General features: G+C 42.9%; 1 protein-coding gene across 1 annotated transcript; it reads left to right on the forward strand.

The window, feature by feature from the left end:
* Nucleotides 1-20,442: 20,442 nt before the first annotated feature.
* LOC138662358 (myosin-4-like) lies at nt 20,443-39,201 on the forward strand. Its single transcript, XM_069747886.1, has 40 exons — nt 20,443-20,582; nt 20,887-21,099; nt 21,235-21,378; nt 21,525-21,681; nt 21,835-21,862; nt 21,936-22,050; nt 22,158-22,250; nt 22,340-22,403; nt 22,488-22,586; nt 22,668-22,771; nt 22,895-23,033; nt 23,113-23,231; nt 23,315-23,464; nt 24,882-25,052; nt 25,716-26,022; nt 26,111-26,184; nt 26,271-26,358; nt 26,451-26,568; nt 26,983-27,106; nt 27,184-27,320; nt 27,410-27,665; nt 27,754-27,996; nt 28,653-28,829; nt 28,907-29,052; nt 29,127-29,217; nt 29,301-29,690; nt 29,783-29,909; nt 30,042-30,160; nt 32,377-32,573; nt 32,651-32,834; nt 32,937-33,102; nt 37,037-37,161; nt 37,245-37,553; nt 37,697-37,900; nt 37,988-38,113; nt 38,201-38,371; nt 38,461-38,565; nt 38,647-38,742; nt 38,830-38,964; nt 39,055-39,201. Exons 2-40 carry the CDS (start codon nt 20,899-20,901, stop codon nt 39,067-39,069), a joined length of 5,814 nt encoding a protein of 1,937 aa, XP_069603987.1. The 5' UTR covers nt 20,443-20,582; nt 20,887-20,898; the 3' UTR covers nt 39,070-39,201.
* Nucleotides 39,202-72,089: the final 32,888 nt, after the last annotated feature.

Consider the following 72,089-nt stretch of genomic DNA (forward strand, 5'->3'; position numbering starts at 1 on the left):
CGCTGCAAGATGTTGTGGTAGCCATGCTGGTTCAGTAAGCCTTCAATTTTGCATAAATCCCCAACAGTGTCACTAACAAAGCACCCCCACACATCACACCTCCTCCTCCATGCTTCACGGTGGGAACCAGGCATGTAGAGTCCATTCGTTCACCTTTTCTGCATCACACAAAGACACGGTGGTTGGAACCAAAGATCTTAAATTTGGACTCAGACAAAAGCACAGATTTCCACTGGTCTAATGTCCATTCCTTGTGTTCTTTAGCCCAAACAAGTCTCTTCTGCTTGTAGTTGTTACCTGTCCTTAGCAGTGGTTTCCTAGCAGCTATTTTACCATGAAGGCCTGCTGCACAAAGTCTCCTCTTAACAGTTGTTGTAGAGATGTGTCTGCTGCTAGAACTCTGTGCGGCATTGACCTGGTCTCTAATCTGAGCTGCTGTTAACCTGCGATTTCTGAGGCTGGTGGTTTGGATAAACTTATCCTCAGAAGCAGAGGTGACTCTTGGTTTTCCTTTCTTGGGGCGGTCCTCATGTGAGCCAGTTTCTTTGTAGCGCTTGATGGTTTTTGCAACTGCACTTGGGGACACTTTCAAAGTTTTCCCAATTTTTCAGACTGACTGACCTTCATTTCTTAAAGTAATGATGGCCACTCGTTTTTCTTTACTTAGCTGCATTTTTCTTGCCATAATACAAATTAAAACAGTCTATTCAGTAGGACTATAAGTTGTGTATCCACCAGACTTCTGCTCAACACAACTGATGGTCCCAACCCCATTTATAAGATAAGACATCCCACTTATTAAACTTGACTGGGCACACTTGTGAAGTGAAAACCATTCCCGGTGACTACCTCTTGAAGCTCATCAAGAGAATGCCAAGAGTGTGCAAACCAGTCATCTAAGCAAAAGGTGGCTACTTTGAAGAACCTAGAATATAAGACATATTTTCAGTTGTTTCACACTTTTTTTGTTAAGTATATAATTCCACATGTGTTAATTCATAGTTTTGATGCCTTAAGTGTGAATTTACAATTTTGATAGTCATGAAAATACAGAAAAATCTTTAAATGAGAAGGTGTGTTCAAACTTTTGATCTGTACTGTATATGTACTATGTTAATTAAGAACTCTATTTGATCAACTAGCCATTATATAGGACCATACGATATTTAGTGAATGTGCTAGCTCTTATATATCTATACATTGGTGCATTATCTTGTATACCTCCTGCTCTGACGTGGCACTAGGGTGTCGTCTTTCATTTTTAAATCCTGTGGCTGATACATTTATGTATAATTTTTTGGTTTTAAATATTTGTCAATTAAATGTTGATATTTTACTATTTATTATTGCTCTGTGTCCATTTTCTTTCGGTTTCCCTATCTATATTTACAATTGAGCTTGTTTAATTTATGGCCCCTTTTTTTGGTATTTTGAATTGTTCGTGTTATTTTTGCAGCATTAGTGTGGGCAATGGATCTCAAAGCACGGGATCAATCCTGGCTGGCACATATAGATGCAATTTTTAAGTGTGAAGCGACTCCTAGTGGTGAAACAGAAAATGGTACAGTCTTTGAAACTAAGGATTCTGAAATTTCTTTTGAAAAAACGAATGTGAATTTGGTGGAATAAAGCCTCTCTTGAGAGTTATTTGTCTAAAAATATGATTCCAAGGGGTTTAAAGGGAACCTGTCACCCCGAAAATCGCAGGTGAGGTAAGCCCACCGGCACCAGGGGCTTATCTGCAGCATTCTGCAATGCTGTAGATAAGCCCCCGATGTTACCTGAAAGAGGAGAAAAAAACGTTATATTATACTCACCCAGGGGCGGTCCCGCTGCTGGTCAGGTCGGATGGGCGTCTCTGGTCCGCTGCGGCGCCTCCCATCTTCATTACAAGACGTCCTCTTCTGATCTTCAGCCACGGCTCCGGCGCAGGCGTACTTTGCTCTGCCCTCTTGAGGGCAGAGGATAGTACTGCAGTGCGCAGGCGCCGGAAAGGTCAGAGGCCCGGCGCCTGCGCACTGCAGTACTTTGTCTGCCCTCAACAGGGCAGAGCAAAGTACGCCTGCGCCGGAGCCGTGGCTGAAGATCAGAAGAGGACGTCTTGTAATGAAGATGGGAGGCGCCGCAGCGGACCAGAGACGCCCATCCGACCTGACCAGCAGCGGGACCGCCCCTGGGTGAGTATAATATAACGTCTTTTTCTCCTCTTTCAGGTAACATCGGGGGCTTATCTACAGCATTACAGAATGCTGCAGATAAGCCCCTGATGCCGGTGGGCTTACCTCACCCGCGAATTTCGGGGTGACAGGTTCCCTTTAAGTGTCAGAATTCTACCCTCTTTTCCAGTGGATGACTCTTTCTTGCGTAAAAGATGTGAGGAGGCGTGTAATCTTGTGAGCTCTCGCAGGTAGGGTCCTCTCTCCTCCTGTACCAGTTGTGACCTGTATTGTTTAAGATTATTGTACTTGTTTTTATTATGTATACCCCTCCTCACATGTAAAGCGCCATGGAATAAATGGCGCTATAATAATAAATAATAATAATAATAATCTCTGCTCACACTCACTCATTAAACTCCTTATTGGTATGAATAAGAAAAGTTTGGAAATGATGGAAGGTGAAATTGAGTCCTTACAAAAGAAACTTATGGACTCATTAAGCACTACAGATATGGAAGTATTCAAGAAATAACTGGATAGGCAATTCTTAATCTGGGAGAAGGAAATCCAAGAAGTAAAAAATAAAAAATTCCTATGGGATGTACAAAATATTAAAATCAACTCTTAACAAGTGGCAGAAGTCTCAAATGTCGACACGATCATCATCCGTCTCCTCTTTGTCGTCAATTGAAAATGCTATGGAAAATTCTGACAACCAACGTACGCCCTCTATCAGCCGGGCTAGACGTAAGGGTATCAATTATAATTGGAGAAATAACTCAACTAAACGTACCTACACTGGCAAGTCAGGATCCTCTAAGTTACAGGTAGTTAACCTATCATCAACTCCACTGACTGATGCACAGATAGAGGTATTAAGTCTCGGGTTGTCCTTTTCTCCAACCTCACCTTTTAACTTTTTTACAGCTGTGAAAGATCTTCACCTTTTTGCAAGAAAGTTGGTTCATCACAAACTGCATCAAAGAAAGGATGTGGAAGAGACACAATGGACTGCCGAAGAACAGGAGGCTATTAAGATTTTAAATGAGCTTTGTGGTGAAGATGATACCACTATCAAGGCGGGTAAGTTCATGTTACCCAAACCAAAACGTTTTCCATCCTTAAATTTGTTCCCTGAAATAGAATTGTTTGTCAAAGTGGTGACAGAGAAACTTAAAAGAATACCCCAGTGTATCAAACATGATAATCTAACTAGGACGCAAAGACAGGCTCTATCTGATTTACGATGCCTAAAAGAGGTTCTGGTGAAACCAGCGGATAAAGGGGGCAACGTTGTTGTATGGCCTATAGACATGTATGAGAGGGAGGTGTATCGGCAGCTAAGAGACGAAAACAACTACCAAAGGTTAAGTTTTAATCCTTCATGCACTTTTCAGGCTGAACTCAATGATATCTTGGAAGAGGCCTTCTTGGACGGGCTGATATCAAAAGATCTGAGGGATGGCTTGATTCCTGCAACACCACGGACACCATGCCTATATTTGTTGCCTAAAATTCACAAAAGTCAGACATGTCCACCCGGACGACCTATCGTCTCTGGAAATGGGGGATTCATAGAAGGTAAGTTGTTGGACTTTTACCTCAAACCACTTGTCGAAATACTCCCATCCTATCTCAGAGATACAGGAGATATTCTATCTAAAATCATGAATATCTGTCTTGAACCTGACATGTGGTTGGTAACATTAGAAGTAGAGTCACTCTATATGTCAATAAGACATGCTGACGGTTTGGAGGTGACTAACTTCTTTTTTGAGATGACGGGCTTGGAAGATCATTTTGTTTGCTTTCTTATGTCTTTATTGGAATTTGCCCTGTCCCATAACTTTTTCATTTTTAAAGGAGGCACTCTACCTGCAGCTCCATGGTACAGCCTTGGGGGCGGCCTTTGTGCCGTCCTATGCATGTCTGTTCTTGGGGCTGTGGGAGAGGATTTTCATCTCTGACACCACCCCCTTGGCATCCAATATGATAATGTGGACACGCTACATAGATGATGTGTTTGCAATCTGGCAGGGTACTGAGAATGATCTTTTGAAGTTTGTGGACCAACTGAATACTAATGAATTCAATATTAAACTTACCTGTCATTACAGCCGCAGTAGCATGGATTTCCTCCACGTACGGATTAGAAAGGGTGAGAATGGCTTCCTCCAAAGTGACCTGCACAGGAAGGATAGTTCGGTCAATAGTTTACTTCATGCCTCTTCGGCCCACCCCAAACATCTCAAGAACAACATCCCATATGGCCAATTTCTCAGGGCAAAACGTATTTGCTCTGAAGAAGATTCCTATCAGAGACAGGCTGATGAAATTTCCAACCGATTTAAAGGTACCGTCACATTAAGCGACGCTGCAGCGATCTAGACAACGATCCCGATCGCTGCAGCGTCGCTGTGTGGTCGCTGGAGAGCTGTCACACAGACAGCTCTCCAGCGACCAACTATGCAAAGTCCCCTGGTAACCAGGGTAAACATCGGGTTACTAAGCGCAGGGCCGCGCTTAGTAACCCGATGTTTACCCTGGTTACCAGTGTAAATGTAAAAAACAAACACTACATACTTACATTCCGGTGTCTGTCCTCTCCGGCGCTGTGCTTCTCTACACTAAGCGCCGGCCGGAAAGCAGAGCACAGCGGTGACGTCACCGCTGTGCTTTCCGGCCGCTGCGCTTACACAGTGCAGAGAAGCAGAGCGCCGGAGAGGACAGACACCGGAATGTAAGTATGTAGTGTTTGTTTGTTTTTTACATTTACACTGGTAACCAGGGTAAACATCGGGTTACTAAGCGCGGCCCTGCGCTTAGTAACCCGATGTTTACCCTGGTTACCAGAGAAGACATCGCTGAATCGGCATCACACACGCCGATTCAGCGATGTCTGCGGGAGTCCAGCGACGAAATAAAGTTCTGGACTTTCTGCGCCAACCAACGATGGCACAGCAGGATCCTGATCGCTGCTGCCTGTCAAACTGAAGGATATCGCTAGCCAGGACGCTGCAACGTCACGGATCGCTAGCGATATCGTTTAGTGTGAAGGTACCTTTAGGACAGAGGATACTCTGGAAGGACAATTGAGAAGTGCATGAAGAGAGCATCCTTTGTTGAAAGAAAGGATCTTTTGAAGGTTAAAGAGAAACCCCCTGCTACTCATCAGGTGAGATTTATTTCTACTTTTTCCAGCAACTCTAATGTTTTTAGAGAGATATTGGGCAAATATTGGCCACTCATCACACAAGATGTGGCCCTGGCAAAATGTATTTCTTCAAAACTATCAATCACGTACAGAAGGAATAAAAACTTATGGGATATCCTTACCCACAGTTACTATAAGGGTCCAGAACCAAAATGTGCCTTTGGGTCTAAAGGCCCGATGTTGGGCTTCTTTCCCTGTAGAAACTGCGCCGCTTGTGCCAACTTGGAACGTTGTTTCAACTTTCCATCTAGCGATGGCTCTAAGGAATTTCGTATAACGCAGCATATCACATGTTCCACGGAGGGCGTAATTTATTATGCCACATGCCCCTGTGGTTTAATATATGTGGGCCTGACCTCATGACAACTTCGTGTGAGAGTCAGAGAACATGTCCGAGACATCAAAGGCGCCTTGGATCCATCTACAGAGGATGAACTTTTGAAGCCTATCCACAGGCATTTTAAGGAGACCCATGTATGTAATAGTAATCTATTACGAATACATGGAATCGATCGTTTTCTGATGGACAAACGTGGAGGTGACATGAAAGAGACTTGCCCAACTAGAGGCCCAATGGATTATCCGCATTGACTGCATTCGTCCTAAGGGCCTCAATGAGGTCCATAGTTTTGTCCCATTTCTGTGACTTGGTTGTGTGTTTTGTCTGTGGTGTAGGGATTGGCTCAGGTGAGCAATAGTAGGGCCGCAGTAATGAGGGAACACACAGGCTTCCAGTCCAAACTTCAGTGGTTTATTTTCACTTTAAACAGTCCGTGACAGAAAGTAAGAAAAAAACCAAACATACTTCAGCTTGGAGAACCACTGGTCTCAGACTCACCCTTACACGGGACGGGCTTAACTAAGCGGCTGCCAGGTCAGCGGCTTCCGCCAGGTGCCATTCCCAGGGTTGCTAACCGTCATGTCACCATCCTTTGTGACATGTGTGGCAGAGCGAACAGTTCAGGCTTCTTCCAGCCAAGCTCCACACCCAGACTAACATGTGCCAAACAAAAGGAAACTCCATTACATAGCCTATAGCCACACCCACAGGTGAGGTATCCATCACATGGGCTGATCACATTATCGTGACATCACTGCAGGTCCTCAACCTTAGGAAAATAACAGGCCAAAACTTATCCTGCTGGGAGAAATATATCTTCCGTCCAACACTACACCTTTTACTGCACCACATACCTCCCCCCTTTGTTCAACCCTATGGGGGTGGACACATGACATACAGTGGATTCTGGACAGGGCATCTGCATTCCCCTGTAGTCTGCCTGCCCAATGTTCTACTGAAAATTTAAAATTTTGCAGGGACAGAAACCATCTGGTGACTCGTGCATTTCTCTCCTTAGCTTGACTCATCCATGTAAAAGGGGAGTGATCTGTCACCAAACAAAATTTTCTCCCCAGCAAATAATAGCGAAGAGACTCAAGTGCCCATTTAATGGCCAGGCACTCTCTCTCGACAATACTGTACCTGGTTTCGGCTGGGGTAAGCTTCCGGCTCAGGAAACTAATGGGATGCTCTTCTCCGTTAATTTCTTGAGACAACACGACACCAAGACCTATCTCAGAGGCATCGGTTTGCACGATGAACTCTCTTTTGTAATCAGGTGTAATCAGAACGGGTGTACCACACAGTACTGATTTTAACTTTACAAAGGCCTCTTCTAACTGATCATTCCATTGGACCATCACAGACTTCCTCCCTTTCAAGCAGTCTGTTAAAGGCTCGGACAACGTTGCAAAGTTGGGAACAAATCGCCTGTAATATCCCACTAAGCCTAAAAAGGCTTTTACCTGCTTTGTTGTGAGGGGACGGGGCCAGTTCTGTATTGCCTCCACTTTGTTTATTTGTGGCTTAAGGACCCCTCTCCCAATGACGTAACCCAACTACCGAGCTTCCTCCATCCCTATGGAACACTTCTTTGGATTGGCTGTTAGCCCTGCTTGCCGGAGGGAATCAATTACCGCCTGTACCTTGGGTAAGTGACTTTCCCAGTCTGCACTGTACACAACAATATCATCCAGATAGGCTGAGGCATAATGGCGATGGGGACGGAGAACAATATCCATTAACCGTTGGAACGTCGCCGGCGCACCATGCAAACCAAAAGGTAACACCTTATACTGAAACAGCCCTTCGGGCGTTACAAAGGCCGCTTTTTCCTTAGCTGCCTTTGTTAAGGGCACCTGCCAATACCCTTTTGTAAGGTCAAGGGTTGAAAAATACCGTGCCTGCCCAAACCACTCTATCAATTCATCCACCCGGGGCATGGGGTAAGCATCAAATTTTGAAACTTCATTAAGTTTTCTGAAGTCATTACAGAATCTTAGGGTCCCATCAGGCTTAGGTATTAGGACTATTGGACTGGCCCAGTCACTTTGCGACTCTTCTATGACCCCTAATTGTAACATATTTTCCACCTCCCGGGATATGGCTTGTTGCCGAGCCTCAGGTACCCGATATGGCTTTAATCGGACTTTGGCCTGTGGCTCCGTAACAATGTCATGTTGGACTATGGAGGTACGTCCAGGGAGTTCAGAAAAAACGCCCGTATTTCGGCTAACAAACTCCCGGACCTCCTGAACCTGTTTAGGAGATAACGTATCTGGTATTTTGACTACAGACAAGGCTTCTCCTGACTCACCCAGAGGTAATGGAGTCTTCTCTACAGGGAATGCAGGCAGCGGACTAATCCTGCCAAGGTGGTCTCTGTCTTTCCACAGTTTAAGCAAATTAATATGATAAACCTGCTCTGGCTTCCTTCGGCCTGGTTGGTGTACCTTATAGTCTACCGGTCCCACCTTCTCCATAATCTCATAGGGCCCCTGCCGCCTTGCCATAAATTTGCTATCCACTGTGGGCACAAGTACCAACACGCGATCCCCAGGACTAAGGCCGGCTTCACACTCAGCGTATGAAAATACGGTCCGTATATTACGGCCGTAATACGCTGAAAAGTCCCGAATATAGTGGTCCGTAGCTCCTCCGTAGGCAGGGTGTTTCAGCGGTTTTTGCGCATGGCATCCTCCGTATGTAATCCGTATGTCATCCGTACTGCGTGTTTTTATCGCAGGCTTGCAAAACCGACATATGGCTATACAAGGGATCCATGTGTTAAAAAAAACATATATACTGTATATATATATATGTCAGTAGACACATATATGTATATATATTAATATTTCATCCAGCGCGATATAGCAGAAAGCCGGTAATTCAATTACCGGCTTTTGCTTTCTCTTTCCTAAACCCGACATGATATGAGACCTGGTTTACATACAGTAAACCATCTCATATCACCATTTTTTTGCATATTCCACACTACTAATGTTAGTAGTGTGTCTATGCAAAATTTGGCCGTTCTAGCTAGTAAATTAAGGGGTTAAATGGCGGAAAAAATTGGCGTGGGCTCCCGCACAATTATCTCCACCAGCGTGGTAAAGCCAGTGACTGAGGGCAGATATTAATAGCCTGGAGAGGGTCCATGGTTATTGGCCCCCCCCTGGCTAAAAACATCTGCCCCCAGCCACCCCAGAAAATGCACATCTGGAAGATGCGCCTATTCTGGCACTTGGCCACTCTCTTCCCATTCCCGTGTAGCGGTGGGATATGGGGTAATGAAGGGTTAATGCCACCTTGCTATTGTAAGGTGACATTAAGCCAAATTAATAATGGAGAGGCGTCAATTATGACACCTATCCATTATTAATCCAATACTAGTAAAGGGTTACAAAAATACACAAACACATTGTTAATAATTATTTTAATGAAATAAAAACAAAGGTTGTTTTAATATTTTATTGAACGCCCAATCCAATCACTGAAGACCCTCATTCTGTAACAAAAAAAACATAATAAACCAACAATATCCTTACCTTCCGCAGATCTGTAAAGTCCAACGATGTAAATCCATCTGAAGGGGTTAAAATATTTTGCAGCTACGAGCTTTGCTAATGCAACGTTGCTCATGTCTGCAAAACCCCGGAGAATGTAGGTAAAGTAGGTCATTGACCTATATTTACCTGCATTTGCGGTGAGGCGCCCTCTGCTGGCTGTTCCTAGATCGTGGGAACTTTCCTAGAAAGCTCCCTGGCTCGAGTTCATATGAGGACAACCAGCAGAGGGCGCCTCTTATGATCTCGAGCCAGGGAGCTTTCTAGGAAAGGTGGCATTAACCCTTCATTACCCCATATCCCACCGCTACACGGGAATGGGAAGAGAGTGGCCAAGTGCCAGAATAGGCGCATCTTCCAGATGTGCCTTTTCTGGGGTGGCTGGGGGCAGGTGTTTTTAGCCAGGGGGGGCCAATAACCGTGGACCCTCTCCAGGCTATTAATATCTGCCCTCAGTCACTGGCTTTACTACTCTGGCGGAGAAAATTGTGCGGGAGCCCACGCCAAGTTTTTCCGCCATTTAACCCCTTAATTTTCTAGCTAGAACGGCCAAATTTTGCATAGACACACTACTAACATTAGTAGTGTGAATATGCAAAAAAAATGGTGATATGAGAGGGTTTACTGTATGTAAACCAGGTCTCATATCATGTCGGGTTTTAGGAAGGAGAAAGCAAAAGCCGGTAATTGAATTACCGGCTTTAAAGCTGTCTAGCGCTGGAAGAAATATTAATATATATATGTATATATATATATATATATATATATATATATATGTGTCTCACTGATATATACACATTTAAATGTATGTACACATTTATTCTACTGGAAGCTGTCAGTGTGATTTTACTGTACACCGCAATGAATTACTGGCTTTTCTCGCTAACACCGCTGCGTATTTCTCGCAAGTCACACTGCTGGTCCGTGTGTGATCCGTATTTTTGGGGCTTCCATAAACTTTCATTGACGTTTTATTTGCGCAATACGGTGACAAACGCAGCATGCTGCGATTTTCTACGGCCGTAGAAAGCCATATAATACTGATCAGTTTAATACGGCAGATAGGAGCATGGGCATAGAGAATAATTGTGCCGTATGTTTTGCGAGTTTTACGGACGTAGTTTCTGCGCTCTTACGTCCGTAAAACTCGCAAGTGTGAAGCCGGCCTAAAGGTTCTTACCCGAGCCTTCCGGTTATAGACCCGACTCTGAGACTGTCGTGCTGCTTCCATATGTTCTCAGACCAATGGTAGGACTGTCTCCATCCTTTCCTGCATTTTTGCAACATGCTCTATTACACTCTTGTGGGGGGTTGGTTGGTTCTCCCAAGCCTCCTTGGCTATATCCAGTAAGCCCCGGGGATGTCGGCCATACAATAATTCAAAGGGCGAGAACCCCGTAGATGCCTGCGGTACCTCCCATACTGCAAACAACAAATATGGGAGTAAAAGATCCCAATCCTTCCCATCTTTAGAAACGATTTTTTTTAGCATGCTCTTTAGCGTCTTATTGAATCTTTCTACCAGCCCATCTGTTAGGGGGTGATAAACTGAGGTGCACAACTGTTTGACATTTAACAAGCGGCAGAGCCCTTTCATAATTTTTGACATAAAGGGGGTTCCTTGGTCTGTTAAAATCTCTTGCGGAATCCGCACCCTAGAAAACATTCCCATGAGTTCTTTTGCTATGAGCTTAGCTGACGTGTGGCGCAGCGGAACAGCCTCAGGATACCGGGTGGCATAATCTAGAACTACTAGGATGTGTTGGTGCCCCCTTGCTGACTTATTGACAGGACCGACCAGATCCATTGCCACTCTTTCAAAAGGCACCTCTATAATAGGTAAAGGCACTAAAGGACTCCGAAAGTGTGGCTGGGGACTGGTTACCTGGCACACAGGACAGGAATTACAATATCGTTTAACTTCTTCATGGACCCCTAGCCAGTAAAACCGCTGCAAAATTAGGTCTAGGGTTTTCTTTTGGCCCAAATGCCCCCCGAGTACATGCGCATGCCCTAGGTCCATTACCAACCTACGATAGGCCTGAGGTACCAATAACTGTTCTACCATTTCCCCCCATACTTTATCAACTCGATACAACAGGTCTCGGTTTAGCTCAAAGCGTGGCAACTCGGTGGCCGCCCCAGGTTGTTGGGGTTCCCCGTTAATAAACAGTACATTTTCCCTGGCCCGAGTCAAAGTTGGGTCTCGGAGTTGCGCTGTACCAAAATTATCGCTCGATACATTTAAGTCTAACAATTCAGGTCCTGGTGGCAAGTCTTCCACATCCCCGGCCAACACTTCTATGAGAGAATTTTCCCCCTCCTCCGCCGAAGGGGAGACCACCCCTACCGCCAATTCTTCTTCCTCTGGGCTACCAGGTTCATGCCCCACTTCTGGAAAATGTAACCTGGTTGTCACCGGTGTTGACAGTTGTCCACTGGGTGAGACAACTGTGGGCCAAAGTACAGAAAATAAAGGAAAATCTCTACCAAGTATCAATTCATAATGTAAGCTAACGATCCAAACTTCAGTGGTTTATTTTCACTTTAAACAGTCCGTGACAGAAAGAAAAAAAACCAAACATACTCCAGCTTGGAGAACCACTGGTCTCAGACTCACCCTTACACGGGACGGGCTTAACTAAGCGGCTGCCAGGTCAGCGGCTTCCGCCAGGTGCCATTCCCAGGGTTGCTAACCGTCATGTCACCATCCTTTGTGACATGTGTGGCAGAGCGAACAGTTCAGGCTTCTTCCAGCCTAGCTCCACACCCAGACTAACATGTGCCAAACAAAAAGAAACTTCATTACATAGTCTATAGCCACACCCACAGGTGAGGTATCTATCACATGGGCTGATCACATGATCGTGACATCACTGCAGGTCCTCAACCTTAGGAAAATAACAGGTCAAAACTTATCCTGCTGGGAGAAATATATCTTCTGTCCAACACTACACCTTTTACTGCACCACAGTGGTTTTATTGTTTTTAATCAATTTTTTGTTATTAATTCTTATTTTCTCTTTCACTCTTATGCAGGTTTTTTAATATGATCTTTAATCCCCGGTTTTGGCTCCAGTGGTGTATAGATGGACTATGATATGCGAGAAGATTTGGACATATCTTTATTATTCATATACTGTATATATTTATTCACTCACATTATATATATTTTGTCTTCATCCACATTACTGTGTATAAGGAGAGACAAAAACATCCTGTTATGTTTTCACATGATTTATTGGGACATTTGCATAAAAGGAGAAATTTTAAAAATATATTTTTTTGCCCCCCTTTTATTGTCCTTTTAATAATTGACACGTCAATTTTGTCACTCGGTTTTCATCTTATTTTTTCTTGATTATTGATATGCCTATCAGCCTTCATTTTGTCTTGCTTGATTTTATCAGGCTCATACTTGATCACTATATTTCAGCACTATTTTGGTTAAATGTATGTTTTTATTGACTTATCTACTATATAATTGTCTAAGGGTCACTTCCATCTGTCCTTCTGTCTGTCTGTCAGGGATATTCATTGGTCGCGGCCTCTGTCTGTCATGGAAATCCAAGTCGCTGATTGGTCGTGGCAAAACGCCCAATCAGTGACGGGCACAGTCCGGTGGCAAAATGTCCGCTCTTTCCTCCCCGCAGTCAGTACCCGCTCCATACTCCCCTCCAGTCAGCCCTCACACAGGGTTAATGCCAGCGTTACTGGAGCGCGGTGTAACACACTCCGGTAATGCAGCTATTAACCCTGTGTGACCAACTTTTTTACTATTGATTAAGCGTATGCAGCATCAATAGTAAAAAGATCTGTTACAAATAATAATAATTAAAAAAAAAGGTTATTCTCACCCTCCAACGTGGCGTGCTGTCCTCGGCAGTGCAAGCGGCAGGTTCCGGTGCCAAGGATGCTATGCGAGAAGGACCTTCCATGACGTCACGGTCATGTGACCGTGACGTCATCACAGGTCCTGAGCTCATACCAACCCTGGGACCGGAAGCTGCCGCGTGCACCGCACACAGGCGCCAGGACTTCAATTGGCCTTCAGAAGGTGAGTATATGTTTATTTTTTATTTTAAGTCTTTTTTAACCACGCATATAGTGCCCACATTGCTATATACTACGTGGGCTGAGTAACATACTGCGTCGGCTGCGTTATATACTACATGGCTGCTATGTAGTACGTGGGCAGTGTTATATACTATGTGGGCTGTGTTATATACTGTTTGGCCTGTGTTATATACTGCGTGGCCTGTATTAACGCATCGGGTATTCAAGAATATGTCATGGCCTGTGCTATATACTATGTGGCTGCTACATACATACATACATATTCTAGAATACCCGATGCGTTAGAATCGGGCCACCATCTAGTTTTTAATATATATTATCATGTTTTGAGTCATCCTCATTAATTATGTATACACTAGATGGTGGCCCGATTCCAACGCATCGGGTATGCTAGAATATGTATAGTAGTACATAGTACAGCCCACGCAGTATATAACACAGCCCACGTAGTATATAACACAGCCCACATAGTATATAACACAGGCCACGTAGTATATAGCACAGCCGCGTAGTATATTGCCCAGCCGCGTAGTATATTGCCCAGCCGCGTAGTATATTGCCCAGCCGCGTAGTATATTGCCCAGCCACGTAGTATATAGCACAGCCACGTAGTATATAGCACAGCCACGTAGAATATAGCACAGCCACGTAGTATATAGCACAGCCACGTAGTATATAGCACAGCCCACGTAGTATATAACACAGGCCACACAGTATATAACACAGTCCATGCAGTATATAACAGCCACGTAGTATATTGCACAGCCATGTAGTAATAGCACAGCCCACGTAGTATATAGCACAGAGACGTAGTATATAACACAGGCCATGCAGTATATAGCAATGTGGGCATCATATCCCTGTTAAAAAAAAAGAATTAAAATAAAAAAAAAATTATATGCTCACCTTCCAGCGGCCCCCGGATCCAGCCCAGGCCTTTAGCGATGCTCCTCGCGACGCTCCGGTCCCAAAAATGCATTGCGGCAATAACACGTGATGATGTAGCGGCCTTGCATTCTTGGGACCGGAGCGCCGCAAGGAGCGGGAAAGGCACCGTAAGGTGAAAATATAATTTTTTATTTTTGTAATTATTTTTAACATTAGATCTTTTTGCTATTGATGCTGCATAGGCAGCATCAATAGTAAAACGTTTGGGTCACACAGGGTTAATAGCGTTAACAGACTGCGTTACACCGTGTTATAACGCAGTCAGTATAACGGACTGCTAAACCGCTATGGGGGCACTGACTGGAGGGGAGTAGGAAGGGGCGAATTCGCGGCTGGACTGTGCCCGTCGCTGATTGGTCGCGGCCGGCCACGACCAATCAGCGACGCGGGATTTCCGTTACAAACAGACGGAAGTACCCCTTAGACAATTATATACAGTATATAGATTTGGTTAAGTATTACTGGATATCTCTCCTCTGCTGCTTATATTTTTTGTCCACCATTTCCCTTAACACTTATTCATGGCACTTCCCCGTCCCGGTCCTCGTTTTGGATGATTTCCACTCATCACTTGAGGTATGTGCACTCACGTTCATCCTTTCAGTCTCCTATATATGTTTTTCTATCGATGTTTTCTCTCGCATTCACCCGACATACCTGCAGCCTGCTATGTGGTGTGCGCTTCATGTGACTGGCGTGGTTCCATTGCCTGGGCGACGCGTCCTTCAGGCGTCGCGCTTCCTGGCCTGCCTTACTGACGCGTTAGTGGTGGGCGGGAGGCTGTCACGCTGGACGCTGATTCCTTGGCTTCTGGTCCCCTCTGTGTCACCGGAAGCACTGCTATAGCCGCTAGTTACATGTGCTGGACGGGGTATATATACCTGCTTCTTTCCACTTCTGACATGCCCGCCGAAGAAACATTAAGCGAAACGCGTGTTGGGGTCCGTTTCCACCCACATCTATAGTAGCAGGTTGATTCCAGTTATTTTCTCTCCCATGCATAAGCTTTTTTGTGACTCTTCTTTGCGCTGATGCATTATTACATGTAAGTGGGGTTTTCTCTGGTTATTTGGCACTTATACCTGCATACCTTTACATGCATTATAGTATTTTGCACATTTATGCTCAAGTCCTTTATTTTTCACTGTATAGTGAGTTAAAAATACATTTTTAGCACTGATCTCACATGGCAACTTATAATGAAGCGGTATAAAAGCACTAGGCACCTTATTGTATCATTCCTAATACTGCTGCAATATGCACGATGATTGAATCTATGCCACTGTTTGTACATATATATGTACTATGTTAATTAAGAACTCTATTTGATCAACTAACCATTATATAGAACCATACGATATTTAGTGAATGTGTGTCATCTTTCATTTTTAAATCCCGAGTCTGATACATTTATGTATAATTTTTTGGTTTTAAATATTTGTGAATAAAATTGTGATATTTTACTATTTATTATTGCTATGTGTCCATTTTTTTTTTGTTTCCCTATGTATGTAACAGTACAGACACAGAGGGCTATTAAATGCATAGAGCGTGTGAGAACATGATGCGAGGAACCTGGTTATGGTAAAAATGTTGAATGGGCCACACAGGGATAGTTAGGTTAATGCATTGAGACGGTAGGCCAGTCTGAACAAATTAGTTTTTAGGGCACACTTAAAACTGTGTGTATTGGGGATTAATCGTATTAACCTGGGTAGTGCATTCCAAAGAATTGGCGCAGCATGTGAAAAGTCTTGGAGATGGGAGTGGGAGGTTCTGATTATTGAAGATGCTAACCTCAGGTCATTAGCAGAATGGAGGGCATGGGTAGGGTGGTAGGCTGAGACGAGGGAGGAGATGTAGGGTGGTGCTGAGCCATGGAGAGCTTTGTGGATGAGGGTAGTAGTTTTGTATTGGTTTCTGGAGTGGATGGGTAACCAGTGTAATGACTGGCACAAGGTAGAGGCATCAGTGTAACGATTGGTGAGGAATATGATCATGGCTGCAGCATTTAAGACAGATTGGAGAGGGAAGAGTTTGGTAAGAGGGAGACCGATTAGTAGAGAGTTACAATAGTCCAGACGAGAATGAATATGAGAAACAGTGAGAGTTTTTGCAGAGTCAAAAGTAAGAAAGGGTCGAATCATGGAAATGTTTTGAGATGCAGATAACAAGAGCGAGCCAGTGATCAGATGTGGGTGGTGAAAGCTCAGAATCAAGTATGACCCCAAGACAGCGGGCGTGTTGCTGGGGAGTAATGGAGGAACAACACACAGAAATGTCAATGTCAGGCATAGGCACATTAGTAGAGGGAGGAAACACAAGGAGTTCAGGTTTTGACAGGTTCAGTTTCAGATAGAGGGAGGACATGATGTTAGACACAGCAGTGAGACAATCACTGGTGTTATCTAAAAAGGCAGGCGTGATATCAGGGGAAGTACATAATTGGGTGTCATCAGCATAGAGATGGTACTGGAAACCAAATCTACTGATTGTTTTACCAATAGGGACAGTAAACAAAGAGAAGGGGGCCTAGAACCAATCCTTGAGGAACCCCAACAGTAAGAGGAAGATGAGAGGAGGAGCCACCAGAAGATACAGTGAAGGAGCAGTCAGAGAGATAGGAGGATAACCAGGAGAGAACGGTGTCCTTGAGGCTGATGGAACGGAGCATACTGAGGAGGAGCTGACGATCCAGTGTCGAATGCTGCAGAGAGATCCAAGAGAATTAGCAGGGAGCAGTGACCATTAAATTTAGAAATTTAGCTGTTAGTAGATCATTAGAGACTTTAGTAAGTGCAGTTCAGTAGAGTGTAAAGATCACAAACCGGATTGAAGAGGGTCGAGAAGAGTTATCTGAGAGAGAACGGATAAGACAGGAATGGACCAAGCATTCCAGGAGTTTAGAGATGAAGGGAAGATTAGAGAGGTCTATAGTTAGCAGCAAAGTTTAGGTCGAGGGATTTTTTTTTTAAAGTAATGGATGTATGATGGCATGCTTAAATGTGGAGGGAAAGATACAGAAAGAGAGAGAAAGGTTGAACATTTTTGTTAGGTGAGTGGTGACAGCAGGTGAAAGGGAGTGGAGGAGATGTGACGGAATGGGGTCATTGGTGCAAGTGGTCGGGTGAGAAGATGCAAGGAGCCTGATCACTACTTCTTCTGTGACTGGTTCAAAGTTAGAGAGTGAGCTAGATGCAGTAGGGGAGAGAGGACAGTGCATGGTATGAGGGGATTGGGAGATAATTTCCTGTCGGATATGGTCAATTTTTTCTTTGAAATAATTGGCCAGATCGTCAGCACGGAGATCCGTGGTCTGCACTCTTGGGTTGAGTACGGAGTGAAACGTGTCAAAGACGTTTCGGGTTATTGGATATTGAGGTGATGAAATAGGTTTGTTTGGAGAGGTGAAGGGCAGTGTTCTATGTTTTAAGCATAAACTTATAGTGGATGAAATCTTTGGGTAGATTGGATTTCCTCCACAGACATTCGGCGCACCTGGAGCACCGCTGTAGGAAAAGTGTTTGCAGAGTGTGCCAGGGTTGTCATCGTCTGTGCCGTGTTGTTCTATGCATAGGATGTACAGCTTCATCCAGGGCATGTTGCAGTGTTTCATTATAAAGCTACAGTGCAGAATCAGTACATGAGAGGGAGGAAATAGGGGCCAATGATAACTGCAAGTTCTTCATAAGTTTCTGGGTGTTAATGGCCTGTATGTTTCTATAAGTGTGGAAAGTGGGGGTGACCTGAGCGGGATGGCAGTTCTTGACAGAGATTTAAAGAAGGTTGTGGTCAGAGAGCAGGAGAGGGGAGTTTGTGAAATCATCCACTGCGCAAAGCCAGGAGAAGACCAAGTCAAGGGAGTTTACATCTTCATGCGTTGGAGAGTTAGTAAGCTGCGAAAGGCTGAAGGAGGACATGATAAAAGGTGAGTAGCAGATGGGGAAAGGGAAAAGCAATGGGGATGTTGAAATCTCCCATGATGAGGGTGGGGATGTCACAGGAGAGAAAGTGTGGAAGCCAGGTGGCAAAGTGATCCAGGAACTGATGGGAGGGGCCCAGAGGACGATCTACCACTGCCACTCCCATGGAGAAGGGGATGTAGAGTCTGACAGCATGGACCTCAAAAGAAGGGAAGACAAGTGAGGGTACTTGAGGCATAACCTGAAAGGTACATTTGGGTGATAGAGCAGGTGGAAGCGTTGGTCTGCTCCTAAATAATTAAAAAATTAGGGATAGATTTACAAGGAGTAGACTTCTGCTGGAGTCATTGCTTAGAGAGCCACCACACAACTAATTATTTCCCCCACTGTGTATGTGTGATATATATATATATATATATATATATATATATATGTACATATATATATATATATATATATATATATATATATATATATATATATATATATATATATATATATATATATATATATATATACACACACTAGATGGTGGCCCGATTCTAACGCATCGGGTATTGTAGAATATGCATGTCCACGTATTATATTGCCCAGCCACGTACTGTATTGCCCAGCCACGTAGTATATTGCCCAGTCACGTAGTATATTGCCCAGTCACGTAGTTTATTGCCCAGTCACGTAGTTTATTGCCCAGCCACATAGTATATTGCCCAGCCACGTAGTATATTGCCCAGCCACGTAGTATATTGCCCAGTCACGTAGTATATTGCCCAGCGACGTAGTATATTGCCCAGTCACGTATTGGCCAGCCACATAGTATATAGCACAGCCCACATAGTATGGTATATTGCCCAGTCACATAGTATATAGCAGAGCCACGTAGTATATTGCCCAGCGACGTAGTATATTGCACAGCGACGTAGTATATTGCCCAGTCACATATTGCCCAGCCACATAGTATATAGCACAGCCCATGTATTACGGTATATTGCCCAGCCACAAAGTATATAGCAGAGCCACGTAGTATATTGCCCAGTCATGTAGTATATTGCCCAGCACAAAGCCACGTAGTAGAGACTTAAAAAAATAAAAATAAACATATACTCACCTATAGCCCATTGAAGTCCTGCTATACTCACCCTCCGCCGCGTTTCTCGCTCCTCTCCACGCTCCCGGGACCGCTCCATTGCAAGCGGCAGCTTGCGGTCCCGTCCCAGGGCTGGTGTGAGCAGGACCTATGATGACGTCGCGGTCACATGACTGTGATGTCACGGCAGGTCTTTGTCGCACACTAGCCCTGGGACGGGAGCGGAAGCTGCCGCTGGAAATGGAGCGGTCCCGGGAGCGTGGAGAGGAGCGAGAAAGGTGGCGGAGGGTGAGTATAGCAGGTTTTTGTTTTTTTTTATTTTTAACATGACATTTTTACTATTCATGCTGCATAGGCAGCATCAATAGTAAATAGTTGGGGACACAGGGTTAACAGCAGCGGTAACAGAGTGCGTTACACCGCGGGCCATTACCGCTGTCATTAACCCTGTGTGAGCGGTGAGTGGAGGGGATTAGGGAGCGGGCGCCGGGCAGTGAGTGCAGGTGAGTAGGGTAGGGACTAATCGGACTGTGGCCGTCGCTGATTGGTCGCGGCAGCCATGACAGGCAGCTGCCGAGACCAATCAGCGAACGAATAACCGTGACAGAAGGACAGACAGACGGAAGTACCCCTTAGACAATTATGTATAAAGATAGAGATATATATATATATATATATATATTTTTTCTACATACACGCATTAATATATACATAAATTATATATATATATATATATATATATAGATGGCATAAATAAATAACTAATATACATACATTAGAATTATAATATTTAAAATGATAAAAGATGAATAGATAGATATTATGTGCATAGATTGATTTGAGTCATTTACATACTTTTTTCCATTAGGAAAAAGCCAGCTGTAATATCCGCAGTAACTCCTCGAGCCACTAGTCTGGTGAATATGATCATTGCCAGGTCTGTATCCCATCAGTAGATAGGACACATCAATGTCACCTAAATGTTCAGTTATTTTTACTTGTGAAGAACAGAAAGTGTTGGGTTTCTATGGACAGTTATGGGGATGAATTCATTCCTTATCAGGAATGCAATAATGCTGAGTGAGCAGAAAGTTCTGTATATAATCCCCCAGCCAGCCCCTCGCTACTAACCTTAACCTTGGTAAGTTCTGGCTTCTCTGACTCAAGACTGAAATGCAAGCTGCAGTCCATTAATTTCTATAACTTGACTTTATTTTCATTTCATTAAAAGGAGCAGAGAATCTTTTCATCAAGACGAGCATTAACAGGTTAGTATTCCCACTAACAGATAATGATCCAATACCTTTTTAACGAGTTAAAGTCTGTATCATTGAATGACACAAATAATCAAGGTCTTTTAAATATAACCAAAAAGTAATGCACTACGCATACACTATATAGTGTGAAACATTAACTGAAACTATTAAAAGCATTACTTAATAATGATGTTATGTTATACTTAGGCAATTATTTATGTACAAGGACACAAAGTTACCGTATTTATAATTAGGTCACTGCATATTTAAAAAAAAAAAAACCCTTGGAAAAATAGATTATTAAATTTTCATACAGGCCACTTCAGTCATGGGAGATGGTGAAATGGCAATTTTTGGAGAAGCTGCTCCATACCTACGAAAATCAGAAAAGGAAAGGCTCGAGGCACAGAACAAACCATTTGATGCCAAGAACAATTGCTTTGTGGAAGATGCCAAAGAACTGTTTGTGAAAGGTCTTGTCACCGCTCGCGACAATGGCAAAATCACTGTGAAGACTGATGATGGAAGGGTACACAGTATATTTAATCATTCATTATATAAAAAAAAGTTTATTACCAATAAATATCTATATATAAAAAAAAAGGAAATAAAACTTGATTAGACTAAACTTTCAGCTTAACCAAACATCTTTTTCTCTTTTCAGGACATCACTGTTAAAGACAGCCAGGTTTACCCTCAGAATCCTCCCAAGTTTGATAAAATTGAGGATATGGTTATGCTGACCCACCTGAACGAGGCGTCTGTGCTGTACAACCTCAAAGAGCGTTATGCAGCCTGGATGATCTACGTACGTTACTTTCTCTGATTAGTAAATATAACAGACCTGAGCAGTAAAAAAAATAACTAGAAAGCACAATATAACATTATATACAAAGATTTTTTTTTTTATATAAAATAGAAAAAATAAATGTTGCCTTTATCATGTAATTGCAGACCTACTCCGGCCTTTTCTGTGTCACTGTCAACCCCTACAAGTGGCTGCCAGTGTACAACCCTGAAGTTGTTGCTGGCTACAGAGGAAAGAAGCGTATGGAAGCCCCACCGCACATCTTCTCCATCTCTGATAACGCCTATCAGTACATGTTAACAGGTCATTTTTGATTTTTACATTAAATGATTCTATTTTCCAGAGTTAATAATAATAATTTTATTTATATAGCGCCAACATATTCCGCAGCGCTTTACAATTATAGAGTCTTATGTGAACTGATCACTTAGATTTTCCTTTAATTTCGAATTCTAGATCGGGAAAACCAGTCAATCCTGATTACGTAAGTAAAATTCCAGAATACATGTTCTTATATTTGTTCCAATGTTTTACTGACATATCTTTGCTGTTTCCAGCGGAGAATCTGGTGCTGGAAAGACTGTAAACACCAAGCGTGTCATCCAATACTTTGCAACAATTGCAGCTGCTGGTGATCCACAAAAGAAGAAGGAGTCAAGCAACAAGCTGCAGGTAAAGTGTGAATAATGGCTAACATCAATACCTAACAATACAGATACCTGTATACTGCATTACATCACATCCTGATGTGGGAATACATCACATATTGTGTATCTTAGGGAACTCTGGAAGATCAAATCATCCAGGCCAATCCCCTGCTGGAAGCCTTTGGCAATGCCAAAACTGTGAGAAATGACAACTCCTCTCGTTTTGTAAGTAGCAGATCTGTTTTAGAATACATATACTTGTTTTATAGAAAAATAAGTCCTTTACTGATGCTCCATATATACACAAACCTTAGGGTAAATTCATCAGAATCCATTTTGGAACAACAGGAAAACTGGCTTCCGCTGATATTGAGGCTTGTAAGTCTTAGATTAAAGACTTATTTTAGTCATCTAGTATGTGTCTTCTTACCATCACTGACCTGTGATATCACTCATCTATAGACCTGCTGGAAAAGTCCAGAGTAACGTTCCAGCTTTCAGCAGAAAGGAGCTACCACATCTTCTACCAGATCCAGACCAACAAGAGGCCGGAAGTTGTTGGTGAGTTATTTTAGATTCATTTGTTCAAATTGGAGGTTGACAGTGAGTTGTGGACTTATATCAAACACCACTTCTTCTTAGAAATGCTTCTCATTACCACAAACCCATACGACTACCCCTCCATCAGCCAAGGGGAAATTTCTGTGAAGAGCATTGATGATGTAGAGGAGTTTATGGCCACAGACGTAAGATATTTTCCTAGGAACCTACTTAGTGTTGTAATCTTTAGTTTTCTTAAAGTTCGAGTATATAGTTACACATATTAAATATATATATATATATATAATGTATATACACACACACCACAGAGCGCCATTGATATCCTGGGCTTCACACCCGATGAAAAGAATGGCATCTACAAGATGACTGGCGCAGTCATGCACCACGGTAACATGAAATTCAAGCAAAAGCAAAGAGAGGAGCAGGCTGAACCCGATGGCACAGAAGGTATAGTAAATAATCATATTTGAGGCTTCTGTAGATTGTTAGATTCAGTGAATATAAATGATAATTTCTGCTTCCTTAGTTGCTGATAAAATTGGCTACTTGATGGGTCTGAACTCTGCTGATCTTCTGAAGGCTTTGTGCTACCCGAGGGTCAAAGTTGGAAATGAGTTTGTCACCAAGGGACAAACCGTTCAACAGGTAAAAAAAAAAAGTGTTAGATGTGGAAGGTAAAAATATAATACAATGAGTGATCTGTAAACGTATGCAATGTTTATTGCTAGGTTTACAATGCCATTGGTGCCCTCACTAAGTCAATGTATGAGAAGCTTTTCTTCTGGATGGTCGCACGTATCAACCAGCAGCTGGACACTAAACTGCCGAGACAGTTCTTCATCGGCGTGCTGGATATTGCTGGATTTGAGGTCTTTGACGTAAGCAGAATTATGATACAGTCGACAGAATCGGTTTACCACAATACAGTGGCTTGTGAAAATATTCACCCCTTGGCATTTTTCGTGTGTTGCTACCTAACAACCTGCAATTTTACAGGCTTTTTTTTAAGGTTTGCCTCAGTTGATGTAAAGAACATGCCTACAACGGTGAACATTTTATATTGTGAAGCAAACAACAAATAGGACAAAATAACTGAAAACTACAGTATGTATAACTATTCACCCCCCCCAAAGCCTCCTTTTGCGGCAATTGCAGCTGCAAGTCACTTTGGATAAGTCTCTGAGATTTCCACTGTGATTTTTACCCAATCTTCAAGGCAAAACTGCTCCAGCTTCTTCAAGTTAGATAGTTTCCTCTGATGAACAGCAATCCTCAAACCTGACCACAAATTCTCAGTTGGATGAAGGTCTAGTCTTTGACTAGGCCACTCCAAAACATTCACACGTTTCCCCTTAAAACACTTGAGTGTTGCCTTAGCAGCATGCTTTGGGTCATTGTTTTGTTGGAGCGTGAAATTCCTTCCCAGTCTCAAATCACTGACAGACAAACCGGTTTTACTCAAGAATATCCCTGTATTTCGCACCATCCATCTTCCCTTCAACTCGGACCATTTTCCTGGTCCCTTCTGCTGAAAAACTTCCCCATGGGATGATGGGGCCATGTTTCACTGTGGGGGTAGTGTTCTTGGTGGTGATGAGCTGTGTTGGTTTGGCGCCAGACATAGCATTTAACTTGGTGGGCAAAAATTTCAATGTTGTCATTCTCTGACCACATCACCTCCCGCTATACATTTGGGGAGTTTCTCACATGTGTTTTGGTAAGCTCAAAACGAGCCTTACAATTTTTGTGTGTAAGTGTATGGAGTGTACGGTTTATTTGGAACTCTGCAGCTCCTTCAGGGTTACCTTTGGTCTCTGTGCTGCCACTCTAATTAATGCCCTCCTTGCCCAGGCTGAGTTTCGGTGAGCAGTTCTCTCTTGGCAGGTTTGTTGTGCTATGACGTCCTTTCTATTTGATGATAATGGATTTGATGGTGCTTCGTGGCTTTTTTTTTATAAACCAATCCTGGCCTGTACTTCTCAACAACTTTGTCTGACTTGTGTGGAGATCTCCTTGGTCTTCATGGTGTTGTTTGGTTAGTGGTGTATCTTGCTTAATGGTGCTGTAGCCTCTGCTGCCTTTCAGAAAAATTAAAGTGTACATACTGACAGACCATGTGACACTTCACCAACTTAGACTAGTTAGTGCTGATGAATCGCACACAAATCGGATTACAAAAATATTTAAACACAGACTGTAATGTAACAAAATAGGTAAAAAGCCAAGGGGATGAATACTTTGACAAGCCACTGTACAACAGCGTCTAAATATTTCTTTTCACATTATCTTTTCCAGTTCAACAGTCTTGAGCAGCTCTGCATTAATTTCACTAATGAGAAACTGCAGCAGTTCTTCAACCATCACATGTTTGTCCTGGAACAAGAAGAGTACAAGAAGGAAGGAATTGATTGGGAATTCATTGACTTCGGTATGGATCTGGCTGCCTGCATTGAGCTCATTGAGAAGGTTGGTACCAGCTCTACCTATTCATTGCTTAAAAAAAAAAAAAAAACACGTAAGAAATCTGAATTTAAAGGGAACCTGTCCCATATTTGTTGCCTATATCATCTGCATCCACCAGCTACTAGCCATCTTTAATAGCATTACTGGAACCCCTTCATATAAACCCAGCTGTCTGACATACCTAGGGAAATGCCTGTTATTTTCCGGTGACATAGGCTAATCAGCGCTGAGAAGTTCAATGGGCACCTCCTCTGTGCCAATAATTGCCACTTCTCCTGTCTTGACTGACATGGATCACATTTCTAACAACATTCCCACAGCCTGTTCAACTTTCATACCTGTGCATTAGGGAACAAGACTCGTGCAAGCACAACAGACCATGTGGCTGATGTAGAAGACATTATCCATGTAAATCAAGGCAGTAGGGGCGGTGTCTCCGAGCCTTGAGGTGGAGGTGAGAATGGCTATATTCAGACCACTTAGCACCAATTTGCAGATGCAATAGACAATTAGAAAAGGCATTATCCTAGGTATTTGGGGCAGCTGAGGTTATATGAATGGATTGAAGTAGTGCTGATAAAGACATCTAAAAGGTGGTGAATACAGTTTATGAATAGAAAACTTGGTAACAGATTCCCCTCTATGCCTTTTGTTTTCTGCATATAGCCCATGGGTATCTTTTCAATCCTGGAGGAAGAGTGCATGTTCCCCAAAGCTACTGACACATCCTTCAAGAACAAGCTCTATGACCAGCATCTTGGAAAGTGCAAGAACTTTGAGAAGCCCAAGCCTGGTAAAGGAAAGACAGAAGCCCACTTCTCCTTGGTGCATTATGCTGGTACTGTGGATTACAACATCAACGGCTGGCTGGATAAGAACAAGGATCCGCTGAATGAGACTGTTGTTGGCCTCTACCAGAAGTCTTCAGTGAAACTGTTGGTCTTCCTATACTCCTCTTATGCCGCAGCTGATGGTAAGTATACAACTGAAACAGTTCTTAGAGCGGTGGTATATCTTATGCAATTTTATTTACCGTAATTTAAAAATGTATTCATTTGTAGCTCCTGACGCCGGAGGAAAAGGTGGAAAGAAGAAGAAGGGATCATCTTTCCAAACAGTCTCTGCTCTCTTCAGAGTAAGTTCTTCCACCACAACCTGAAAAGTTTTCCTAGCAAGTAGAATTATGTGAAGTTCACTAACAAGCGCTTTTTTGCTAAATAGGAAAATTTGAGCAAGCTTATGGCTAACCTGAGGAGTACCCATCCTCACTTTGTGCGCTGTCTGATTCCCAATGAGGTCAAGACTCCAGGTAAAAACTCTTCCACAAAATGTTAAATAACCATTAAAAATGTTCATATGCTTACGATTTTGTTAATATTCACTTATATTGCTGTCCTGCAGGAATTATGGAGAATCATCTGATCATCCACCAGCTGAGATGTAATGGTGTGCTGGAGGGTATCAGAATCTGCAGAAAGGGATTCCCCAGCAGAATCCTCTATGGTGACTTTAAACAACGGTAAATACCTGATCATATCCTTCAGTTACCAATTTCTTATTAAAGAAATTATTCCACTTCGATAATCTTCTCTGGAATTGAAGCTGATCCAGCAATCACCTGCGTACCACAAGTACAGTTTATTTAATCCCTGGGGATTATCTTTAATCATTGGGAGAAGATCTTTGGTGTCACTAGAAATGTACTTCTAGATAAAGGAAAATTGTGTAATTGTTGGTTGTGTTGAGAATGCCTGAGCACAATGGACTCATTACATTGCTTTGGCTCACAGAATGGGTCTCAAGCTAAACAAATAAAGGGAAAAGGAATATCAAGGCTACAACCCATTTTAAGTAACATGTAAAGTGTGTTTATGATATCTGCAAGTGCTCTGTTTGTACTTTAACAGTTTTACTTTTCCATGGCCATCTGCAGCTACAAGGTCCTCAATGCTAGCGCAATCCCAGATGGACAATTTATTGACAGCAAGAAGGCCTCTGAAAAACTTCTTGGCTCTATTGATGTGGATCATACCCAGTACAAATTTGGACATACAAAGGTAAAGAAACACATTTTAGAATAATAGACAAAATTAAGCATTTGAGAATGGATAGTATTAGCTTTACATTCTGACAGGTTTTCTTCAAAGCTGGTCTCCTGGGTGCTCTAGAAGAAATGAGAGATGAAAAGCTGGCACAGCTCATCACTCGTACTCAGGCTCTGTGCAGAGGTTTCTTAATGAGAGTTGAATTCAAGAAAATGATGGACAGAAGGTATTTAGCATTAAAACTTAAATAGTAGTATGAAGAATAAATATTGGCAATGATGTTATATTTTATCAAGTGCATTTTTATTTCCTTAGGGAAGCAATCTTTATTATTCAGTACAATATCAGGTCATTCATGAATGTTAAGCATTGGCCATGGATGAAGCTGTACTTCAAGATCAAACCTCTTTTGAAGAGTGCCGAGACTGAAAAGGAGATGGCCAACATGAAGGAAGAGTTTCAGAAGACCAAAGAAGCCCTTGCCAAGTCAGAGGCAAGGAGGAAAGAACTGGAAGAGAAAATGGTTGTTTTCCTGCAAGAAAAAAATGACTTAGTGCTGCAAGTGCAATCCGTAAGAAAAAAAAACCAATTGGACAAGTTAATGATTTCTTGATGGGATTTGTGTGCTAATGTTAAATTCTTTCATTTTTACATTTAAGGAAGGAGAAAGCTTGGCTGATGCAGAAGAGAGGTGTGAAGGTCTCATTAAGAGCAAAATACAACTAGAAGCCAAGATTAAAGAACTCACAGAAAGGCTTGAAGATGAGGAGGAAAGCAATGCAGAACTGACTGCAAAGAAAAGGAAACTGGAAGATGAGTGCTCAGAATTGAAGAAAGATATTGATGACTTAGAGCTTACTTTGGCCAAAGTTGAGAAGGAAAAGCATGCCACTGAAAACAAGGTAAAGGATTTTATTAGCCCAATGACATTCAATTAAAAGAAAATTGAATTTTTGCCAGATGGGGTTTTCGTTGGGCAATACGTCCATGACCACTAATATACATGTTGATGCTCCCCATTAGCATCCCAGTATAACTTTGTATGAACACAACTAATATACCATCTGGTATCAAAGAAAACCCCCTCGTTTGGAATACAGTAAGTAGCTTAGACAGACTCTGAAAAACTATGTCGACTTAATCCCTTAACACAAAAAAACATAGGTACATCATTGCACCCGTGCCCATTTGTGGAGAGATCTCAACAACTGATCTCTCTCTACGTGAGAGCTTAAGCGGAGACTGCAATTCACGCTACATACTGCAATATAGTGATAATTTGTAGAGCCTATTGTAAAGCAGTTTGCATCACCTTACTTACAACCCAATCTGTAGGGTTAAAAGTTGGCAAACGGAGACTTACCGTTCATAAGCACGATTCAGACCAAATCCGATACAGGTCGTGTCGGCCTCCAACAGACATTAGGCTAAAACGGAGCTCCTCCTTGACTGAGGAGAAGATATAGCCCATGGGCAAAGCAAAGCACTTTTTTTCTCACTAGAATGTATTTCTCAAAGGCAAGGTAGTTCCACTAGAAAACTGATAATTTACCTTTAGGTTAAAAACCTTACAGAAGAGTTGGCTGCATTGGATGAGAACATCTCAAGGGTTACCAAAGAGAAAAAAGCGCTCCAGGAGGCTCACCAACAAACTCTTGACGACCTGCAGGCTGAGGAGGACAAAGTCAGCTCTCTGACCAAAGCAAAAACCAAACTTGAACAACAATTAGATGATGTGAGTATATATATTTGTAATGCATAAAATGTAATATAATAGACCTAAAACTAAGATTTTTTTTAATGTTTATTTAGCTCGAAGGCTCTTTGGAACAAGAGAAGAAGCTTCGTCTTGACCTTGAAAGAGCCAAGAGAAAGCTTGAAGGTGATTTGAAATTATCTCAAGAAACTGTTATGGATCTTGAAAATGAAAAACAGCAAGCTGAAGAAAAACTCAAGAAGTTAGTATGTTTCAACTTTACCATGAAAAGTCTAAATATGAACTTACTAACAAATATCCATTTTACAAACGCAGAAAGGACTTTGAAATAAGCCAACTACAAGGAAAGATTGAAGATGAGCAGTCATTGGGTTCTCAGCTGCAGAAAAAGATCAAGGAGCTGCAGGTATAGTGATATAATGAGTCAGTAATATCATATAGCTCTGGGTAAATAGGTAGAATGTAAAATAATTCATCCTTTCATGCTAGGCCCGTATTGAAGAACTGGAGGAGGAAATCGAAGCTGAGCGTGCTGCTCGCGCAAAGGTTGAAAAGCAGAGGTCTGATCTCTCTCGAGAACTTGAGGAGATCAGTGAAAGGCTTGAAGAAGCTGGAGGTGCAACATCAGCTCAGATTGAGTTGAACAAGAAACGTGAGGCAGAGTTCCAGAAACTGAGACGCGACCTGGAAGAGTCCACACTCCAGCATGAAGCCACCTCAGCTGCCCTCCGTAAAAAACATTCCGACAGTGTTGCAGAACTTGGAGAACAGATTGATAATCTCCAGCGAGTTAAACAAAAACTTGAGAAGGAGAAAAGTGAGCTGAAGATGGAAATTGACGACCTTGCCAGCAACATGGAGAATGTTGCAAAATCAAAGGTACAAGAACCACTCTCTTTTGAAATGAAGTCTATATTAATTTTAGATCATTTTAAACATAACAAAAGTATTTTTTCTACTTGCTTTAAAAGGCGAATCTTGAAAAAGTAAGCCGTGGTCTTGAGGAACAAGTCAGTGAATTTAAGGCAAAAAATGAAGAGCTCCAGCGTCTCAATAATGACCTTTCAGTTCAAAGAGCTCGCTATCAGACTGAAAATGGTACATCATTTTACAAAATGTTACAATGTTACACTATTTACCATATTATATAACAGCTTTCCTGTGCAGCACTAATATTTCTATCATCTATAGTGTATAGTTTATATTTTTTTGCTTGTTATTTCATATTAGGTGAGCTCTCCCGTCAACTAGAGGAAAAGGAATCTCTTATTTCTCAACTGACCAGAGGAAAACAAGGATTTACCCAGCAAGTTGAAGAACTCAAGAGGCAGCTAGAGGAAGAAACCAAGGTACATAAAAGAACAAAAAATTAACATCCTTATGTTCCATGATCAGTTAACCTGTTTGAAATGCATAAATTCTCAATTGCCTATTTAGCATCAATCATTCCTACTTAAAATGCTTACATTTAAATATTGTGCAATCTACATTGTTTATTAAATTGCCGTGGGCTTTAATAATAATAATAATTTTTATTTATATAGCGCCAACATATTCCGCAGCGCTTTACAAATTATAGACGGGAATTGTACAGACAATAGACATTACAGCATAACAGAAATATAGTTCAATACAGATACCAGGAGGAGTGAGGGCCCTGCTCGCAAGCTTACAAACTATGAGGAAAAGGGGAGACACGAGAGGTGGATGATAACAATTGCTTTAGTTATTCGGACCAGCCATAGTGTAAGGCTCAGGTGTTCATGTAAAGCTGCATGAACCAGTTATCTGCCTAAGTATGTAGCAGTACAGACACAGAGGGCTAATACTGCATAAAGTGTATGAGAACATGATGCGAGGAACCTTTTTTTTTTTTTTTTTTTATAAATAGGCCACACAGGGATCGTTAGGTTAATGCATTGAGGCCGTAGGCCAGTCTGAACAAATGAGTTTTTAGGGTACGCTTAAAACTGTGGGGATTGGGGATTAATCGTATTAACCTAGGTAGTGAATTCCAAAGAATCGGCGCAGCACGTGTAAAGTCTTGGAGACGGGAGTGGGAGGTTCTGATTATTGAGGATGCTAACCTGAGGTAATTAGCGGAGCGGAGGGCACGGGTAGGGTGGTAGACTGATACCAGGGAGGAGATGTAGGGTGGTGCTGAGCCATGGAGTGCTTTGTGGATAAGGGTAGTAGTTTTGTACTGGATTCTGGAGTGGATGGGTAGCCAGTGTAATGACTGGCACAGGGTAGAGGCATCGGTGTAACGGTTGGTGAGGAATATGATCCTGGCTGCAGCATTCAGGACAGATTGGAGCGGGGTGAGTTTTGCAAGAGGGAGGCCGATTAGTAGAGAGTTACAATAGTCCAGAAGAGAATGAATAAGTGAAACAGTAAGAGTTTTTGCAGAGTCGAAAGTAAGAAAAGGGCGAATTCTAGAAATGTTTTTGAGATGCAGGTAAGAAGAGCGAGCCAATGATCGGATGTAGGGGGTGAATGAAAGGTCAGAATCAAGGATGACCCCCAAGGCAGCGGGCATGTTGCTTTGGAGTAATGGTGGAACCGCACACGGAGATGGCAATGTCAGGCAAAGGTAGGTTAGTAGAGGGAGAGAACACGAGGAGTTCAGTTTTTGACAGGTTTAGTTTCAGATAGAGGGAGGACATGATGTTAGAGACAGCAATAAGACTATCACTGGTGTTTTCTAAAAAGGTCGGTGTGATATCATGAGAAGAAGTGTATAATTGGGTGTCATCAGCATAGAGATGGTACTGGAAACCAAATCTACTGATTGTTTGTCCAATAGGGGCAGTATACAACGAGAAGAGGAGGGGGCTTTGGACTGATCCTTGAGGAACCCCAACAGTAAGGGGAAGGTGAGAGGAGGAGGAACCAGCAAAACATACAGTGAAGGATCGGTCAGAGAGATAGGAGGAGAACCAGGAGAGAACGGTGTCCTTGAGGCCGATGGAGCGGAGCATAGTGAGGAGGAGCTGATAATCCACAGTATCGAATGCTGCAGAGAGATCCAAGAGAATTAGCATGGAGTAGTGACCATTAGATTTAGCTGTTAGTAGGTCATTAGAGACTTTAGTGAGGGCAGTTTCAGTAGAGTGTAAAGAGCGGAAGCCAGATTGAAGAGGGTCAAGAAGAGCGTTATCTGAGAGATAGCGGGTAAGACGGGAGTGGACCAGGCGTTCGAGGAGTTTAGAGATGAAGGGAAGATTAGAGACAGGTCTATAATTTGCAGCACAGTTTTGATCGAGGGATGGTTTTTTAAGTAATGGATGTATGATGGCATGCTTAAATGAGGAGGGAAAAATACTGGAAGTGAGGGAAAGGTTGAATATTTTTGTTAGGTGAGAGGTGACAGCCGGGGAAAGGGACTGGAGGAGATGTGACGGAATGGGGTCACTGGTGCAAGTGGTCGGGCGAGAAGATGCAAGGAGCCTGCTTACTTCTTCTTCTGTAACTGCTTCAAAGTCAGAGAGTGAACTAGATGCAGTGGGGGAGGGAGGACAGTGCATGGTAATTTAATAATATGATCCATAATTTAAATCAATAGGCCAAGAATGCTCTTGCCCATAGTCTGCAATCGTCTCGTCACGACTGTGATCTGCTTCGAGAACAATATGAGGAGGAGCAAGAGGCAAAGGCAGAACTCCAAAGATCTCTGTCCAAAGCCAATGGTGAAGTATCACAATGGAGAACCAAATATGAGACTGATGCCATTCAGCGCACCGAGGAACTGGAAGAAGCCAAGTATAATTTTATATGTATATGTATGGAACAAAAGACATGTATCTAGGGTAACTCATCTTCCAACTATTCACCTTCAGGAAAAAGCTTGCGCTTCGTCTCCAGGATGCTGAGGAGCATGTAGAAGCTGTAAACTCCAAGTGTGCCTCCCTGGAAAAAACTAAACAGAGACTGCAGGCTGAAGTAGAAGACCTGATGGTTGATGCTGAGAGGGCAAATAGCACGGCTGCTGCTCTAGATAAGAAGCAAAGGAACTTTGATAAGGCAAGATTTGCAAATAAAATTTGCATGATCAATAAAACAAAAATCTTAATTCTTGCTGTTATAAAGGGTAGGATCCATAATGAAATAGATGTCTTTGTGTAGGTTCTTATCGAATGGAAACAAAAATATGAAGAGGGTCAGGCAGAGTTGGAAGCTGTTCAAAAGGAAGCCCGCAGCCTGAGCACAGAGATCTTCAAGATGAAGAATGCCTATGAGGAAGCTTTAGATCAAATTGAAACCTTGAAACGGGAAAACAAGAACTTGCAACGTAAGCAGTTTATATTATTTTTTATTTCTTTAATGTAAAGTCAGACCCTAAAGGAACACAATTTAAACACATGTTGTTATATATTACTCTCTTGAGCACAAACTAAACAAAGAGAATGATTGGATACTGAGATAGCAATACTTCATTTAGGTTGTGATACGTTTCACACACCATTTTCGGAAATCGTTAAAAACTGTACATTTTACATTGTAAAAAAAAAAAACAAAAAACAAATCTGATGCATTTTAACCCCTTTCTGCCATCTGACATACTATCCCGTCGAGGTGACCTGGGACTTAATTCCCAAGGACGTGAGGGTATGTCATGGGCGATCAGCTGCGCTCACAGGGGGAGTGTGGCCGATCGCGGCCAGGTGTCAGCTGTTATTACAGCTGACATCCGGCACTATGTGCCAGGAGCAGTCAAGGACCGCCCCTGGCACATTAACCCTCGGAACACTGCAATCAAACATGATCGCAGCGTTCCGGCAGCATAGGGAAGCATCCCACAGGGAGGGGGCTCCCTGTGACCATCGGAACAACGCAATGTGATCTTGTTGTTCCGAGCGTCTCCTCCGTCCTCCTGCCTGCAGGCCCCAGATCCAAGATGGCAGCGGAGGTCATTCCGGGTCCTGCAGGGAGGTGGCTTGCAAGCGCCTGCTCTCAGGCGCCGGCAAGCCTCCTGCACTGCCTGTCAGATCGCTGATCTGAAACAGTGCTTTGCAAAGTGTCAGATCAGCGATCGGACACTATACAGTGATGTTTCACTCTGGGACAAAGTAAAAAAGTAAAAAATTATTTATATTTTAACATGAGTAAAATAAATAAATAAAAATTCCTAAATAAAGGGAAAAAATATTGTTCCAATAAATACATTTCTTTATGTAAATAAAGAAAAACAATAAAAGTACACAGTGAACACTGTAAAAAAAAAAAAAAAACACGAGGCAAAAAACAATGCTTTACCATCATACCGCCGAACAAAAAGTGGAATAACACGCGATCAAAAAGACGGATATAAATAAACATGGTATCGCTGAAAACATCATTTTGTCCCGCAAAAAACGAGCCACTATACAGCATCATCAGTGAAAAAATAAAAAAGTTACAACCCTCAGAATAAAGCAATGCAAAAATAAATTATTTTTTTCCATAAAATAGTTTTTATTGTATAAAAGCGCCAAAACATTAAAAAAAATAAATGAGGTATCGTTGTAATCGTACTGACCCAAAGAATAAAACTGCTTTATCAATTTTACCAAACGCGGAACAGTATAAACGCCCCCCCAAAAGAAATTCATGAATTGCTGGTTTTTGTTCATTCAGCCTAACAAAATTAGGAATAAAAAGCGATAAAAAATGTCATGCGCCCAAAAATGGTACCAATAAAAATGTCAACTAGTCCCGCAAAAAACAAGACCTCACATGAGTCTGGCGACCAAAATATGGAAAAATTATAGCTCTCAAAATTTGGTAATGCAAAAACTATTTTTTTGCAATAAAAAGCGTCTTTTAGAGTGTGACAGCTGCCAAACATAAAAACCCGCTATAAAAAGTAAAGCAAACCCCCTTTATCACCGCCTTAGTTAGGGAAAAATACTAAAAATGTATTTATTTCTATTTTCCCATTAGGGCTTGGGCTAAAGTTAGGGTTAAGGCTACAGTTAAGGTTAGGGTTGAGGCTAAAGTTAGGGTTTGGATAACATTTACGATTGGGATTAGGGTTATGGTTGGGATTAGGGTTAGGGGTGTGTTCGGAGTGTGGTTATGGTTAGAGTTGGATATAGAATTGGGGGGGTTGCACTCTTTAGGCACATCAGGGGATCTCCAAATGCGACATGGCGTCCGATCTCAATTCCTGCCAATTTTGCGTTGAAAAAGTAAAACAATGCTCCTTCCCTTCCGAGCTCTCCCGTACGGCCAAACAGGGGTTTACCCCAACATATAGAGTATCAGCGTACTCAGACAAATTGGACAACAAATTTTGGGGTCCAATTTTTCTTGTTACCCTTGGGAAATTAAAAATTTGGGGTGCTTAAAAAAAATCATTTTTGTGGAAAAAAAGATTCTCTATTTACACGGCTCTGCGTTATAAACTGTAGTGAAACACTTGAGGGTTCAAAGTTCTCGCAACACATCTAGATAAGTTCCTTGGGGGGTCTAGTTTCTAATTTGGGGTCACTTGTGGGGGGTGTACTGTTTAGGTACATCAGGGGCTCTGCAAACGCAATGTGACGCCCAAAGACCATTCCATCTAAGTCTGCATTCAAAACGGTGCTCCTTCCCTTCCGAGCTCAGCCATGCGAACAAACGGTGGTTCCCCCCACCATATGGGGTATCAGCGTACTCAGGAAAAATTGGACAACAACTTTTGGGATCCAATTTCTCCTGTTACCCTTGGGAAAATACAAAACTGGGGGCTAAAAAATTCTTTTTGTGGAAAAAAAAAGGATTTTTTATTTTCACGGCTCTGCGTTATAAACTGTAGTGAAACACTTTGGGGTTCAAAATTCTCAAAACACATCTAGACAAGTTCCTTAGGGGGGTCTACTTTCCAAAATGGTGTCACTTGTGGGGGGCGTTTCACTGTTTAGGCACATCGGGGGCTCTCCAAATGCGACATGGCTTCCCATCTCAATTCCAGTCAATTTTGCATTGAAAAGTCAAAAGGCCCTCCTTCCCTTCCTAGCTCTGCCATGCGCCCAAACAGTGGTTCCCCCCCCCTCCCCACATATGCGGTATCTTTGTACTGAGGACAAATTGTACAACAACTTTTGGAGTCCAATTTCTTCTGTTACCCTTGGTAAAATAAAACAAATTGGATCTGAAGTAAATTTTTTGTGAAAAAAGTTAAATGTTCTTTTTTTTAAAACATTCCAAAAATTCCTGTGAAACACCTGAAGGGTTAATAAACTTCTTGAATGTGGTTTTGAGCACCTTGAGGGGTGCAGTTTTTAGAATGGTGTCACACTTGGGTATTTTCTACCATATAGACTCCTCAAAGTGACTTCAAATGTGATGTGATCCCTAAAAAAAAAATGGTGTTGTAAAAATGAGAAATTGCTGGTCCAATTGTAACCCTTATAACTCACTAACAACAAATAAAATTTGGTTCCAAAATTGTGCTGATGCAAAGTAGGCATGTGTGAAATGTTACTTATTAATTATTTTGTGTGACATATTTCTGCGATTTAAGGGCATGAAAATTCCAAGTTGGAAAATTGCAAAATTTTAGCCAAATTTCCGTTTTTTTCACAAATAAACGCAAGTAATGTCAAGGAAATTTTACCACTAACATGAAATGCAATATGTCACGAGAAAACACTGTCAGAATCACTGGGATCCATGCAAGCGTTCAAGAGTTATAACCTCATAAAGGGACAGTGGTCAGAATTGTAAAAATTGGCCCGGTCATTAATATGCAAACCACCCTTGGGGGTTAAGGGGTTAGAGTATTGTTTTTTAAAATATATATTTTTAAAGACAAAAACGAGTGTGTCAGGAAATCATTTGACTTTTTATAAAAAAGTAAAAAAAGAAAACTGGCTTCAATCGTAGGACATTGCATATTTAAAACAAAAAGGAAACGAAAAAAAAAAAGTTCTCACACAAATTTATTACTAAATGTACAAGAGCACAAGTACGCGGTGGCCAGAATACAAACATACACATGTACATTTTGAGTTGTGACAAAATGAAAACCTTTCTGGGGAATATGGGTTGATGAATGCATACCCACAAATACAATACCCATTTGACATACTTTTTTCACATTGTATGTAAATACAGATGTACCCATTTTATTATGCATTTTTACAGTAAAAACGGATACATCAAGTACACCACAAAATTGTTGTATGAAAGCGGAATAATTTGTGGAGAACAAAATGTCCAGAGAACAGTCATATAATACACATTTGCATGTTTCATGACAGAGGAGATTTCAGATCTGACCGAACAGATTGGAGAATCAGGCAAGACCATCAATGAGCTGGAGAAATCCAAAAAGCAAGTAGAACAGGAGAAGAATGACCTTCAAGCTGCCTTGGAGGAAGCAGAGGTGCTAACATTTTGAAAATCAAAAAGATCTAAACTTATTTTTTTAATCAACAGGATTCTAAAAAGTTTGTTATATTCTTATAGGGGTCTCTTGAACATGAAGAAGCAAAAATTGTTCGCATCCAACTGGAGCTAAACCAGGTTAAATCTGAAGTAGAAAGGAAAATTGCAGAGAAAGATGAGGAGATTGAACAATTGAAGAGAAACAGTCAGAGAGTCATTGACACAATGCAGACCACATTAGATGCTGAGATCAGAAGTAGGAATGATGCCATGAGACTGAAGAAGAAGATGGAAGGAGACCTAAATGAGCTGGAGATTCAGTTGAGCCATGCCAATCGTCAAGCCGCCGAAGCACACAAGCACCTAAAAAATAGTCAAACACAAGTGAAGGTAATACAAGATGTGCCAATGAAAGTACATATCATTGGGACATTAAGATTTTTCTGGTCAATAAACTGCTTGAAAATAAGTTGAAACTAAAAACACATACTGTTCCTAAATTACACATAACTTATTTTTTTTTATACTTAAAGGATGCCCAGCTCCAGCTTGATGATGCCCTCAGGAGCCAGGAAGACCTAAAAGAACAAGTGGCTGTTGTGGAACGTAGGAATAACCTGCAACAGGCAGAAATTGAGGAGATGCGTTCTGCTCTGGAACAGACAGAGAGGTCCCGTAAGGTTGCGGAGCAAGAACTTCTGGATGCAAGTGAACGCCTTCAACTTCTCCACTCCCAGGTGAGACTTACTGGTAGTAATATAAAAATTTGAGGAATATAAAATGTGGAGATCGAGGCTGATAATAGCTATGCTTCTCTACTGTAGAACACAAGCCTCATCAGCACCAAGAAGAGGTTAGAGAATGATGCCAGTCAACTACAGAATGAAGTTGAGGAAGCAGTCCAAGAATCCAGAAATGCAGAAGAAAAAGCCAAGAAAGCGATCACTGATGTATGTATTAGATGCTCTACATAGACATTTATAAATATATGCTGTATAAGAAGCCCTGATTTCTGATGTCTCCACATCTTTCTATAGGCTGCACTAATGGCAGAAGAACTGAAGAAGGAGCAGGACACCAGCGCCCACTTAGAGAGAATGAAAAAGAACCTTGAACAGACCGTGAAAGATCTTCAGCACCGTCTGGATGAAGCAGAACAGTTGGCAATGAAGGGTGGCAAGAAACAGCTCCAGAAACTGGAAGCTAGGGTAGGAGAATAGTATGCAACCATTTATATGTATTGTACTAGGTAAGCAAATAAAAAAGGAAACATTTTGAAATAATAATGCCATTTTAGGTACGCGAGTTAGAAAATGAGCTTGAAAATCAACAGAAACATGGTACCGAAGCAGTTAAAGGAGTCCGCAAATATGAAAGAAGAGTGAAAGAGCTTACTTACCAGGTAAAGTGTTCTTCAGGTTTTAGGTAGTTCATGAAGGATTGTTTGATTTGCCTCCAATAATATGAATGCCTCCTTTTGAAGAGTGAGGAGGATAGGAAAAATGTCCTGAGACTTCAAGATTTGGTAGACAAGCTGCAGGTGAAGGTCAAGGTTTACAAGAGACAGGCTGAAGAATCCGTAAGTTGGAATTAAGGCATCACTTGGAAATAACATTATTGGTGCATATGCAATATTAATTTATTATTAATTATTATCCATTTCCAGGAGGAACAGGCGAATACCCACCTGTCCCGCTTCAGGAAAGTCCAGCATGAGTTGGAGGAAACTGAGGAAAGAGCCGATATAGCGGAGTCCCAAGTGAACAAACTCAGAGCAAAGGGCCGTGACATTAGTGGCAAGGTACAGGATAGCACATTACAATTAAACAAAAATAAATAAATTCATAAAAATAGTATTTCTAGAAATAATCTAGTTTGTTTCTTTTTGCAGAAAGACAGCGAGTGAAGTAATGAAATAAAAACGTATGGACAACGGTGAATTATGAAATTTACAAAATGTTAAATTTCTCTTCATTTTAGAATGACCTTATTTTTGCCTTTAGAGTGATAAATAAACCATTACCAGCTTAGTCCAGCATTTATGTTGTGTTTAATTTATTTAATTTTAATATTCATTTTGGTTTCCTGCTCTTGCTGATTAATTCTCAGAAACATATACTTACGTCACAAATAAGGGCAGGTTCATATGTGGGAGTTGTGTTCTTGAAAAATCTGCAACTGTAAAGCTCTGTTAAATATATAGGATCATTCAGTGCAAGCATTTCTGTACATCCATCTCAGAACTGAACAGCTGAAGAAATTTCTAATCTTCAAATGTACCATGTGTCCACTACCCTTCATCCAGCATCTCTTGACATCGTTATACTCCGTTATTGCACTCTACATCTACTGCTTACCAAAACCTGTGACAAAATCCTTAGCAACAAAATACGCTGCAGAAGATTTGCCCTGTATTTAACCTTTTATATTAAAGGTTATATCCACAGCATGAATGGACATACAGCTGAGCATTTTATAACCGCAACACTGGTCGATTTATGCTGCAGATCTTGAAAGCAGCGTGTAAATGATATTTTGTCACAGTGCTACTACTGTTACTTATTTGTCCCAGAAGGCATCCATTTTATTTACAACCCCTTCTCCACTCTATAGCACTAACAATGTAAACCTGGAAAATTGGAAACATATATTAGAGGAAGATGGCTAGTGAAACATGACAGATTTGTATCTCGCTTCGTGTTATTATAAGCATTCACAATCTTTTTTCCCCTTTGTGATCAGTATGATTTTCTACAGTACTTGGGTTCATATACTTATAGATAGCTGCCTTCTCACAATATCAGTGCCACTCTAGTTCTTGCCTGCACCAAATTACCATACACCAGACTAGCAGGATCACACAAGGTCTTCTGTGTCGATCAGAAGTCACTTCAGTTTAAACCTATTACATTGAGAAAACTATTTAAAGTCTACAAAGAAAACACAGAGTGAATGATAAAGCTAAATACACTAAAAAGTTTGAGGACCCCTGATTTAAACCAGTTCTAAACAGGGGCCAGTTCACGGTCCATCAGACCATTGGAGGGCCGGAATATACACTGCTCAAAAAAATAAAGGGAACACTTAAACAGCAGAATATAACTCCAAGTAAATCAAACTTCTGTGAAATCAAACTGTCCACTTAGGAAGCAACACTGATTGACAATCAATTTCACATGCTGTTGTGCAAATGGAATAGACAACAGATGGAAATGATTGGCAATTATCAAGACACACTCAATAAAGGAGTGGTTCTGCAGGTGGGGACCACAGACCACATCTCAGTACCAATGCTTTCTGGCTGATGTTTTGGTCACTTTTGAATGTTAAATAAGGACAAAGGTACCAGTAGCGCTTCAGATTCACAGAGTCCTGCAGCAGAAAAAATACAGAGCCACTCTCCTGTATCTATAACTGTACTAAACACATAAACAAATTATCTGCGCTGGATCCGCTTACTCCGTAACCTCACAGACTAAGTGTCTGTGAACTATTAAAATAGGGGTAGTGAAAAAAATATATATACCAACTTAATATCAATAAAATAGAAATAAAATAGAAACCAAACTAGTTGGTATACGTAAATGCATGAACCCCTATGCGGAAAAACACAATTGGTATATGTAGCACAGATCAGGTAATAGTGCACAGATAGCTAATTCCTCATAAATGCAGGAACGTCCGGTATTACCTTATGATGTGTACCCAATAGTGTCCGGAACTTTCATGGATCGATCTTTATGTGCAGTCCCAGTGTCCTTTATAGTAGAGTCCACGGGTGTGCGTTCACGTGGGTGTGTTGCAGGTGCTGCCCCGGCCGGTGGCAAGAGCACCAAGCATTCACCCACTTCACAGGACGGAGGAGCGCTAGTAGATTCAGCCGCTAGGTGCACTGCAGATGCAGGACCTTACGTGACGTCACGATCACGTGGAAACACGTGGGATCCCTGAGGAAGGAATACGCTATATTCCGAAACGCGTAGGAAAGGAAAAGTGGACTTACTGCGCTAGCCGTAGCCAGTCACGTGTGTTTCCACGTGATCGTGACGTCACGTAAGGTCCTGCATCTGCAGTGCACCTAGCGGCTGAATCTACTAGCGCTCCTCCGTCCTGTGAAGTGGGTGAATGCTTGGTGCTCTTGCCACCGGCCGGGGCAGCACCTGCGACACACCCACGTGAACGCACACCCGTGGACTCTACTATAAAGGACACTGGGACTGCACATAAAGATCGATCCATGAAAGTTCCGGACACTATTGGGTAGACATCATAAGGTAATACCGGACGTTCCTGCATTTATGAGGTATCTGTGCACTATTACCTGATCTGTGCTACATATACCGATTGTGTTTTTCCGCATAGGGGTTCATGCATTTACGTATACCAACTAGTTTGGTTTCTATTTTATTATTATTTTATTGATATTAAGTGGGTATATATTTTTTTTTCACTACCCCTATTTTAATAGTTCACAGACACTTAGTCTGTGAGGTTACGGAGTAAGAGGATCCAGCGCAGATAATTTGTTTATGTGTTTAGTACTTTTGAATGTTGGCTGTGCTTTCACACTCGTGGTAGCGAGACGGACTCTACAACCCACACAAATGGCTCAGGTAGTGCAGCTCATCCAGGATGGCACATCAATGTGAGCTGTGGCAAGGTTTGCTGTGCCTGTCAGCGTAGTGTCTAGAGGCTGGAGGCGCTGCCAGGAGACAGGCCAGTGCACCAGGAGACGTGGAGGGGGTCGTAGGAGGGCAACAACCCAGCAGCAGGACCATTACCTCAGCCTTTGTGCAAGGAGCAACAGGAGGAGCACTACCAGAGCCCTGCAAAATGACCTCCAGCAGGCCACGAATGTGTATGTGCCTGCACAAAAGGGTAGGAACCGACTCCATGAGGATGGTCTGAGTGCCCAACGTCCACAGATGGGGGTTGTGCTCACAGCCCTACACGATGCAGGATGCTTGTCATTTGCCACAGAACACCAGGATTGGCAAATTCACCACTGTGCTCTTCACAGATGAAAGCAGGTTCACTCTGAGCACATGTGACAGAAGTGACAGAGTCTGGAGACGCCGTGGAGAGTTATCTGCTGCCTACAACATCCTTCAGCATGACCAGTTTGGCAGTGAGTCAGTAATGGTGTGGGGTGGCATTTCTTTGGAGGGCCACACAGCCCTCCATGTGCTCGCCAGAGGTAGGCTGACTGCCATTAGGGACAGAGATGAGATCCTCGGACCCCTTGTGAGACCATATGCTGGTGCGGTTTGCCCTGAGTTCCTCCTAATGCAGGATAATGCCAGACCTCATGTGGCTGGAGTGTGTCAGCAGTTCCTGCAAGATGAAGGCATTGAAGCTATGGACTGGACCATCCGTTCCCCAGACCTGAATCCGATTGAACACATCTGGGACATCATGTCTCACACCATCCACCAATGTCACGTTGCACTACAGACTGTCCAGGAGTTGGCGGATACTTTAGTCCAGGTATTGGAGGAGATCCCTCAGGAGACCATCCGCCACCTCATCAGGAGCATGCCCAGGCATTGTAGGGAGATCATACAGACACGTGGAGGCCACACACACTACTGAGCATCATTTCCTTGTCTTGAGGCATTTCTACTGAAGTTGTATCAGCCACTTTGATTTTGAGCATCACTCCAACTCCAGATCTCCATGGGATATTAGTTGTGATTTACATTGATCATTTTTAGGTTTTATTGTTCTCAACACATTCCACTATGTAATGAATAAAGATTTACAGCTGGAATATTTCATTCAGTGATATCTAGGATGTGGGATTTTAGTGGTCCCTTTATTTTTTTGGAGCAGTGTAGTTTAAAAAAAGATGAACAATTCCTATGCACACTGCACATATCTTATTTTAAAGTAAAAAAACAAAACAAAACAGGAACAAATACAATATTTAAAATGAAGAACAAGTAAAGTTAAATCAACAAACTTACCGATATTTCAATGGGAACTATGGGCCTGCTTTTGGTCAATGTCCGGTTGCTTATTTGTCACAAGTGAAGCAATTGTTCGCTTTCTTGATATAATGGTTTCCTAGGGATTCCAAATGGCTATTAGTAATATACCAATATATATACAGCGCTACAAAAACAATATACCAGCAATAACATTGCCCACACAGAGACATACAGACTGCACTGCCTATCAACGCAGCCTTGCCAATCCATATCCTTTCAGCCTCACCAGTGCTAATATTGGTGGAACTCCGCTTTTACCTCAGGCTCAGACTGGTGTGGTGCGAGAGTCGCCAAAAGGCAGGTAAATGTCCCCAATAGGCAAGTAAATGTCCCCAATAGGCAGGTAAATGTCCCTAAGAGGCAGCATTGGTCCCAATAGGCAGGCAAAGGTCCCCAATAGGCAGTATAGGTGCCCAATAGGCAGTATAGGTCCTCAATAGGCAGGTAAATGTCCCCAACAGGTAGGTAAAGGTCCCCAATTGGTAGGTAAAAGTCCCCAATAAGCAGTATAGGTCCCCAATAGGCAGGTAAATGTCCCTCACCAGTGCCCATATTGGTGGAACTCCGATTTTACCTCAGGCTGACTGGTGTGGTGCGAGAGTCCCCAAAAGGCAGGTAAATGTCCCCAATAGGCAGGTAAATGTCCCCAATTGGTAGGTAAAAGTCCCCAACAGGCAGTATAGATCCCAAATAGGCAGTGTAGGTCCCCAGTCGGCAGGTAAATGTCCCCAATAGGCAGGTAAATGTCCCCAATAGGCAGGTAAATGTCCTCAATAGGCAGGTAAAAGTCCCCAATAGGCAGGTAAAGGTCCCCAACAGGCAGTATATGTCCCCAATAGGCAGGTTAAGGTCCCCAACAGGCAGGTAAATGTCCCCAATAGGCAGGTAAATGTCCCCAATAGGCAGCATTGGTCCCCAATAGGGAGGTAAATGTTCCCAATAGGCAGGTAAATGTCCCCAATATGCAGCATTGGTCCCCAATAGGCAAGGAAATGTCCCCAATAGGCAGTATAGGTCCGCAATAGGCAGCTAAATGTCCCCAATAGGCAGGTACAAGCCCCCAATAGGCAGCATAGGTCCCCAATAGGCAGGTAAATGTCCCCAATAGGCAGGTAAATGTCCCCAATAGGCAGCATTGGTCCCCAATAGGCAGGAAAATGTCCTCAAAAGGCAGGTAAAAGTCCCCAGTAGGCAGGTAAATGTCTCCAATAGGCTGCATTGGTCCCCTATAGGCAGGTAAAAGTTCCCAATAGGCAGGTAAAAGTCCCCAATAAGCAGTATAGGTCCCCAATAGGCAGGTAAATGTCCCTCACCAGTGCCCATATTGGTGGAACTCCGATTTTACCTCAGGCTCAGACTGGTGTGGTGCGAGAGTCCCCAAAATGCAGGTAAATGTCCCCAATAGGCAGGTAAAAGTCCCCAATTAGCAGTATAGGTCCCCAATAGGCAGGTAAATGTCCCTCACCAGTGCCCATATTGGTGGAACTCCGATTTTACCTCAGGCTGACTGGTGTGGTGCGAGAGTCCCCAAAAGGCAGGTAAATGTCCCCAATAGGCAGGTAAATGTCCCCAATTGGTAGGTAAAAGTCCCCAACAGGCAGTATAGATCCCAAATAGGCAGTGTAGGTCCCCAATAGGCAGGTAAATGTCCCCAATAGGCAGGTAAATGTCCCCAATAGGCAGGTTAATGTACCCAATAGGCAGTATAAATCCGCAATAGGCAGCTAAATGTCCCCAATAGGCAGGTACAAGCCCCCAATAGGCAGCATAGGTCCCCAATAGGCAGGTAAATGTCCCCAATAGGCAGGTAAATGTCCCCAATAGGCAGGTAAAGGTCCCCAACAGGCAGTATATGTCCCCAATAGCCAGACAAATGTCCCCTATAGGCAGGTAAAAGTCCCCAATAGGCAGTATATGTCCCCAATAGGCAGGTAAATGTCCCCAACAGGCAGGTAAATGTCCCCAATAGGCAGGTAAAGGTCCCCAAAAGGCAGCATTGGTCTCCAATAGGGAGGTAAATGTCCCCAACAGGCAGGCAAATATCCCCAACAGGCAAGTAAATGTCCCCAATAGGCAGGTAAATGACCCCATAGGCAGGTAAAAGTTCCCAATAGGCAAATAATTGTACCCAATAGGCAGTATAAATCCGCAATAGGCAGCTAAATGTTCCCAATAGGCAGGTACAAGCCCCCAATAGGCAGCATAGGTCCCCAATAGGCAGGTAAATGTCCCCAATAGGCAGGTAAATGTCCCCAATAGGCAGCATTGGTCCCCAATAGGCAGGAAAATGTCCTCAAAAGGCAGGTAAAAGTCCCCAGTAGGCAGGTAAATGTCTCCAATAGGCTGCATTGGTCCCCTATAGGCAGGTAAAAGTTCCCAATAGGCAGGTAAAAGTCCCCAATAAGCAGTATAGGTCCCCAATAGGCAGGTAAATGTCCCTCACCAGTGCCCATATTGGTGGAACTCCGATTTTACCTCAGGCTCAGACTGGTGTGGTGCGAGAGTCCCCAAAAGGCAGGTAAATGTCCCCAATATGCAGGTAAAAGTCCCCAATAAGCAGTATAGGTCCCCAATAGGCAGGTAAATGTCCCTCACCAGTGCCCATATTGGTGGAACTCCGATTTTACCTCAGGCTGACTGGTGTGGTGCGACAGTCCCCAATAGGCAGGCAAAGGTCCCCAATAGGCAGTATAGGTCCTCAATAGGTAGGTAAATGTCCCCAGTAGGCAGCAAAGGTCCCCAATAGGCAGCATTGGTCCCAATAGGCCGGTAAATGTCCCCAATATGCAGCATAGGTCCCCAATTGGTAGGTAAAAGTCCCCAACAGGCAGTATAGGTCCCAAATAGACAGTATAGGTCCTCAATAGGCAGTATAGGTCCTCACTAGGCAGGTAAATGATCCCAACATGCAGGTAAATGTCCCCAATGGGCAGCATTGGTCCCCAATAGGCAGGTAAATGTCCCCAATAGATCCCCAATTGGCATGATAGACTGGACCCGGCGTTAAACATATCAGTTCTCATCTATATCCCCGCTGCTCGGAAGAGGTGCCCGCTCGACTCCATCTTCTTCTGGCACAGGCGACGTGACCATCAGGCCGCGCAGACGGCGTAATGACAAGCACGTCGCCTGTGCTATATACGGAGGGCCGCGCATCGCCTTTCCTCGCCATTCCGCCCGCAATTACAGGGCCCGCCGGCATTGAACTGTAGTGGTGTTCAATGTCGGCCAGGCTCAGGGGCCGGATAAATGTCCTCGGTGGGCCTCATGTGGTCCGTGGGCCATAGTTTGAGGACCCTTGGTTTAAATGAATTTGTACTTCCAGGAGGCACGAACGGAGCACCAGAAGTCACATTTACGAGGTGGGATATTTAAATCGAACATGGGAAACAAATATCACAGCAACGTCAATCTCAGCTAAACCACACATGGAGAAATGCGTCAAGGCGTTCAACAGGGGATAAGTAGACCCTCTTGTTATCATCCTACATCAGCACTGAATTGGATGTATATTACGTCCTTGGCCTAACCAGCGGTGCTTTTGTTACTATGTGCATTAGGCTGGTGTCACACTTGCGAGTGCAATGCAAGAAACAACACTGCCGCCGGCACTCGGTACTGGAGCGTGCGGCTACATGTATTTCTATGCAGCCACACGCTCCGGTCCAGAGTGGCGGCGGCAGTGCCGGGTATTGATGCGACTTTCTCGCATTGCACTCGCAAGTGTGACATCGGCCTTAGAGTTGGGGATGAGCAAATTATCAAAAATCCTCATCCATAAGGTCATCATAAGAGATCATAAGCACAGGCACTTTAATACATTTACTATCGTATGAGACTGTAGATGATCTGATTGAATCTATATGTAAGGTATCGCACAGAGAAGGCTTTGGACCAATAGGGTCACAGTGCACACATATCTATGTACAAATGAAGAGTTGTGCATGTTTGTAAGGCGCTATGTGGGAATAATATAGACCACAAGGTCTTTTGTATTGCCGCTTTGAAGTGTGTGTGTGTGTGTGTGTGTGTGTGTGTGGGGAGGGGGGGTTTCTGTGTGTTTTTTCTGCTTTTATACATTTCCCCTTATTAAAACATAAAAGTGAGACAAAGACTGTTCTTTACCAAAGAGAATGTGTTATAACATGGGTCTGGCTTCCTCTGTGTTGCTCTATGGTTTAGCCTTCATAGCAAGACTTATTAAATTGACGAGGCATCTATTCCTAGACATAAGGCATCTCTTTCTTCTATGTATTAACTCACTCATTAGGGTGCAGCGACCTTGGATTAAGGCACAGCATCAAGTGCCGAATTATAAGGACAGTTTGCCATCTGCCTTTATTTTCTCTTGCTTTTTCTGTATAGCTATTAGGCTACATTTTAGGTATGAATGTTACTCTCCTCTAATTTTTGATAGTTCTATTATAGGGACTTCTAGGGTGAAAAAGGGACAACTACCGTGGAGCGAGGGTGCCACCTTGCATTATCTAGGGTGCCAACCTCCGCTATCAGCCAGAGTAAGAGGATAGGGGCCACTTTAGGGTGTTTCATTAGGGTTAAGTTATTTCTGATCATGTTCGATATGTTCTTTTGATTGTAAAAGAAATATATCTATTTAAAATTCATCATTTTAAGGTTTTCTTTATGTTCTTGGTCTGTTTATAACCTTACTACGATTTGACTATTGTTGAGACCAAAATTATTAGGAGACACGCTTGGGATTGCGAGCGGAGGCTGTCATGGACGACAATTGCAGTCCTGATAACACTCTGTTCACATCAGCTTTGTTATATTTAGGCTGTGGCAAATCAGACACCAGCACCAAATGTGACAGACGCTGCAATGGAGATGTGCATGCAGTCCAGCTTGAAAACGAAATCCATGACGACAAACATAAATGGCGCCCGAGTGCTTTATAACAAGACTGTACGACATATGTCTGCATTACTCGGACAGTTCACTTTAAGGACATCCAATCCAGCTACTGTTGGAGCCATAATGTTAAAAATGAGAACACTTCTTTACATTCCTGTCACTTCCTCCTCCTCCAGTCAGGTTATAATCTCATTACACTTCGGCCATTTTATTTGCTTTTATTCAGTGGGACTCTGACTACATTGACTATTTATGTATCTCTAAACATTGTATTCATCATTATCTACGTTTGTTACCTTAGGTTTTTATCACATTTCCAACAGGAATCTTATCACTACATATTTCTCCTTTCTCTCCTCACATTACCTCACAACTGACTCCATGTTTGCTTCTTCTTCACATCAAGTCTCCGCCCCTTCTCCTCCTGCGACTCGCAGCTTGGCCCCCTCCCTGGGTCTGTATATAATAGCTTGGCCCCCTCCCTGGGTCTGTATATAATAGCTTGGCCCCCTCCCTGGGTCTGTATATGATAGCTTGGCCCCCTCCCTGGGTCTGTATATAATAGCTTGGCCCCCTCCCTGGGTCTGTATATAATGGCTTGGCCCCCTCCCTGGGTCTGTATATAATAGCTTGGCCCCCTCCCTGGGTCTGTATATAATAGCTTGGCCCCCTCCCTGGGTCTGTATATAATAGCTTGGCCCCCTCCCTGGGTCTGTATATAATAACTCCTGGTGGTAAGGCCGAGTACTCAGCCCCAATCTGCCCAGCACACGGATACTGGCAGCGCTGCTCGTTACATGGTCATGCCACATTCACAATCACCTCCATAGTGGAAACAGTCATGTAAATTGCCGCACTCCTATTTTCTCTGTGATCCGCACAATCTGTAGATTTTTTCTGCACTTTTATCCAATACTGTTATGATTTGGGCATGGCCGGCTGCAGGTTTATGCAGGCCCTTCGGCCATAGAGTCCTGCTGGGCCTCAATTCGCTTTTGACCTCCCTCCATTTCAAGGGTTATAACTTATTTCTCGGACGATGGAGTTACATCAGGGCTTGTTTTCTGCAGCACGAGCTCTAGCTTTTGGCATCACTATTTTGTGGTTCTCTTTATTCCATATTTTGGAGGCCATACATTATCCAAACAGAAATGTGTGAATAAACCTTCACAGTTGAATGGAAATGTCCCTTTCAGCACTGAGAATCTGCAGAAATTTCTATACAATATACGTGGAGGTGGTTTTAGGTTAACATTATGTTGAGGACATTCTGCAAATTTTCTGTCATTTTACAGATTTTCTAATCCACGACATGAAAATCTGTACCCAAACCTCCATGAACATGCAGATTCACCCCAAAATCCGAAGAAAATCTGCAGTACCAGACTCAGCCTTCGCTTATCACATCCGTGTCTTATCCGTGTATTTCAGTATCAGAACATGTATGCAGTAAAGTGCACGTTGCTGGTCACAGGCATAGGCGCAATATAAGGGCAATCTGGGCTTCCGCCTGAGGCTCGGGGGAGCTATCGCCAGATTGCCCTGATTATCATGTTCTGTGCACCGCCATATGCGGTGCACATAAATCCAGCAGAGAGCTTTCCTGGCGCTGCGCTGCCGACGATACACAATGGCAGCGCAGCTTCAGGGGAGCTCCCATTGCCTCCATATCGTGCAAGCGCAATGACGCCATTAGTTGGTGTTAGCGCGCTAGCATATACAGGCTGGCCAGACTAGAAGTGGAGCATAGGGGACTGGAGCAGAGTGTCAGGGAATGAGAGCGAGGTATGTCTGTGTGATTTAAAAAAAAATAAAATAAAATTAATGTGTATGGGATGTGAGGGCTCGTACTGTATATAGGTTGCAATGTGCAGACTCATAACATATATAGGGGCTCATACTATAGGAGGCTATATGGGGGCTCATACTGTATACAGGTCGGTATATTGCTTGCCTGAGAGCTGTTATCCTCATTGCAGTAGGTCTCCTTTTCTTTAACTTATTGAAAGAATTCCCTGATGGAATCTTAAATGGCCAAAAAGAGGGCGAAACGAGTTGGAAGAAGATGCCATTAAGCCAAGTACACAACTGTTCAGGCCATATAGGTTCTATATAGACATACAGTGGGGGAAATAAGTATTTGATCCCCTACTGATTTTGTACATTTGCCCACTGACAAAGACATGAACAGTCTATAATTTTTAGGGTAGGTTAATTTTAACATTGAGAGACAGAATATCAAAAATCCCCTTGGGAAAAGTACAGTGCTGTACATGTCGTTTTCCATGTACAGATGTGCACCACAGTATCACCTTTAAAAGGGGATCATGCGACTTGACATGTCATGTGATATATCATGTGCACAGACTGCCCGGCTACTCTTAATCCACCCCTGGTCACAGGTGAGTGTTTCTTGTTGACCAAGTGAACACTAAAAAAGAAAAAAGCAAACATGTCAGTCTTTGATCTGCGTCAGGTGTCAAATTCGCCCATTTAAATTAATGTGTGTGAGAAAAAAAGGAGAACACTCGGATGCCATCCATATTACATCCATGTGAGGTCTGTCTTTTCCTGTTCAATAGGCAAGTGAACATTGGCATTTTTATTGCATATACAGTATAAAAAAAAAAAGATGCCACAAAGAACAGATGTGCAAAAAAAAAAACAAACAAAAAAAAAGATTTCAGAGAGACTGCTGGTGAAATTCATGAATCACTTTTTTATCTACTACACACATAAATCAATTTTCTTCAGGATGCTGGATCAATCTGTTCCTGTTTGTGGTCCCCTTGTCCTTACTTATCACCTGTATATCATCTGTTTGGCTCAGATTTAGAAAGAAAAACTTCTACTGGTGAGCAAAAAACAGACAGAACGCGGATGCACAATAGTTGCTATCCAAGTGCGGTCCTTTTTCTTTGTATGTACTGTAAGACTCATGTCGGTGTGGTAGTTGGGGGCAGGTTTATCTCGCCCAGGTATTTGTCCTATGTGAATTAGGCCACTCAGTATCTTCAGGATGCTAATGGGTTAACAAGTGCAGGAATAAAGGATGACCAGCTGGGGGTTTCCAGCGTCAGCCTGGGGCACAAACGTGAGACAAACGTGTGAGACAAACGTGAGTGAGAGCTGTGCTCAAGAATCGTGTGATGTTAGCTGGGTGGGAGAAGCCCCCCCAGTTGTTGAGATAGCAACGTGTTGGTTTAGTTAGCGCCGGACAGGCTAGGATTTATTTTTATGTTTTGTTTTATCTATGTTGCTTTCACGTTAATAAATCTGACCTGAGGTCAGCCTGCTCAGAAAACCTGCTGTACGCGGGGGCGTGGCCTGACCGCTAATGGAGAAGGTCGCATAGCGCGGGAGCTCCGCTGCCAGATAGAACCAAGCGGCACATAACGACTCACCCACGGCCCTTCCGGTCCTGCTGCTGCCCGCTCCAATCCCTCACCCGCCGGTGAGTACATGGGGAAAACGAAGGCTGACTCCCGGGACCCCGCCAGGCGCATTGTGGATTTTTTCGCCGCCTCTCCCCAGCAGCGCCAGAAATCCAAGATGGCGCCGCTGTCACCCAGATCTTCCCGCTCAGCGCGGCGGGGCTCACAATCGTCCTCCTCAAGCGCGGCTGCAGCTGACTCCGCCGATGCTCCGATCACAGCGTCCCTGATGAGGGACATGCTGGGAGACCTCCGCACTTCCTTGCCGGAAGATATGCGCGCCATGCTGGCAGACCTTAAAGGGGAGGTGGAGGAGCTGGGAGGTCGCACAGATCACTTAGAGCAAAAAATGACAGAGCTTGTGGCCTCGCACAATGAGCTATGGGATGCTTCTCTTGCCACTAAAATGTACTCTAAAACTTTGGATTTGGAGGACAGATCTAGAAGAAACAATGTTAAGCTCAGAGGCATTGATGAAACTGTGTCCTCAGAAGACCTTAGATCCTTCTTACAAGATTTTATACTTGCAGTCCTCCCTAATGCAACTAAAGAGGGAATTATTATTGATCGCATCCACCGGATCCCCAAGCCCTCAGGACTAGGACCCTCCGTTCCCAGAGATGTGCTGGCTCGTATACATTTCTTCATCATGAAGGAGGAATTTTTACAGGCACTAAGGGGCAAACCAACACTCCCGGAACGGTTTGCCAACATCTCCGTCTTCCCAGACCTGTCCCCCGGAACTCTGGCTCAACGTAACGCCTTCTTGCCTTATACCACAGCCCTGAGAGAAAACGGCATTTTATATCGTTGGGGCTTTCCCACCAAACTCTGCATCCGCAGAGATGGCTCAGTCACCACGTGCTCAAGCCCTGCTCAAGCTGCGAAGACCCTAACCCAGTGGGGACTGAATCTCCCCATCCCTCCGCCTTCTTCCTCGGCTACTCCTGGGCCCGGAGGCGCCAAACCGGGAAGACGCCGGATCATCCCTGACTGGAAGGTTGCCTGACTCCACAATCAATGGTTCCTGGCTGGAATTCTTTTTTCCTTTTCCCGCATAACTTTTGTTTTTCTTTTTTCCTCCCAATTTCTTATCTTCCTTTTTTTTTTTCTTTTTGCCTCCCATCCCCCTTTTAAACTTTTTTCACTACCGAGAGTAGTTTTCTGCTGGGACTGCCTCAGCGTTTTGCCCCACAGGTGGATTGTTTGCAGATTTTCACCTTCGGATTCAGGTTTTGCCTGAATGGACTTTCATGTTCTGATGTTTACCCTGTTATTCCTCCCTTCCCTCTTTTCCTCCCTACCCACCCTCACCCCACCATCCTATTTGCTGGTAAACCTGGTTGGTCCGCTTTGCTGTCATAAGATCACACCTCTCGCCAGAGTACAAGACATAATCAGTACCCCTTTTGATTTTGATAATGAGTATCTCACTCCATTCTATTAATGTCAACGGCCTTATCTCTCCTGGGAAGAGGTCGCTGGTTTGGCGCCAACTTTCTAAAACCCGCCACGACATCATATGCATTCAAGAAACCCACTTGCTTGGGTGCGACAACTTTAGAATGCACTCAGGCCTATTTCCACATCAATTCTTTGCTAACAATCAATCTAAAAAAGCTGGAGTTGCCGTCTTTTTCAGCAAAGCGAACTCTTTCCAATTGATCAAATCTGTAGCTGACCCTATGGGCAGATTCCTTATAGTACTATGTCTAATTAACAACTCCCCCTACACTATTGCCTCAGTCTATGCCCCCAACTTCGGTCAAATCAAATTTCTAACGGCATTCTTTCAGACACTGAATGGCTTTAACCACGGTTATAAGTTGATCGCAGGTGACTTTAACATCCCTGTATCTAAAAACCTGGACTGCTCGTCCGCCTCAATATCCAGGGGCGAAGCCGCTCAACTCATTAGCACCTCTAATCTACATGATGTATGGAGATACTTCCACTGCAACGAACGCGACTATACATTCTGGTCTCCCAGGAAACAGGAACACATGGGCTACTTGCACAGTGAACAAGTCTGTATGATCATGTTCACACACCACCAAGAAACCTGAAGACACAAAAGAGAATAGTAAAACCAAAAACACTCAGTTTGAAAAAATGTTGCAGTAATCCGCAAGTGCTAGTAAAAGATGTAAAAAACAGGGTATTTGGTTGATACGTTTTTTGCAAAAAATGTATACTAAGCTGCTCTACCAATCTTCACGGTATACCCTTATCAGAGCAGTCCTAACTAATGTATGCAATCCCTATCTGATGTATTTAAAAACCTGATCATCTGTATATAACCTGTGTGAACAGGGTTCAGAGAGGAAAAATCCATGTGTGCATACAGGGTAGAACAGCTATTGTGCAGATAGCCCAAGAGGAGTGGTGGAACTCCCCAGTCTTGTAGACACAAGAGAACAATTATGGAAACAGGAACACATGGGCTACTTGCACAGTGAACAAGTCTGTATGATCATGTTCACACACCACCAAGAAACCTGAAGACACAAAAGAGAATAGTAAAACCAAAAACACTCAGTTTGAAAAAATGTTGCAGTAATCCGCAAGTGCTAGTAAAAGATGTAAAAAACAGGGTATTTGGTTGATACGTTTTTTGCAAAAAATGTATACTAAGCTGCTCTATCAATCTTCACGGTATACCCTTATCAGAGCAGTCCTAACTAATGTATGCAATCCCTATCTGATGTATTTAAAAACCTGATCATCTGTATATAACCTGTGTGAACAGGGTTCAGAGAGGAAAAATCCATGTGTGCATACAGGGTAGAACAGCTATTGTGCAGATAGCCCAAGAGGAGTGGTGGAACTCCCCAGTCTTGTAGACACAAGAGAACAATTATGGAAACAGGAACACATGGGCTACTTGCACAGTGAACAAGTCTGTATGATCATGTTCACACACCACCAAGAAACCTGAAGACACAAAAGAGAATAGTAAAACCAAAAACACTCAGTTTGAAAAAATGTTGCAGTAATCCGCAAGTGCTAGTAAAAGATGTAAAAAACAGGGTATTTGGTTGATACGTTTTTTGCAAAAAATGTATACTAAGCTGCTCTACCAATCTTCACGGTATACCCTTATCAGAGCAGTCCTAACTAATGTATGCAATCCCTATCTGATGTATTTAAAAACCTGATCATCTGTATATAACCTGTGTGAACAGGGTTCAGAGAGGAAAAATCCATGTGTGCATACAGGGTAGAACAGCTATTGTGCAGATAGCCCAAGAGGAGTGGTGGAACTCCCCAGTCTTGTAGACACAAGAGAACAATTATGGAAACAGGAACACATGGGCTACTTGCACAGTGAACAAGTCTGTATGATCATGTTCACACACCACCAAGAAACCTGAAGACACAAAAGAGAATAGTAAAACCAAAAACACTCAGTTTGAAAAAATGTTGCAGTAATCCGCAAGTGCTAGTAAAAGATGTAAAAAACAGGGTATTTGGTTGATACGTTTTTTGCAAAAAATGTATACTAAGCTGCTCTACCAATCTTCACGGTATACCCTTATCAGAGCAGTCCTAACTAATGTATGCAATCCCTATCTGATGTATTTAAAAACCTGATCATCTGTATATAACCTGTGTGAACAGGGTTCAGAGAGGAAAAATCCATGTGTGCATACAGGGTAGAACAGCTATTGTGCAGATAGCCCAAGAGGAGTGGTGGAACTCCCCAGTCTTGTAGACACAAGAGAACAATTATGGAAACAGGAACACATGGGCTACTTGCACAGTGAACAAGTCTGTATGATCATGTTCACACACCACCAAGAAACCTGAAGACACAAAAGAGAATAGTAAAACCAAAAACACTCAGTTTGAAAAAATGTTGCAGTAATCCGCAAGTGCTAGTAAAAGATGTAAAAAACAGGGTATTTGGTTGATACGTTTTTTGCAAAAAATGTATACTAAGCTGCTCTACCAATCTTCACGGTATACCCTTATCAGAGCAGTCCTAACTAATGTATGCAATCCCTATCTGATGTATTTAAAAACCTGATCATCTGTATATAACCTGTGTGAACAGGGTTCAGAGAGGAAAAATCCATGTGTGCATACAGGGTAGAACAGCTATTGTGCAGATAGCCCAAGAGGAGTGGTGGAACTCCCCAGTCTTGTAGACACAAGAGAACAATTATGGAAACAGGAACACATGGGCTACTTGCACAGTGAACAAGTCTGTATGATCATGTTCACACACCACCAAGAAACCTGAAGACACAAAAGAGAATAGTAAAACCAAAAACACTCAGTTTGAAAAAATGTTGCAGTAATCCGCAAGTGCTAGTAAAAGATGTAAAAAACAGGGTATTTGGTTGATACGTTTTTTGCAAAAAATGTATACTAAGCTGCTCTACCAATCTTCACGGTATACCCTTATCAGAGCAGTCCTAACTAATGTATGCAATCCCTATCTGATGTATTTAAAAACCTGATCATCTGTATATAACCTGTGTGAACAGGGTTCAGAGAGGAAAAATCCATGTGTGCATACAGGGTAGAACAGCTATTGTGCAGATAGCCCAAGAGGAGTGGTGGAACTCCCCAGTCTTGTAGACACAAGAGAACAATTATGGAAACAGGAACACATGGGCTACTTGCACAGTGAACAAGTCTGTATGATCATGTTCACACACCACCAAGAAACCTGAAGACACAAAAGAGAATAGTAAAACCAAAAACACTCAGTTTGAAAAAATGTTGCAGTAATCCGCAAGTGCTAGTAAAAGATGTAAAAAACAGGGTATTTGGTTGATACGTTTTTTGCAAAAAATGTATACTAAGCTGCTCTACCAATCTTCACGGTATACCCTTATCAGAGCAGTCCTAACTAATGTATGCAATCCCTATCTGATGTATTTAAAAACCTGATCATCTGTATATAACCTGTGTGAACAGGGTTCAGAGAGGAAAAATCCATGTGTGCATACAGGGTAGAACAGCTATTGTGCAGATAGCCCAAGAGGAGTGGTGGAACTCCCCAGTCTTGTAGACACAAGAGAACAATTATGGAAACAGGAACACATGGGCTACTTGCACAGTGAACAAGTCTGTATGATCATGTTCACACACCACCAAGAAACCTGAAGACACAAAAGAGAATAGTAAAACCAAAAACACTCAGTTTGAAAAAATGTTGCAGTAATCCGCAAGTGCTAGTAAAAGATGTAAAAAACAGGGTATTTGGTTGATACGTTTTTTGCAAAAAATGTATACTAAGCTGCTCTACCAATCTTCACGGTATACCCTTATCAGAGCAGTCCTAACTAATGTATGCAATCCCTATCTGATGTATTTAAAAACCTGATCATCTGTATATAACCTGTGTGAACAGGGTTCAGAGAGGAAAAATCCATGTGTGCATACAGGGTAGAACAGCTATTGTGCAGATAGCCCAAGAGGAGTGGTGGAACTCCCCAGTCTTGTAGACACAAGAGAACAATTATGGAAACAGGAACACATGGGCTACTTGCACAGTGAACAAGTCTGTATGATCATGTTCACACACCACCAAGAAACCTGAAGACACAAAAGAGAATAGTAAAACCAAAAACACTCAGTTTGAAAAAATGTTGCAGTAATCCGCAAGTGCTAGTAAAAGATGTAAAAAACAGGGTATTTGGTTGATACGTTTTTTGCAAAAAATGTATACTAAGCTGCTCTACCAATCTTCACGGTATACCCTTATCAGAGCAGTCCTAACTAATGTATGCAATCCCTATCTGATGTATTTAAAAACCTGATCATCTGTATATAACCTGTGTGAACAGGGTTCAGAGAGGAAAAATCCATGTGTGCATACAGGGTAGAACAGCTATTGTGCAGATAGCCCAAGAGGAGTGGTGGAACTCCCCAGTCTTGTAGACACAAGAGAACAATTATGGAAACAGGAACACATGGGCTACTTGCACAGTGAACAAGTCTGTATGATCATGTTCACACACCACCAAGAAACCTGAAGACACAAAAGAGAATAGTAAAACCAAAAACACTCAGTTTTACTTTTACTAGCACTTGCGGATTACTGCAACATTTTTTCAAACTGAGTGTTTTTGGTTTTACTATTCTCTTTTGTGTCTTCAGGTTTCTTGGTGGTGTGTGAACATGATCATACAGACTTGTTCACTGTGCAAGTAGCCCATGTGTTCCTGTTTCCATAATTGTTCTCTTGTGTCTACAAGACTGGGGAGTTCCACCACTCCTCTTGGGCTATCTGCACAATAGCTGTTCTACCCTGTATGCACACATGGATTTTTCCTCTCTGAACCCTGTTCACACAGGTTATATACAGATGATCAGGTTTTTAAATACATCAGATAGGGATTGCATACATTAGTTAGGACTGCTCTGATAAGGGTATACCGTGAAGATTGGTAGAGCAGCTTAGTATACATTTTTTGCAAAAAACGTATCAACCAAATACCCTGTTTTTTACATCTTTTACTAGCACTTGCGGATTACTGCAACATTTTTTCAAACTGAGTGTTTTTGGTTTTACTATTCTCTTTTGTGTCTTCAGGTTTCTTGGTGGTGTGTGAACATGATCATACAGACTTGTTCACTGTGCAAGTAGCCCATGTGTTCCTGTTTCCATAATTGTTCTCTTGTGTCTACAAGACTGGGGAGTTCCACCACTCCTCTTGGGCTATCTGCACAATAGCTGTTCTACCCTGTATGCACACATGGATTTTTCCTCTCTGAACCCTGTTCACACAGGTTATATACAGATGATCAGGTTTTTAAATACATCAGATAGGGATTGCATACATTAGTTAGGACTGCTCTGATAAGGGTATACCGTGAAGATTGGTAGAGCAGCTTAGTATACATTTTTTGCAAAAAACGTATCAACCAAATACCCTGTTTTTTACATCTTTTACTAGCACTTGCGGATTACTGCAACATTTTTTCAAACTGAGTGTTTTTGGTTTTACTATTCTCTTTTGTGTCTTCAGGTTTCTTGGTGGTGTGTGAACATGATCATACAGACTTGTTCACTGTGCAAGTAGCCCATGTGTTCCTGTTTCCATAATTGTTCTCTTGTGTCTACAAGACTGGGGAGTTCCACCACTCCTCTTGGGCTATCTGCACAATAGCTGTTCTACCCTGTATGCACACATGGATTTTTCCTCTCTGAACCCTGTTCACACAGGTTATATACAGATGATCAGGTTTTTAAATACATCAGATAGGGATTGCATACATTAGTTAGGACTGCTCTGATAAGGGTATACCGTGAAGATTGGTAGAGCAGCTTAGTATACATTTTTTGCAAAAAACGTATCAACCAAATACCCTGTTTTTTACATCTTTTACTAGCACTTGCGGATTACTGCAACATTTTTTCAAACTGAGTGTTTTTGGTTTTACTATTCTCTTTTGTGTCTTCAGGTTTCTTGGTGGTGTGTGAACATGATCATACAGACTTGTTCACTGTGCAAGTAGCCCATGTGTTCCTGTTTCCATAATTGTTCTCTTGTGTCTACAAGACTGGGGAGTTCCACCACTCCTCTTGGGCTATCTGCACAATAGCTGTTCTACCCTGTATGCACACATGGATTTTTCCTCTCTGAACCCTGTTCACACAGGTTATATACAGATGATCAGGTTTTTAAATACATCAGTTAGGGATTGCATACATTAGTTAGGACTGCTCTGATAAGGGTATACCGTGAAGATTGGTAGAGCAGCTTAGTATACATTTTTTGCAAAAAACGTATCAACCAAATACCCTGTTTTTTACATCTTTTACTAGCACTTGCGGATTACTGCAACATTTTTTCAAACTGAGTGTTTTTGGTTTTACTATTCTCTTTTGTGTCTTCAGGTTTCTTGGTGGTGTGTGAACATGATCATACAGACTTGTTCACTGTGCAAGTAGCCCATGTGTTCCTGTTTCCATAATTGTTCTCTTGTGTCTACAAGACTGGGGAGTTCCACCACTCCTCTTGGGCTATCTGCACAATAGCTGTTCTACCCTGTATGCACACATGGATTTTTCCTCTCTGAACCCTGTTCACACAGGTTATATACAGATGATCAGGTTTTTAAATACATCAGATAGGGATTGCATACATTAGTTAGGACTGCTCTGATAAGGGTATACCGTGAAGATTGGTAGAGCAGCTTAGTATACATTTTTTGCAAAAAACGTATCAACCAAATACCCTGTTTTTTACATCTTTTACTAGCACTTGCGGATTACTGCAACATTTTTTCAAACTGAGTGTTTTTGGTTTTACTATTCTCTTTTGTGTCTTCAGGTTTCTTGGTGGTGTGTGAACATGATCATACAGACTTGTTCACTGTGCAAGTAGCCCATGTGTTCCTGTTTCCATAATTGTTCTCTTGTGTCTACAAGACTGGGGAGTTCCACCACTCCTCTTGGGCTATCTGCACAATAGCTGTTCTACCCTGTATGCACACATGGATTTTTCCTCTCTGAACCCTGTTCACACAGGTTATATACAGATGATCAGGTTTTTAAATACATCAGATAGGGATTGCATACATCAGTTAGGACTGCTCTGATAAGGGTATACCGTGAAGATTGGTAGAGCAGCTTAGTATACATTTTTTGCAAAAAACGTATCAACCAAATACCCTGTTTTTTACATCTTTTACTAGCACTTGCGGATTACTGCAACATTTTTTCAAACTGAGTGTTTTTGGTTTTACTATTCTCTTTTGTGTCTTCAGGTTTCTTGGTGGTGTGTGAACATGATCATACAGACTTGTTCACTGTGCAAGTAGCCCATGTGTTCCTGTTTCCATAATTGTTCTCTTGTGTCTACAAGACTGGGGAGTTCCACCACTCCTCTTGGGCTATCTGCACAATAGCTGTTCTACCCTGTATGCACACATGGATTTTTCCTCTCTGAACCCTGTTCACACAGGTTATATACAGATGATCAGGTTTTTAAATACATCAGATAGGGATTGCATACATTAGTTAGGACTGCTCTGATAAGGGTATACCGTGAAGATTGGTAGAGCAGCTTAGTATACATTTTTTGCAAAAAACGTATCAACCAAATACCCTGTTTTTTACATCTTTTACTAGCACTTGCGGATTACTGCAACATTTTTTCAAACTGAGTGTTTTTGGTTTTACTATTCTCTTTTGTGTCTTCAGGTTTCTTGGTGGTGTGTGAACATGATCATACAGACTTGTTCACTGTGCAAGTAGCCCATGTGTTCCTGTTTCCATAATTGTTCTCTTGTGTCTACAAGACTGGGGAGTTCCACCACTCCTCTTGGGCTATCTGCACAATAGCTGTTCTACCCTGTATGCACACATGGATTTTTCCTCTCTGAACCCTGTTCACACAGGTTATATACAGATGATCAGGTTTTTAAATACATCAGATAGGGATTGCATACATTAGTTAGGACTGCTCTGATAAGGGTATACCGTGAAGATTGGTAGAGCAGCTTAGTATACATTTTTTGCAAAAAACGTATCAACCAAATACCCTGTTTTTTACATCTTTTACTAGCACTTGCGGATTACTGCAACATTTTTTCAAACTGAGTGTTTTTGGTTTTACTATTCTCTTTTGTGTCTTCAGGTTTCTTGGTGGTGTGTGAACATGATCATACAGACTTGTTCACTGTGCAAGTAGCCCATGTGTTCCTGTTTCCATAATTGTTCTCTTGTGTCTACAAGACTGGGGAGTTCCACCACTCCTCTTGGGCTATCTGCACAATAGCTGTTCTACCCTGTATGCACACATGGATTTTTCCTCTCTGAACCCTGTTCACACAGGTTATATACAGATGATCAGGTTTTTAAATACATCAGATAGGGATTGCATACATTAGTTAGGACTGCTCTGATAAGGGTATACCGTGAAGATTGGTAGAGCAGCTTAGTATACATTTTTTGCAAAAAACGTATCAACCAAATACCCTGTTTTTTACATCTTTTACTAGCACTTGCGGATTACTGCAACATTTTTTCAAACTGAGTGTTTTTGGTTTTACTATTCTCTTTTGTGTCTTCAGGTTTCTTGGTGGTGTGTGAACATGATCATACAGACTTGTTCACTGTGCAAGTAGCCCATGTGTTCCTGTTTCCATAATTGTTCTCTTGTGTCTACAAGACTGGGGAGTTCCACCACTCCTCTTGGGCTATCTGCACAATAGCTGTTCTACCCTGTATGCACACATGGATTTTTCCTCTCTGAACCCTGTTCACACAGGTTATATACAGATGATCAGGTTTTTAAATACATCAGATAGGGATTGCATACATTAGTTAGGACTGCTCTGATAAGGGTATACCGTGAAGATTGGTAGAGCAGCTTAGTATACATTTTTTGCAAAAAACGTATCAACCAAATACCCTGTTTTTTACATCTTTTACTAGCACTTGCGGATTACTGCAACATTTTTTCAAACTGAGTGTTTTTGGTTTTACTATTCTCTTTTGTGTCTTCAGGTTTCTTGGTGGTGTGTGAACATGATCATACAGACTTGTTCACTGTGCAAGTAGCCCATGTGTTCCTGTTTCCATAATTGTTCTCTTGTGTCTACAAGACTGGGGAGTTCCACCACTCCTCTTGGGCTATCTGCACAATAGCTGTTCTACCCTGTATGCACACATGGATTTTTCCTCTCTGAACCCTGTTCACACAGGTTATATACAGATGATCAGGTTTTTAAATACATCAGATAGGGATTGCATACATTAGTTAGGACTGCTCTGATAAGGGTATACCGTGAAGATTGGTAGAGCAGCTTAGTATACATTTTTTGCAAAAAACGTATCAACCAAATACCCTGTTTTTTACATCTTTTACTAGCACTTGCGGATTACTGCAACATTTTTTCAAACTGAGTGTTTTTGGTTTTACTATTCTCTTTTGTGTATTCTGGTCTCCCAGGCATAGTTCTTATAGCAGAATTGATTACATTTTGGTAGACGATGTAGCCCTTCCCCAATGTATCTCTGCGGAAATAGGCAATATCACTTGGTCCGACCACGCGCCTGTCTCGATCTCCCTGAGTGACTCCATGGCAATTAGAGCACCTTCACAGTGGCGGCTCAATGAGCTTCTCCTAAACGATCAATCGAATTCACAAGTAATAGAGGCATCCTTAAAGGAGTTTTTCTCCTTAAATGACTCTGCGGAAATACGCGATGACTCTCTCTGGTTTGCTCACAAGGCGGTGATCCGTGGACACTTTATTAAAATGGCTACTCTTGCTAAACGGAAATATAATGCGAGTCTACATGCGGCCCTGAATAAGATAGGCCCCCTAGAGGCCCAGCATAAGCTACTTCCATCTCCACAATTGTTCTCAGACCTCTCTACGGCCCGTCTTCACCTCCGCCAACTGCTTCTCAGTAAAACGGAACATGCACTCAGGAAATCTAAAGCCAAATTCTACTCAATGGGTGATCGGGCGGGTGCGTTGCTGGCCAAGCGTGTTAAAAAGAAGGAGGTTCAGTCTAAGATACATTACATACAGAGATCAGATGGTTCCCGTATCTATAATCCTATCCATATAGCAGAGGAATTCGCATCATACTACTCCTCCCTGTATAATCTTAAATCAGATCCCAATATTCCACAACCTTCCCAGTCCTCCATAGCCTCTTTTTTGGACCAAGCGAACCTTCCCTCAGTTACTTCAGATCAACTATCCTTTCTTAATGCCCCGATTGTGCCCTCTGAAATAGCTCAAATCATTAAGGAGGCAAAGAAACGCTCGGCCCCTGGTCCGGATGGTTTCTCCCTTCCCTATTACGCTCAATTCCTCCCAACTCTGTCCCCTTATCTCCTACGCCTTTTTAATCATTGGCTTTCTACGGGCGACATCAAAAGCGAAGGCCTGGAAGCCTCTATTGCTACCCTTCCTAAACCGGGGAAACCTTCGACCTCTCCAGGGAATTTCCGCCCTATAGCTCTTTTAAATTGTGACGTTAAAATCTACGCCAAGATATGGGCTAATAGGCTAATGTCGATCCTTCCCTCCCTGGTCCATCCAGACCAGGTTGGGTTTGTTCCGGGAAGACAGACTAGAGACGGCACGAGGCGCTTGATTGATCTGCTGGATGTGGTGGAGAGGGGGAGTCTTCCTTGTGTGTTCCTATCCCTTGACGCAGAAAAAGCGTTCGACAGAGTGCACTGGGGGTATATTGAACTTACCCTTCAAAAATTCGACCTATCGGGCCAAATTATTAGAGCCATTATGGCTCTTTATTCTAATCCTTGTGCCTCTGTCCGATCAGCTGGTTTTAAATCTAGAACCTTTCCTATCTCTAATGGCACTCGTCGGGGCTGTCCTCTCTCCCCCATCATCTTTGCTCTCATCATGGAACCTCTCGCCGCTATTGTGAGACAGTGTCCGGAAGTGCGGGGAATAAGGGTGGGAGACCATGAACATAAAATTGGTCTATATGCAGACGACGTGGTCCTGACCTGCTCTGCCCCCCTTGACTCCCTTAGGCTAGGTTCACACTAGCGTTGCGCCGCCCTGCGTCGGCGACGCAACGCGCGACGCACGTAAAAACGCGCGCAAACGCGCGCGCGTTTTGCGACGCGTGCGTCGTTTTTGACGAAAATCGGACGCACAGAAAATGCTACAATGTAGCGTTTTCTTGCGTCCGACGCTAGCGTCGGAAACGACGCACGTGGCGAAAAACGCCACCAAAACGACGCACGCGTCCCCTATGTTAAACATAGGGGCGCGTCGCCGCTGCGTCGCCGCTGCGTCGCCGGCGCAACAGCGACGCACATTGGCGGAACGCCAATGTGAACGTAGCCTTAACGCGATCTCCAATATCCTTACCCAATTCGCTGCGGCCTCATATTATAAACTAAACTTATCCAAGTCTACAATCTTCCCTCTGTTCCTCCCACTTTCTCTCCATCGGCACATCCAATCTAAATTTCCTTTTATCTGGTCTCCCCTCGGGTTTACCTATTTAGGTATTCAAATAACGCACACCAACAACATCGTACGTGTTAATTGTGACACGTCCCTCTCAGAGGTTAAAAAAGAGATAGACCAACTTTCTAATTCTCATTTGTCCTGGATGGCTAGAATTCAAACCTGTAAAATGCTAATCCTTCCTAAACTCATTTACCTTTTCAGATGTCTCCCCCTCATTATCCCATCTAAATATATCTCAGCATTCCAATCATTGATTGATCGATTCATTTGGAACGGTAAACCCCATAGAATTAAACGTTCACTGATGTCACTCCCATACTCGCTAGGGGGTCTTGGAGCCCCCCAAATTCAATCATACCATAAAGCCGCACTCCTAGAACCCCTCAAAATTTGGTGGGAGGGTAGCTCTTTGCTCAGGTGGTTTAGCATCGAATCAAGTTTTGCTCCTGGTCGGTCCCTTAAAAATTTGCTGGAACTCAGTTTGCTCCGCTCTATTCCTCGTAGCTCCTTCCTTAACCCCTTCCCGACCTTTGACGCCACGTAGGCGTCATGAAAGTCGGTGCCATTCCGACCCATGACGCCTATGCGGCGTCATGGAAAGATCGCGTCCCTGCAGATCGGGTGAAAGGGTTAACTCCCATTTCACCCGATCTGCAGGGACAGGGGGAGTGGTAGATTAGCCCAGGGGGGGTGGCTTCACCCCCTCGTGGCTACGATCGCTCTGATTGGCTGTTGAAAGTGAAACTGCCAATCAGAGCGATTTGTAATATTTCACCCATTATAACGGGTGAAATATTACAATCCAGCCATGGCCGATGCTGAAATATCATCGGCCATGGCTGGAAATACTAGTGTGCCCCCACCCCACCCCTCCGATCGCCCCCCCAGCCCTCCGATCTGGCCGGTACACTGCTCCGGCTCCCCTCCGTCCAGTGCTCCGCTCCCCCCCGTGCTCCAATCACCCCCCCGTGCTCCAATCACCCCCCCGTGCTCCAATCACCCCCCCTGCACTCCGATCCACCCCCCCGGTGCTCCGTTCCACCCCCCCGTGCTCCATTCCAGCCCCCCGTGCTCCATTCCACGCCCCCCGTGCTCCGTTCCACCCCTCCCGCACTCCGATTCCCCCCCCCCCCCGTGGTCCCCCCCCACCCCATCATACTTACCGATCCAGCCGGGGTCCCGTCCGTCTTCTCCCTGGGCGCCGCCATCTTCCAAAATGGCGGGCGCATGCGCAGTGCGCCCGCCGAATCTGCCGGCCGGCAGATTCGTTCCAAAGTGCATTTTGATCACTGAGATATAATCTATCTCAGTGATCAAAATAAAAAAAATAATAAATGACCCCCCCCCCTTTGTCACCCCCATAGGTAGGGACAATAAAAAAATAAAGAAATTTTTTTTTTCCACTAATGTTAGAATAGGGTTAGGGGTAGGGGTAGGGTTAGGGTTAGGGGTAGGGTTAGGGCTAGGGTTAGGGCTAGGGCTAGGGTTAGGGCTAGGGCTAGGGTTAGGGCTAGGGTTAGGGTTTCGGTATGTGCACACGTATTCTGGTCCTCTGCGGATTTTTCCGCTGCGGATTTGATAAATCCGCAGTGCTAAACCGCTGCGGATTTACCGCGGTTTTTCTGCGCATTTCACTGCGGTTTTACAACTGCGATTTTCTATTTGAGCAGTTGTAAAACCGCTGCGGAATCCGCACAAAGAAGTGACATGCTGCGGAATGTAAACCGCTGCGTTTCCGTGCAGTTTTTCCGCAGCATGGGCACAGCGATTTTTGTTTCCCGTAGGTTTACATTGAACTGTAAACTCATGGGAAACTGCTGCGGATCCGCAGCGTTTTCCGCAGCGTGTGCACATACCTTTAGAATTAGGCTATGTGCACACGGTGCGGATTTGGCTGCGGATTCGCAGCAGTGTTCCATCAGGTTTACAGTACCATGTAAACATATGGAAACCAAATCCGCTGTGCCCATGGTGCAGAAAATACCACGCGGAAACGCTGCGTTGTATTTTCCGCAGCATGTCAATTCTTTGTGCGGATTCCGCAGCGTTTTACACCTGTTCCTCAATAGGAATCCGCAGGTGAAATCCGCACAAAAAACACTGGAAATCCGCGGAAAATCCGCAGGTAAAACGCAGTGCCTTTTACCCGCGGATTTTTCAAAAATGGTGCGAAAATATCTCACACGAATCCGCAACGTGGGCACATAGCCTTAGGGTTAGGGTTGGAATTAGGGTTGTGGTTATGGTTAGGGGTGTGTTGGGGTTAGGGTTGTGGTTAGGGGTGTGTTGCGGTTAGGGTTGTGTTTAGGGTTATGGCTACAGTTGGGATTAGGGTTAGGGGTGTGTTGGGGTTAGTGTTGGAGGTAGAATTGAGGGGTTACCACTGTTTAGGCACATCAGGGGTCTCCAAACGCAACATGGCGCCACCATTGATTCCAGCCAATCTCGTATTCAAAAAGTCAAATGGTGCTCCCTCACTTCCGAGCCCTGACGTGTGCCCAAACAGTGGTTTACCCCCACATATGGGGTACCAGCATACTCAGGACAAACTGCGCAACAATTACTGGGGTCCAATTTCTCCTGTTACCCTTGTGAATCAAAAAAAATGCTTGCTAAAACATAATTTTTGAGGAAAGAAAAATGATTTTTTATTTTCACGGCTCTGCGTTGTAAACGTCTGTGAAGCACTTGGGGGTTCAAAGTGCTCACCACATATCTAGATAAGTTCCTTGGGGGGTCTAATTTCTAAAATGGGGTCACTTGTGGGGGTTTCTACTGTTTAGGCACACCAGGGGCTCTGCAAACGCAACGTGACACCCGCAGACCATTCCATCAAAGTCTGCATTTCAAAAGTCACTACTTCCCTTCTGAGCCCCGACGTGTGCCCAAACAGTGGTTTACCCCCACTCATGGGGTATCAGCGTACTCAGGAGAAACTGGACAACAACTTTTGGGGTCCAATTTCTCCTGTAACCCTTGGGAAAATAAAAAATTCTGGGCTAAATAATTATTTTTGAGGAAAGAAAACGTATTTATTATTTTCACGGCTCTGCATTATAAACTTCTATGAAGCACTTGGGGGTTCAAAGTGCTCACCACACATCTAGATAAGTTCCTTTCGGGGTCTAGTTTCCAAAATGTGGTCACTTGTGGGGGGTTTCTACTGTTCAGGCACATCAGGGGCTCTGCAAACGCAACGTGACGCCCGCAGAGCATTCCATCAAAGTCTGCATTTCAAAACGTCACTACTTCAATTCCAAGCCCCGGCATGTGCCCAAACAGTAGTTTACCCCCACATATGGGGTATCACCATACTCAGGAGAAACTGGACAACAAATATTGGGGTCAAATTTCTCCTGTTACCCTTGGGAAAATTAAAAAATTCTGGGCTAAATAATTATTTTTGAGGAAAGAAAACGTATTTATTATTTTCACGGCTCTGCATTATAAACTTCTATGAAGCACTTGGGGGTTCAAAGTGCTCACCACACATCTAGATAAGTTCCTTTGGGGGTCTAGTTTCCAAAATGGGGTCATTTGTGGGGGGTTTCTACTGTTAAGCCACATCAGGGGCTCTGCAAACGCAACGTGACGCCCACAGAGCATTCCATCAAAGTCTGCATTTCAAAACGTCACTACTTCACTTCCGAGCCCCGGCATGTGCCCAAACAGTGATTTACCCCCACATACGGGGTATCAGCGTACTCAGGAGAAACTGGACAACAACTTTTGGGGTCAAATTTCTCCTGTTACCCTTGGGAAAATAAAAAATTGCAGGCTAAAAGATCATTTTTGAGAAAAAATTTTTTTTATTTTTATGGCTCTGCGTTATAAACTTCTGTGAAGCACTTGGGGGTTCAAAGTCCTCACCACACATCTAGATTAGTTCCTTTGGGGGTCTAGTTTCCAAAATGGTGTCATTTCTGGGGGATCTCCAATGTTTAGGCACACAGGGGCTCTCCAAACGTGACATGGTGTCCGCTAATGATTGGAGCTAATTTTCCATTTAAAAAGCCAAATGGCGTGCCATCCCTTCCGAGCCCTGCCGTGCGCCCAAACAGTGGTTTACCTCCACATATTGGGTATCTGCGTACTCAGGACAAACAGGACAACAATATTTGGGGTCCAATTTCTCCTATTATCCTTGGCAAAATAGGAAATTCCAGGCTAAAAAATCATTTTTGAGGAAAGAAAAATTATTTTTTATTTTCATGGCTCTGCGTTATAAACTTCTGTGAAGCACCTGGGGGTTTAAAGTGCTCAATATGCATCTATATAAGTTCCTTGGGGGGTCTAGTTTCCAAAATGGGGTCACTTGTGGGGGAGCTCCAATGTTTAGGCACACAGGGGCTCTCCAAACGCGACATGGTGTCCGCTAACGATGGAAATAATTTTTCATTCAAAAAGTCAAATGGCGCTCCTTCCCTTCCGAACCTTACCATGTGCCCAAACAGTGGTTTACCCCCACATGTGAGGTATTGGTGTACTCAGGAGAAATTGCCCAACACATTTTAGGATCCATTTTATCCTGTTGCCCATGTGAAAATGAAAAAATTGAGGCTAAAAGAATTTTTTTGTGAAAAAAAAGTACTTTTTCATTTTTACGGATTAATTTGTGAAGCACCTGGGGGTTCAAAGTGCTCACTATGCATCTAGATAAGTTCCTTGGGGCGTCTAGTTTCCAAAATGGGGTCACTTGTGGGGGAGCTCCAATTTTTAGGCACACGGGGGCTCTCCAAACGTGACATGGTGTCCGCTAAAGAGTGGAGCCAATTTTTGTTTCAAAAAGTCAAATGGCGCTCCTTCCCTTCCAAGCCCTGCCGTGCGCCCAAACAGTGGTTTACCCCCACATATGAAGTATCAGCGTACTCAGGACAAATTGGACAACAACTTTCGTGGTTCAGTTTCTCCTTTTACCATTGGGAAAATAAAAAAATTGTTGCTAAAAGATAATTTTTGTGACTAAAAAGTTAAATGTTCATTTTTTCCTTCCATGTTGCTTCTGCTGCTGTGAAGCACCTGAAGGGTTAATAAACTTCTTGAATGTGGTTTTGAGTACCTTGAGGGGTGCAGTTTTTAGAATGGTGTCACTTTTGGGTATTTTCAGCCATATAGACCCCTCAAACTGACTTCAAATGTGAGGTGGTCCCTAAAAAAAATGGTTTTGTAAATTTCGTTGTAAAAATGACAAATCGCTGGTCAAATTTTAACCCTTATAACTTCCTAACAAAAAAAAATTTTGTTTCCAAAATTGTGCTGATGTAAAGTAAACATGTGGGAAATGTTATTTATTTACTATTTTGTGTCACATATCTCTCTGGTTTAACAGAATAAAAATTCAAAATGTGAAAATTGCGAAATTTTCAAAATTTTCGCCAAATTTCCATTTTTATCACAAATAAACGCAGAATTTATTGACCTAAATTTACCACTAACATGAAGCCCAATATGTCACGAAAAAACAATCTCAGAACCGCTAGGATCCGTTGAAGCGTTCCTGAGTTATTACCTCATAAAGGGACACTGGTCAGAATTGCAAAAAACGGCAAGGTCTTTAAGGTCAAAATAGGCTGGGTCATGAAGGGGTTAAATCAATGCACTCCGCTACAAAAATTTGGTTGGAATCTTGTCCCACTCACCTCTCAATTCTGTCCCATTATCTATCCCTCCATGCCCTTGAATCTGCTATTGATGGTTTGTCTCTCTCTGCCTGGAGGGAATGTGGGATTATCTGGATCCGGGATCTATACGATTCCAATGGCTTGATCCCATTTCCGGAGCTAGCTACTCGATACTCTCTATCTGGTAGGTGCTTCTACCAATATTTTCAATTGCGCAGCTTCTTGAAAGGCTCCAGTCTATTCGAGGCGCTCACCTCCACCCCGGCAGAGGAAACTCCAATCCAAAGATTTTTCAGGCCAAATACCCTGGTGCCCCATGGTATCTCAATTATTTACAAAGCTCTTCTGTCTCACGACATAGCGGATAAACTCCCTTTTATGTCCTCTTGGGAGTCTGCCCTTTCATTTTCGGCTTCCCCGGATGACTGGCATTTTGCTATGATACACACATCCAAATTCTCCTCTTGTATCGGACACCTAGAACAAATCAAAAAAATACACCTCCAGTGGTACCTTACTCCTATCAAATTGGCCAAATTTTACCTCTCTTCCTCTCCCCAGTGTTGGAAAGGTTGTAACTCCAATGGTTCCCTAGCTCACGTCTGGTGGGATTGTCCGCGTCTTCAAGTGTTTTGGCGTCAGGTCGAATCCACTTTATCAGAGGTCACCCATCTTCCTTTCGACTTAACTGGCCCATTAGCTGTCTTGGGGATTTCGCTTTTGTCCCTCCCCAAACCCCTCCAACCTATAATCTCTAACATCCTTATTGCAGCGAGATACTGTATCACAAAATATTGGAAATCCCTTATAGTTCCCTCCAAAACTGAACTAATTGCGATTGTCAACCTACACTTAAGCTATGAACTGATCACTGCTGGCTCCCTTTCCAAAAAGAATAAGGTCCTCACCTGGTGGGACCCTTGGATTACCTCTCCTCTGATGTCATTACCCAGCGCTCTCCTGCCTAGGCCTCCAAGTTAGAAGTATTGCCTTATGTTTAATGCTGTTTATAATAATGAACTCATGCGAATCTCAGGTATTACTATTGTTACCACACTTCTGTAAATTATCAATGGTGGTATTCCCCTCTTAATTTCCCTTTCCCAGTTTTTCTCTATGTTATAATTGTAAAGCTTTTCTACAATAAAAATTTGATTGGTTAAAAAAAGAAAACCTGCTGTACGCCTCGGATTCAATGCACAAACCACGTGGCCTTTGACCCCAGCAAAGGCGATCCCGGAGTGTTGTGTCACAGTACTTATTCACATGAATTAGGCTTGCAGTTTTCCAGACTAAATTCTCACATGTCTGCGCACATGTGAATAGGGCCCTATACTATGGAGTAAAACTTGGATGTGTGAATGGTCTTGGTAATGATAACATCTACAATTCACTTTTCTATTAATGTGAATGAACATCTATTTGAATGATCCGACCGATGCCAGATTAATAAAGGAATTTTCTGGCCTATGGATATAGAAGAGGAGCCCTTTTTCTGGTACTGTGGATTATCAGATCTCCTAGATTATCAGTTACTTGTAAAACAGTGAACCTCCATTATCAAAGGAAATATTCTGTAGAAGTGCTGTCTAGTAGAGACAGACGGACAGATCACTCATACACTTCTTTTAACATTGCAATAAATCACGAGAAATACAATCAGAATGGTATAGAAATACGGCGGGTAAAAAACTGGTCCATCATATAACGTCCGTCTCTGCCAGCGATTAGGTGACCCTTGTAAGAGTGAAGCTAGTCACCATGCGTGTTGGGAACTTTGGGTGCAGGGTTATGTTTCAGAACAGCTGGGAAATCACTTTTGAAGGAAGGAAAAAGGGTAAAATTAGCAACAGAAAAAGTTTTCTGGCCTGGGAAAGAGATTCCTACAGGTCACCAGGACGATGACATATGGGGCAACCACCCACGAAGATATGGACACAGGTCCTCGGTGGGGCAAAGTCATCTGCTGCAGATTGTACACAGTGTAACCATCTAGGATATAAATAATCTGGCATTTTATACTCACTGCATGACTACATTAGCTACAGTTACAAGTAATTATCATTGGTG

This window comes from Ranitomeya imitator, chromosome 2, assembly GCF_032444005.1.
Source record: "Ranitomeya imitator isolate aRanImi1 chromosome 2, aRanImi1.pri, whole genome shotgun sequence".
In the NCBI taxonomy this organism is placed as follows: domain Eukaryota; kingdom Metazoa; phylum Chordata; class Amphibia; order Anura; family Dendrobatidae; genus Ranitomeya; species Ranitomeya imitator.

Coding starts and splice junctions, on each gene's coding strand:
- LOC138662358 (XM_069747886.1), top strand. CDS start 20,899: ATGGGAGATGGTGAAATGGCAATTTTTGGAGAAGCTGCTCCATACCTA. Junction 21,863..21,935: donor AACCAGTCAATCCTGATTAC/GTAAGTAAAATT, acceptor TGCTGTTTCCAG/CGGAGAATCTGGTGCTGGAA. Junction 38,114..38,200: donor CCAAGAAAGCGATCACTGAT/GTATGTATTAGA, acceptor ATCTTTCTATAG/GCTGCACTAATGGCAGAAGA.